Genomic DNA, 71,432 nt, shown 5'->3' on the forward strand with positions numbered 1-71,432 from the left:
GAAGGCCGCATTCACTCTGCAAGACTCAATGCATCAGCACATCCACCTCCTGTCCTGGGTGCACCTGGTTCTCAGACCCACACTGGGATCTGTACCGTCTCTTCTCTGACTCAGGCCTTCACAGTGCAGTTGACTAAAAGCCATAGAAGTCAATTATTTTGTATGTATAAATCTAATTTCATTTCATTTTGAAATATTTGATCAAATTTCAGTTGGAAGTTGGATATTTGAGGATTAAAAAAACCTTGTTGATAATTATGTTACACTGAGGTAATGATTGGCATTAGTGGTATGTAAATTGCCCTGGCCAGGTAGTTCAGTTAGTCCCAATATGCCAAGGTTTCAGATTAAATCCGAGGTCAGAGCACTTTACAAAAAGCAACCAACAAATACATGACTGAATGGAACCCAAAATAAAATCAATGCCTCTTTCTCATTCCCAATCTCTCACTCTCTCTTTCTCTCTCTGCCTTGCCCCATCCTCTCACTCTTTATAAGAAAATAAGTTAAAAAAAGAAAATTACTTTAAAATTTTTAATGTAGAAGTATGTAAATGAAGAGTCTCTTTTAGAAATATATAATGAAAAGTTTACAAGTAAACTCAGAGATTTTCTGCCCAGAAATGGAAAAAGGCTGGTACGACTGTAGAGAAAAGTTTCAGAAAGCTTAGTTATAGAATATAGGTTCATCATAATGACTTCATAAGACTTTCTCTCCTATTCTGAATACCTAAAATATTCTATTATTTACTTTTTAAAAACCTAAGCATTTGAATTCCATTTCAGTGTTTCTCTGCTCTCTTCTAGCCAAGGTTTCTCCTACTCCCTTCCTTAAGCTTCATCGACTTCCCTTAATCCATTTCCCTTCATCTCAGAGCTCTCAGATCCACTTCAACTCCTTTCTCCCTCACAGTTGTTCCAAACTGGTCCCCTTTCTCCACTCCAAATCCATCACCTGCTTCCCTGTTCCCACATCCCATCCCACCCAACAAATTTCTCATAAGAGATTGAGAAAAGACCAAGGCTGGCATTAAAGTGTCATCTGCTTGTAGGTTATATGGGCTGGATTTCAGGTCTGATTTCAGTCTGCCTGTGTCATTGGGGATGGGATTTTTGATCATCTGTTCCTCCAGAGACAGATGCAACCAGGAAAATAGCAACAGCTTCCCTTTCAGTTTGGTGTCAGCATACACATCAATTTAGGGAAACCTCTTGGAACCTCTGGTTTTATTTTTTAAATATATTTTTATAAATTTCAGAGAGAAAAAGAAAAGAGAGAGAGATAGAAACATCAATGATGAGAGAGAAACATTTATTGGCTGCCTCCTGCAAGCCCAACACTGGGGATGGAGGTATATGCCCTTGACCAGAATCAAACTCGGCACTGTATCCGCTGAACCAAACCAGCTAGGGAGGAACCTCTGGTTTTTTGTTGTTGTTGTTTTTTGTTTTTTTACCATTGAATTTGTTTTAATGTTTCTTCACAAATGGTGAAAAATACTAAAGTACAGACAAGAAATAATCATAATGTTGTGGCCAACATTATAAATATGGAATTATAAATTTAAAACACTTTCTGGTTTAAAAAATAAATCTGGTAGTCAATGCAGCTTGCGGGGTCTCTGCATCTAGTAGGGCTGGTCTCTGCGTTCCTGACGGTGTTCACCTTTATCCATCTTTCCAGGTCCTCCACGCCTGCCTCTTCTTCCTCCCATCTGCTCCATCAAAGGTCCAGGAGGACCCCCAGGGCCACCTCGTCTTCCTCCACTGAAACCACCGCGGAAGCCACCTCTGTCTCCACCACGGCCACCTCTGAACATTCCACCAGGACCACCGCGGTCCATGAGGCCACTTCTTCCTCCCCGCATGCCACCAGGGCCACCTCTGCCACGGTCACCCCCCGGGGGTGGAAAGGGTGTCGGGAGGAAGCCTTGAGGCTTCGGGGCCTTACACTGGTTGCATTCTGTTCTCCAGGCGAAATTCTGGTTTCCACACCCCGGATTGGGGCACTGCCAGTCTCCAGCTCGGTGCTGGAGGTTTCCTCCTCCGGATGGGTTTCCTCGGGAGCCCCGAGGCCCTCTTGGGGGAAAGCCTCCTCTGTCTCCTCCACGGCCTCCCACGCGACCCATGGGTCCCCCGGGGGCTCCTGGGCCTCTTGGACCTCCACAGAGCGGCGGCGGCATCCCCCTGCCCTCTCGGGGCGGCATGTCCCCCCGCATGCTGTTCATTGGCGGCTTCTTCCAAGCAAGGGAAACTTTCAGCTTGCTTCCTTGAAAATCTTTCCCATCAAACCAGTCCACGGCCGCCTTGGCCGTCGGCTGGTCTTCATAGGACACTGTAGCATCGCCTTTGGGCTTCCCTGTTTCCTTGTCCAAGTAGATGTGGATCATGGGCTGGCCCGTCCTCTTGTTCATCTTAACAACTCCACACTGCTTGAAGAATTCTGCCAGGTCATCTAGAGTCATATTGTCATTTAAACCTTGCACATAAATGGCACTATTGTCAGAGTCTTCATCTGGATCAACAGGTGGGCCTAGATCAAGATCCGGTCCTTCATCCATGGGTCCACCAGGCTTATTGAAGCCACCTCTCTCTCCAGCGCTGCCCATTCCACCGCGTCCTCCTCCCCGCCCACCTCTGCTCATGCCTCCACGATCAAATCCTCTTCCCCTGCCCCGGTTATCAGGGCCACTCATGCCCCGGTTCTCTCCTGGTCCGGAAAATCCTCCAGACTCCTGCCCATAAACACCCATGCTACTGGGGTGGTCCTGTCGCAATGAACTCTGCTGCCCGTAGCTGCTGCTCTGTTGGCTATATTGACTTGGAGCCTGGCTGTAGGATCCAGTTTGGGGGTGGTAACTAGTGGGCTGCTGCTGCCCATAGCTGCTTTGTTGACCATAGCTACTAGGCTGCCCATAGGTGTTCTGGTGAGAGTAACTGCTCTGATCATAACTAGTCGGCTGTGTAGAGGAATAGCTGGTAGGAGGATAGGATGGTGGTGCCGTGACTGGCTGCATGGGGTAGCTCCCAGGTACCTGGGGATAACTGTAGTTACTCTGTCCATATCCCAGGCTGGGCTGGTTGTAACCCCCTGTGCTGGATTGAGGTTGACTGGTCTCAGCGGGTTTGTTACCATCCTGTGGTCTCGCAGGTGCAGTGGTTGCCAGCTGTTGCCCATAGGCTGGGTAAGCAGGCTGTGTGCCATACGCTGACTGAGCTGCATAGGAGGCTTGGGTGGTAGTGACGGTAGCAGTGGTGGTATCATAAGCACCAGTGCCATACCCCTGGACAGGCTGACTGTAGGCCTGGGGGGCAGCTGGAGTAGTAGAACCTGTGGGAGGCTGTCCATAAGAAGTCGCATAGGCTGTCTGCCCAGAGGTAGCAGTGGTCTGGGCCTGGGTATAGCTGACATCAGTGGGCTGTCCATAGGTTCCATAACTTTGCTGCCCATCTGCCTGCGTGGTCTGTGCATATCCTTGAGTGGGCTGGGCAGTGTAAGCACTGTAGCCCTGCTGGGCTGCAGCTTGGCTGTAGGTACTGTAATCCATGGACGCCATTTTCTCTCCTTCCTCCTCGTTCTCTCAACGTCCGTCTGGATCCTCTGGTTTTAAACAAAAATATTTGACACCAGACAATGAGACATTCTAGAAGAAGATTCCCACAGGCACCTTCAGACCAGCACTTCAGAGCACTTTGCACTTATAGATATTCATCACCCCTTAGGTCTGGTTGGGATCCTGGTATTTGTATTTTTAGCAAGCATTTAGATGATGTAGGGCAGTGATGGCGAACCTATGACACGCGTGTCAGAGGTGACATGAGAACTCATTTTTTTGATTGATTTTTCTTTGTTAAATGGCATTTAAATATATAAAATAAATATCAAAAATATAAATCTTTTTTATACTATGGTTGCAAATATAAAAAATTTCTATATGTGACACGGCACCAGAGTTAAGTTAGGGTTTTTCAAAATGCGGACACGCCGAGCTCCAAAGGTTCACCATCACTGATGTAAGGCAAGGCTAACTGAGGGACACCAGCAATAATGAAAGCATGTGTCTTAAAATAACATGAATCCAAGTGATGATTGGTTTGTGAGGTAAAGTCAAGGCCCTGCTAGAGTAGCCACCCAGAAAGCCAAGGGTGGGGAGCATACCTCAGTGACTCTCAGTTTGGTCCCACCTCCTGCACCAGTATCATCCCGACTCCCAGCTTACCTGGGGCCTGCTCCTTTGAGTGAGTCCCTGAAATGTGTCTCCAAGAAGAGTCTCTGAAGCCAGTCTCCTACCAGTTAGATGCTTAGTAATGTGGCCCTGGCCTATATATACCACTAGGAGGGTGAATCTCTTTAAGACCTCACCCACCAAAGCTCCTCCCTGGAGGTGGGACTTGTGGGCAAGGGTGGTAATAGGAGGATCTTTAGAAGTCTATTTGATGGGATCTCCTCTTATTCCTGAAAGCTAGGAGGGACTAACCTTGTTGATATGCATAATCTGATTTACACTTTATAATCCTCCCTTGAATTTCTCAACACCCTTTCATCCCATTTGGCTGAGGAAGAAACTGAAATTAAAAGTTAAACCTTGCCTTAGCTGGTTTAGCCCAGTGGATAGAGCATTGGCCTGAGGACTGAAGTGTTCCCAGGTGCGATTCAAGTCAAGGGCACATACCCAAGTGGCAGGCTCAATCACCAGTGGGGGGTATGCAGGAGGCATCAGATCAGTGATTCTCTTTCATCATTGATGTTTCTATCTCCCTCTCCCTTCCTCTCTGAAATCAATAAAAATATATTTTAATAATAATAAAAGTAAAATCTTTGCTTCCTTTCCAACTTGGGCCTGGCATAATGGCTCCAGCAAAGAAGGGTGGAGAGAAGAAGGGCCTTTCTGCCCTCAAGGAGTTAGTGACCAGAGAATACACCATCAACATCACAAGATCTCTCACCATGGAGTGGGTTTCAAGCAATACATGAACTATATCTGCATGTTGATGTGAAAAACCAAACAAAAATCTGTAGATATATTTTTTGTAAAAAGAAAATTGTAGGGAGCATTTGATATCTTGCTTCACAGCAATGGTCAACGTTTTGGGCTCAAATAAATGCTTATAAATTATTTATTTATTTTTTGTTAATCCTCACCCAAGAATTTTTTCCATTGAATTTTAGAGAAAGTGCAAGAGAGAGGGAAAGACAGAGAGAAACATTGACGTGAGAGAAACAACAATAGGTTCCTCCTGCATGAGCCCAGACAAGGGCCCTGGTGTGGGAAGGGCCTGCAACCAAAGTATGTGCCTTGATTGGAGTTGAACTCAGACCCTTTGGTCTGTAGATCGATGAGCTAGTCACTGAGCCAAACTTGCTAGAGCTCTTATAATTATTTTTTTAAAGGAAAGTGTAGAACACAGCAAATAGTAGTCTCATATTATATTATGAAACAATCCTATATAATGAAAGGCTAATATGCAAATATATCAAACAGTGGAACAACGGAAAACCAAACAACTGGTGGTTATGACGTGCACTGATCACCAGGGGGCATGGGAGGAACATGGTGGGCATGGGCAGCAGGCAGCAGAGGGCAGAACATGGCTGGCATTGGCTGTGGTGGGATAGTGGAGCAGATGAGCAGGACACCAGGCCAGGGTGGAGCGCCGGTTGCTGTCATTGGGGTGAGCTGCTGATGATTACTGAAAATAGTTTGCTCCCGTGCTCTGGGGGCAGGTGCCCTACACACTGTAGTCCCGCCCGGGACTCACACCTGCTACTGGAGCCGTCCATGCTCACACCCACTGCCACTGCCCAGTGCAGCCCCTATTGCTCAGTGCCATCAGTGGCTGTGAGCTGCTTCAATACCAGCAGCGGGTGGCAGTGAGGCCGTGGCCAGCAGTGGGTGAGAGAGGTGGCTGCTGACCCCAATTGCCCCTCAAGGTTTCTCCACATCCCCCTGATCCTGAGGAGTGATCAGGGCAGCAGCCATCCCTTGCAACCACTGTCAGATGCTGGCCCTAATAGCTCCATGCTGTCACTGGGTTTGAACAGGGTGGGCGCAGTTAGCAGGGGGGAGAAGCTGCAGTGGGAGTGGGGGCTGCAGGGCAGACAGGGGACCAGGAGGGGCCAGGCTGAGGAGGGGGGGTAGGATAGCACAAGCCCCGTCCCTGTGCCCACAATCACCTCACAGCCCACAGTTCCTTTCAATGTGCATGAATTTGTGCACTGGGCCCCTAGTTAATATATAATGAGTGTCTATGCTTGTGTATTGTGTATGATTTGGATGTTTTTGGATGGATACAGAAGACACTTAAGGATGGTCAGGCAGGAAGGGTATAAGGAGGTTGGGTGACCTCTCTCCAGGTGAGAGAGCAATTGGCTTGTGTGTCCTACTTAACAAGTGATTTTTACTAAATGTATCTATATTGTTCTAATTTTTAAAATGCTTCCCAACAATTAAACCTAAATGATGTTCATTGTAAAATAGCTACAATCCAGGTGTTAGTTTTGCTCACTAAGGAAAACCTTTATCCTAGTCCCTGTTTGGACAGCCATTCCTGTGGAGGACATCCTCAAGTCACATGATCTCTGTTGTCTGGAGAGTCAGTTCTCTCATAGTGGGGACTCCGATGTGATCATTCAATTCTGGTCATGAGTACATACCTTGGTTGCAGGCTCTGTCCCAGGCCCTGGTCAGGGCTCCTGAAGGAAACAACCAATGGATGTGCCCCTCACACATCGATGTTTATCTTTCTCTCTACCCCTTCCTTCTATTCTCTCTGAAAATCAATGGAAAAAAAAGTTGCTGGATGCATAATTCAATGAGATGCCTAACTGGGATTGATGAGATCAGACAGACCTGGGTTAGAAATGCAGATCTGTTTCCAGCCTCTCAGGCAGATGATTTTGTCAGGAGCAATGGGCAGATAATATGAGAGTCTCTATACCAACCAAACCAAGGGTTTGCTATTAAGCCCCTAGGGAAGCCTGGATGGCTGCTGCCCCCAGGCTGCTTGGTAGAATATCAGAGCAGCACAATGAAGGTGTAACTGTCTGGCAGACCCTGTTCTTCCAGGGAGGCCTGGGCTGAAGAACCCAAGATGTGATTTGAGCATGGAGCCATGATAAGAAACCTGGGAATTCCACACTTTTTAATCCTTACCTGAGGGCATGCTTAGAGAGAGGGAGGGAGGGAGGGAGGGAGGGAGGGAGAGAGAGAGAGAGAGAGAGAGAGAGAGAGAGAGAGAGAGAGATGCCCTGACTAGGATGGAACCCACAACCTGGGTATATGCCTGACCAGGAATTGAACCCATAATCGGATGACGCTTCAAGCAATGGAGTTAGCTAGTAAAGGCAATACTTTTTTCAGAACAGAACTTGTATATTAACTCAGTAATTTTTATGGCATTAACATCATAGCCATCTCCCATTGAGCCCTGAGCTCAATTACATTTTAAGTGGTAGATTCAAACCCAAAAGATTTGGTTGAAGAGGATTGGTCTTGCCCTGAGCAGTGTGGGTTAGTAGATTAGAGTAATCGTCCCATACACCCAAAGGTTCTTAATTTGATCCCATGTCAGGGTAAATGCCTATATTTCCAATTAGATCCCAGTCATGGTGTGTATGGGAAGCAACTAATCAATGTTACTCTCACATCGACGTTTTTCTCTATCTAAAATCATACCAGGGTCCACCAGACACCTCATTTAATTATTCATCCAGCAGGCCTTGTATAAGCCTTTGCTAAATGTGAGGCCCTGTGTTAGAAGCCTTGATGAAAAGATCCCCCAGGAGTTCCCACAATCAGAGACTGACAGCCCAGACAACAGAGAGAGGTTATGTGGTTTGAGACTTCCTCCATGTGGATGGCTGTCTATTCTGTGAATAGGATAGTGGGTGTCCTTTAACCAGCAACTCTATTAACCTGGACACTAGCAATTTCCCAGTGAACGCCAAATAAACTTGTGTTTTTTTTAAGGCATGATATACAATTTTTGTAAAAGCACAGATATTATTCTAGAGTACACTGAAAAGCACATTGCTTTTTGCATCCAGACCTCCAGGCTTTCAGGCTACTATACTGCATTACCATTTTTCAGTTTCTTCTGTAATTTCTAGGAATATACTATTAATAAACAAACATCCAAGCAAAAAAACCTTTTTTCTTGTTTTATTTTACATTATGAATGTGCTATGTCCCTTGCAGTCTTACATTTTTTTGGTTTTTGCAACTTTACACTTTGTGTATGTGTGTGTGTGTGTGTGTGTGTGTGTGTGTGTGTGTGTGTGTGTGAAAGCGAGTTTACTTGTGAAGCAGTGAGATACACAATGGGCTACTCCTCATGGTATCGGAAAGGGTACCTGGCCCTGAACCAGTCTACATAGGACCAGCCAGGAGTGTGTGGGTTTTTGACTTCATACAGGAAAGAATTCACAACACGAGTCCAGGAGAATTTTAGAAGACACTTATAAACAGGGAAGGGTTGGGGAAACGAGCCTAGGCTGGGCTGCTTTGGCTCACTAAGCAGAGAAAAGGGGGCCTTGGGGACAGGCTCGAGAGTGGGGGGGGCAGGGACGGGGTGTACCTGACATGAACGGGCACTGCCCACTGCTGCCCTGGTTGCAAGCCTCACGGGGTCCCTTAGAGTTTAGAAGATGCCTGATTGTGGGGGATGGGTGAGGGGAAGACTCAGGTGTGCTCCTGGGAAGGAGAGCACTCCTTTTACACTTTATAATTGTATACTGGGCCAGTGTGGATCAGCTGGTTGAGTGTTGTCCTGTGCACTGAAAGGTCGACAGTTTGATTGCTGGTCAGGGCACGTTCCCAGGTTGTGTATTTAGATTCACAGTTGGCGTGGGTACAGGAGCCAATTGACACATATTTCTCTCTCACATTGTAACCAATCAATGTTTTCTCCCACATCAATGTTTCCCCCCCTCTGTCTCCCTCTCCCATCTTCTCACTCTAAAATCAATAAAAAATACGTATTTTTTTAAAGTATATTTTTCCTATTTTCTATGTCGATCTATTTCATGTATTGTTTTGAAATATTCAATGCCTCTTCAATGTAAAAAATATGAGGTATATTTGTGGTACACTGTTTTTGGAAGGATCAGTGATGCAATGCTTTTATTTTGTGAAAATTTTATAATTAAAAAGAATTTGTAATGGATTCTCACACCTTTCCCTGGAGAAATGGGGAATATCAAATATAAATATTACAGATAAAACCAGAAAAGGAGCGATAAAACCACCTGTCTCCTGGTAGCTGCAAAACAAACACAAATATGCCATGCTCCTGGGAACAGAAAATCCCAAGAATTAAAATGGGGTCATGGCAGGGGGCAGGGCCTCTCCTGTGAGGTGTGTTCTCCCCAAGGCAAGGGGTTTCCTCTGTGGGGGGCAGTTTGACAGACATGAGCAGAGCAATGACCATGGGCCAGCCCCAGGCCCAGAAAAGCAGCAAAACCAGAAAAGCAACACCACAGCTGACCTCAGGACCAGCTGCATTGAATAATGACCCCCTGCCCAGGTGAGGACCAATCAATCAGTGGAGACCCTGACCTTGAAGGACATACTTAGGAAGCTGATGTACATTCTATTGAGATCCTCCCCTGGGACCTCCCTAAAGTCTCCACCTTTAAAACCCTGGGCACGCAGGACCCAGCACACTCTCCCTCCCGGGAGCTGGCTCCTGCTTTGCCCTTCCCTCTCCCCTTCCCATCCCAGAGGTGATTCACCTTGACCTTCCTCACTTCTAAGCTCCAGGGACCCAACATTTGCCTCTACAAGTTGTTTCCTAAGCCCATTTCTTCTACCTTTGTGATTTTCTGAACAAATGTTCTTTTATAGTTTGAAAAAAAGTAAACCAGGATCCTGAGACAGTCTAAGAACCAGTTATGGTCACACTACATGAGGAAGACCTGACTCAAAATTTGGTCCTGGTGTCAAGACTGCTAGTGGCACAAACACAGCGAGAGGGTATGAAATGGTTTATTACTCACTTCATGAGGATTTATGTGGACAGGACGGTGACTACAGGTCCAAAAATGGCTGGAGAGAAGGGAGAAAAGCAAGTAGCTTGGGGTTTTTGGTTGGTTGGGGAGGCTCTGGGGGGCCAGTTCCTCTGCAGGCAGAGTCTGAGTTAGAACCGCCACCCACCTCTCTGCCTTGTGAGGAAGCACTGAGGCTGTCTGCATGGCTTGCCCAGATGTGTGTCTTTGGGCAGGAGGGTGCAGGGGAGGCAAATGGTGAAGCCAAGGGGGTGAGGATTAAAAGACATCGGCACAGCCCTTGATGGTGTGGCTCAGTTGGTTGAGTGTCACCCCATACACCAAAGGTCACCAGTGTGACTCTCAGGGCACATAGCCCGGTTGTGGGACTGACCCCTAGTTGGGTTGCAGTAGGCCAATGGATGATTTTTTTTACATCCATATTTCTATCCCCCCTCACAGACTCTCTCTTCAAATCAATACAAACATTTTTTTAAAAAGACATCAGCAATCAACAGAGATGGACACATGCCTTTTATTACAAGCACTCTCTATTAACACAGGAAGAGAGTAGATCACATGGAACAGATGACAAGGTGGCTCATCATCCATCTTTGCCTATACACATTAGGAGTGATTTTGAAGAAGGTCCTAGGCACAATAGGGCTTAAGTTTTTCTGCAAAACTTTCACTGAAAGTATACAAATGTGATCTATTTCTCAAATTATAAAATGAAACTTCTCCCAACTCATAGTCCAGAAAAATGCCTATCCATTTCCAGTTGCCTGAATCCCATGTGACAGATGTATTAGTCCAGAGCTGAAGCCGCCAGCAGCCATTTTTTGAGGATGGTGGCATAGGAGTATTCTTGGGGAAAGATTCCTTACACACGCCTAAGGACCATGCCCCTGTGCCTCTTACTTCTACCTGCCAAAAATGCCTGCCAGCATCAAATCCCTCAGAACTCAGGACAGCTGGGTAAGAAGTGCGTGTCTGAAGATTATGAAGACCAAATGATGTCCAATAGGTCACACTTTTTCTATCTCTTGAGATAATGAGACTTGGATGGGCTGTTTCAGGATCCAGTGTCAAATCTACCTAAAACGTGCCGATCATTTTATGCAGGCCCAAGTAATGTGGGGAGAGAGGGCAACTCTCCTTCTTTAATTCATACAAAAAGATAGTGGGGTCTCAGGTTTTCCTACCTGTTGTGGATACTTTCAATACCAGTGGATAAATCCACGTTTGTCTGCAAACAGTTACTGATAATATCACTAAGCAGACTGTTTAATATGGAACTGTGGTTTGATATTTGGTTTTTCTCTTCAATTAATTTTCTTGAACATTTGTTTCTTCATTTAGCAAACTAATAAGCCTTGCAATCTGTCCCTTTTCCAAGAAATGTTTAAGTTGTTTAACTTCAGAGTGCAATTCATCCTTTTCATTTTCTATCTTCTGTCTCAATTCAAAACATTTCGACACTTGCATTTCTGACCGAATTTCAGTATCTTTAATCTGCTCGCTCAAGGACTCAATATAGCTCTTGAGCTTCCTCCTGTGAGTAGCTGCAGCTTCTTCAACGGGCATCAGGGGGTGATCCCCGTGATCAGAGGAGACCCTGCACTGGGCACACAACAGCTGTAGGTCCTTCTCACAGAACAAGGCCAGACCCTCACGGTGCTTCTTACACAGGGGTTCCTCTTGCCTTTTCCTCTTTCCCCTCACGCCAGGAATCTGCTGAACAATCTGTCATGTGACATACTTGGGTGTTCCTCTCCAAGCTCCTGTCAGGGCAGTGGTGGAGGCAGACAGGACAGGGAAAGGTGCCCTGTAGACCTTCCCAGCGCTGGTGGATGCAGGAGGGACAGAAGTTGTGCCCACAGGCAATGGTCACTGGGTCTCTCAGGTAATCCACGCAGATGGGACAGCTGGCCTCTGCCTGGAGCTCAGTCAGGGCGGCTGCAGACTCCATTGTGTAATGAAGGTGTCTGTCCCAAGACAGTCTCTTCAGTCAGTGTGATCCTCCAGGAGGGAGGAAAAGTGAGAAACGGACGTCTGCTCAGGCCTCCCTCCCTGTGGTGTCCAAGAAGAGTTCCAGTCACCAGCTGATGTCCAGTCTTCCTGCCACCCTCTCCTGTATTTAACACCACTTTGCACAAGGGATGTAGAGTGTTCCTGGTCAAAAAACAAGGGCAATCCAAGTCATATGTGGTTTCTGTGGACAAAATGATATCGCCATTTAAAGGACCGTTCAAGCAGAAGTAATATCAGGTAAACAAAATCATTTATCATGACAACATCTAAGGAGATGTTTGCAATGGATTCTAAGATCTATTTTGCAACTCTACAGGAATTAATCAATTAGAGAAATTTACCATTGGCCTTAACTATCACAAAAAGAGTGACAGATATCATAGAATTGTTGAAGGGATACCATAACATTACTTGTGAATAATAATTTTCCAGAAAAATGAACCTAAATATCTTCAAACATGTTCCAAACCAGCTACTTAGATGAAATATAAGGGATGGAGAAATATGTGAAGAATTTCCTTCACATGTTTGAATTTTAGTATGCCAGCTTGATTGGTCCCCTGCATAGTCAGGTAGCAGGTGAAACACTAGTTCTGGGTGTGACTGTGAGATTTCTGGGAGAGGTTAGTATTTTAATGAGTGGATGAGCAGAGCAGATGGCCCAACCCAATGTCAGTGGGCATCATCCACTCCACTGAGGGCCTGAATAGAACAAAAGCCGGGGGGAGGCCCAATTCACTCTCTGCTGGATGAATAAGCCAGCACACCCACCTCCTGGCCTGGGTGCTGCTGGGTCTCAGCCCCTCAGAACCGCACTGGAATCTGTACCATCTGCTCTCAGACTCTCAGGCCTTCCAACTGCACCACCGTCTTTCCTGGGTCTCCTGATGGCAGACTGCAGACCATGGGACAGCTCAGGCCCCATAGCCTTGTGGGCTACTGCTTTTTAATAAATACCTTTCCAGATACAGACTATTGTTTCTGTTTCTCTGGCAAACCTTTAATAATACACCAAGGAAGGAATCAGTATAATCTGGACTCTAATAAACTCAATTGAAAATTCTATCATGTTGCCTCAACACAAGTATAAAGAGGAAACAAAACACACAGGGACGGAGATTGTAGGAATTAAAATAGACCTAAAAGACATACTATGTGTTAATATTTATCAATCTAATTTCATTTCACTTTGAAATATTTGATCTCAATTCAACTGAAAATTGGATATTTGAGGATTAAAAAAACCTGACTAATAATTATGTTACACTGAGATAAGGAATGACATTAGAAGTATGTAAATTGCCCTGCCCGGTAGCTCAGTTGGTCCCAATATGACAAGGTTAGATCCCAGGTCAGGGCGCTTAATAGGAGCAAACAATAAAAGCATAACTGAATGGAACAACAAATCAATGTAACTTTCTCTTACTCAATCATTCTCATTCTCTCTCTCTCTCTCTCTCTGTCTCTCTCTCAGTCTCTCTCTTTCTGTGTGTGTCTTCCTTCCTATCCCTATCAAAATTGTTTAAGCAAAATAATTTTAAAAAATATTTTAACATACAACTATGTAAATTAAGATTCACTTTTAAAGTTATGTAATAAAAATTTAGAAAGTAAAATCATAGGTATATCATGCACAGAAATGGGGAAAGGTTGGTACAACTATAGGTAGAAGTGCAAAAAGATTAGTTATACCACATGGGTTCTTCATGCATGAGTTCATATTTTCTCTCCAATTCTGGATACCTAGAATATTCTATAACTTAATTTTTGAAATTGACCTTTTGAATTCTATTTCAGTGATTCTTTGCTCTCTAACAGCCAAAATTTTTTCTCCTACTCCCTTCCTTAAGCTTCATCCGTGTCCCTTCATCTCAGAATTCTCAGCTCCATCCATCTCCTTCCTTCCTCACAGTTGTTTTAAACTGGTCCCCCTTTTCCTCTACTTCAAATCCATCATCTTCTTCCCTTTTCTCACTTCCCATTCCCACCAAACAAATCTCTTCTATGGAGATAAACTGAGATTAAGGAAATACCAAGGTTGGCATTAGAGTTCCATCTGCATGTAGGTTATGTGGGCTGGATTTCAGGTCTGAACTGACTGCCTGTGTCCTGGGGATGGGTTTTTGGTCCCCTATTCTTTTAGAGAAGGGGTCTTCAAACTTTTTAAACAGGGGGCCAGTTCACTGTCCCTCAGACCGTTGGAGGGCTGGACTATAGTTTAAAAAAAAACTATGAACAAATTCCTATGCACACTGCACATATCTTATTTTGAAGTAAAAAAAACAAAACGGGAACAAATACAATTATTTGCATTTGCATGTGGCCCACGGGCCGTAGTTTGAGGACCCCCGTTTTAGAGACACATGGAACAAGGAAAATAACCCTCAGCTTCCCTGTCAGGTTGGAGTCAGCATACACTTCAATTTAGGTAAACCTCTTGGAACCTCTGGTTTTAAAAAAATAAACACACCTGACATTCTGAAAAGCCATTTCATACAAGGCTTCTGACCAGCTTTATCACACACCCATATTTGTTACCTTTTAGATCAGATGGGGGTCACAGTAACCATATTTTTACCAAGTACTTAGATGATTTAGGACAGACTCACATAAAAACTCCACAATAGTAAAAGCATGTGTCCTATACTTACCTAAATTCAAGTTGAGGTCCAGGTCCTGCTAGAGCAACGACATAGGAAACCAAGGCTCTCCCAGAGCTCACACTTCCTGTGCGCACATACCCAGGATTCCCAGCTCAACTGGTGCCAGCTTTCCTAGGGCCAGTCTGTGGACTGAGTCTCCAGGACGGGTCTGGGATGGGTCCTGTACCAGTTGTGAAGTTAGTGCTGTGACCCTGGCATCTATATACACCACTATGAGAACTTATCTCATCAACTGGTGGCTCCGCCCTGGAGGAGGGAATGTGGCAGGTGAGGCTTAGCAGCTGTTCAGAGTTGCTGGTGGATGGGGAGGGGGTGGATCTCCCCTGAGATAATCAGCTCAGCAGAGGCCTGCAGCTCTTCATTTACATGATCTACTCTGGACTTTTGGAATTCCCTGTCCACACTCTCATCACCCTTTACTCCCATCTTTGCTCATTAAGAAATAGACAGCTGAAGGCTAAGGGAGGCCCATTTCTTTTTTCACCTTGGAATGTGAGAAGCCCACCAGTTTCACCCCGTCATCTCCAGCACTCTGCAGTCCTGCCCTCTCTCTCCACACTCAGGGCATGGTACCCTTCTGCCACAGCACTTTTGTGCTTGCAGGTTGGTCCGTGGCAGCCCCGTACTCCTTATACATTGTTTACCCTCTTGTACTGGCATTCTTTCTTCAAGTCCCAGCCTAATTTTTACTTTCATTGAGAAGCATTCTTTGCACTCTAAAATTTTTTATCAATTATTTTGGGTGATATTGCTTATTAGGGAATGTGGTTTTTACATTGACTGACAAAATTTTACCAGTTTCATTTTTTAAATTTATATATATTTTTAAATGCAGTGCATTTAGATGCTGATTTTGTTTTTAGTACATTCTTATTGATTTCAAAAAGGAAGGGAGAGGGAGAAAGAGAGAGAAACATCACTGATGAGAGAGAATCATTGATCAGCTGCCTCCTGCATGCCTCACACTGGGGACCAAGCCCGCAACCCAGGCATGTGTCCTTGACCGGAATCAAGCCTGGGACCCTTCACTCAGGAGGGCAATGCTCCACCCACTGAGCCAAACCAGCTAGGGCTAAATTTATTTTTAATTATGGTTGACACGCTCCACATTCTTTTAAAATCAAACATTTGCCCGGTCATTGTGGCACAGTGTGAGCATGGACCTATGCACCAAGAGGTCAAGGTATGATTCCTGGTCATGGCACATGCCTGGGTTTCCCACTTGATCCTGTGAGGGTCATGCAGGAGGCAGCCTTTCCATATTTCTCTCATTCTTGATATTTCTATCTCTCTCTCCCTAGCCCTTCCTCATTGAAATCAATACATAAGATATATTTTAACTAAAAAATCAAACATTTATTGTATTTCCCAATCTATGAGTGATTCCTACAACGTAAAACACTAGCACAGAATCACATTTGATTCTAGTCAATCTCATTGCCAAGAACAGAGTCATTAAGCAAAGTGACATAAAAATGAATTAATATTCAAGTGACTTTGCTGCTAGATGACTAATGAAATCACTAAAAACTACTTCAATTGACTTGTAAGCCCAGGTATTGTTACTGGGACACCTCCGGGTGGGCTCAGGCTGCCTGTCGCTGTGTCCAATAACGAAGGCAGGGTTGAATCATATTAGGCGTTAATTGAGAAGGACAGACAGCCAAGAAGACAGGGTCCTTACAAGAATCATATCCTGCCTCCCAGCAAGAGTATTATAAAGGGGAAGGGGCTTGGGTGAGGAATGCAGCTACATGCTGACCTGGGGTTCCTCAGACATGAGCTCTTATAATTAGTCATCAGGCCATGAGATGATGTCAATGAGATGATATTTTTACTCCTTGTGGGTTGGCTTGACCATGCTGGTGGGTTCTGCTTGTTGGACTCACAGTTGAGTCCACTCCTCAATCACTTCACACAGGCCTTGAAAAGGAAACTTGAAGAAAAACTTAACTCCCTATTCATACATAAGAAACTTAACCCCTATTCACATAAATATGTGTTCTGAGATTTAAAATAATATGATTACTTTTCAGATTCATACAGGTGCTCTACCTATTAGATTATAAGTCTCCGCTATCAGTATAAGACTGCTTTTGGTTCAGTGACTAGAGGAAACCAGGATATAAATTCCTAAAATTTCCTATTCTAAAAGATACTATCAATGTAGAATAATCATCTCCTTAAGTCAATTCCATTGGGATTCTGTTTCCCCCCACAAAGTGTTTCTGTCTTCTAACCTTTACTACACACTGAAATAGAATTTACAATCCCAACAGTGAATCCATTACAAATAAGATAAATTAGCCCTGGAGAAGACATATATTTTCTGGAAAATGTCCGTAGAAAAATGAATGTGAAAGGTCCTTTGGTGACAACTCAGAGGAAAATGAGGAAAGTGTTATATGATGCTGAAGAAAAGGTGGTTGTTGTTGTAAAGGGCCAGAAACTATAGCTTAGTTGTGTAGTACTGTTGTGTGGAAGGCAGACTTTGTAAGTGATAAACTGCTAAGGAGAGTAATTCTCTGGGGGTGGAGTCTTCATCCTCTGGATCCATATTATTCTTACTTTAAGAATTATAAGAGGAGAACCAAGATGGCGGCATAGGTTAACGCCGGAGTTTGCTGCCTTGAACAACTACTTCAAAAGTGAAACTAAAAAACGGAATGGACATCACCCAGAACCACAGGAACGCTGGCTGAGTGGAAGTCCTACAACTAGGAGGAAAGAGAAACGCATACGGACACTCAGAGGAGGCGCAGTGCTGAAGTCAAATTCTGAGGTGCAGAGTGCGCGGAGCGGGCTGGCGGCGGAGGGCGCGGTTGGCATTTTCAATCGGGAGGGAGTCGCAGACTCTTGAGCTCCAGATACAGGCGAGTCTTTAGGGACCCAGACTCAAACGGGAGAAGCGGGACTGTCTGGCTTCGGTCAGAGCAAGTGCAGCTTTCTCTCCGAGGTTTGCAGCAGGTGCTGGGACTCAGAGAGGCAGAGCCCCTGGGGACAGGACTGAGAGCCGCCATAACTGCTCTCTCAGGCCCACCCTGTTGATCCTGTGCGACCCGCCCTGCCCAAGCCCTGCACAGAGGCATGTGCCGGATAGCCTCAGGCAAACGCCAGATTAGCACCTCCCTAGAGGACAGAAGTTCTCTCACTGCAGACACAGCTGATTCTCAGAGCCACTTGGCCTGGAGGTCAAACCCTCCCTGGTATTAGCTACAACAATCAAGGTTTAACTATAAGACTGCGCACAAAGACCACTAGGGGGTGCACCAAGGAAGCATAACAAAATGCGGAGACAAAGAAACAGGACAAAATTGTCAATGGAAGATACAGAGTTCAGAACCACACTTTTAAGGTCTCTCAAGAACTGTTTAGAAGCCGCCAATAAACTTAATGAGATCTACAAAACTAATGAGACCCTCGATGTTATATTTAGGGAACCAACTAGAAATTAAGCATACACGGACTGAAATAACGAATATTATACAGACTCCCGACAGCAGACCAGAGGAGCGCAAGAATCAAGTCAATGATTTGAAATGCGAGGAAGCAAAAAACACCCAACCGGAAAAGCAAAATGAAAAAAGAATCCAAAAATGCGAGGATAGTGTAAGGAGCCTCTGGGACAGCTTCAAGCGTACCAACATCAGAATTATAGGGGTGCCAGAAGATGAGAGAGAGCAAGATATTGAAAACCTATTTGAAGAAATAATGACAGAAAACTTCCCCCACCTGGTGAAAGAAATGGACTTACAGGTCCAAGAAGCGCGGAGAACCCCAAACAAAAGGAATCCAAAGAGGACCACACCAAGACACATCATAGTTAAAATGCCAAGAGCAAAAGATAAAGAGAGAATCTTAAAAACAGCAAGAGAAAGAAACTCAGTTACCTACAAGGGAATACCCATACGACTGTCAGCTGATTTCTCAACAGAAACTTTGCAGGCCAGAAGGGAGTGGCAAGAAATATTCAAAGTGATGAATACCAAGTACCTACAACCAAGATTACTTTATCCAGCAAAGCTATCATTCAGAATTGAAGGTCAGATAAAGAGCTTCACAGATAAGGAAAAGCTAAAGGAGTTCATCACCACCAAACCATGATTATATGAAATGCTGAAAGGTATCCTTTAAGAAGAGGAAGAGGAAGAAAAAGGTAAAGATACAAATTATGAACAACAAATATGCATCTATCAACAAGTGAATCTAAGAATCAAGTGAATAAATAATCTGATGAACAGAATGAACTGGTGATTATAATAGAATCAGGGACATAGAAAGGGAATGGACTGACTATTCTTGGGGGGGAAAGGAGTGTGGGAGATTCGGGAAGAGACTGGACAAAAATCGTGCACCTATGGATGAGGACAGTGGATGGGGAGTGAGGGCGGAGGGTGGGGCGGGAACTGGGAGGAGGGGAGTTATGGGGGGGAAAAAAGAGGAACAAATGTAATAATCTGAACAATAAAGATTTAATTAAAAAAAAAAAAAGAATTATAGTTCATGTACCATGTATAACTGAAATTTAAACCAGTGATGTACTTGGGTTAAGTAACCATACCAACTGAATTTTGTGCCTGTTGAAACATTGTTACATATGAATTGCTTTTGTGAGTTTCTGCTATAAACATACCATAATGCCACCACTGGTTTTCACACATGCCACACCATTCATTTATAGTAAGTAACTCCTAGGGCCCTGGCCAGTGTGGTTCAGGTGACTGAGCATTGTCCCATGGCCCAAAAGGTGGCCAGTTTGATTACCGGTCAGGACACATGCCCAGGTTGCAATTTCAATCCCAGCTGTAGCATGTATAGGAGGCAACCAAATGATATTTCTCTCTCTCTCTCTCCCTCTCCCTTTCCCACACTCTAAAAACAATAAAAACATTTTTTAAATATATATTTGTATTGATTTCAGAGAGGCAGAGAGAGATAGAAACATCAATGATGAGAGAGAATCATTGATTGGCTGCCTCCTGCACACCCCCCACTGGGAACTGATCCGCAACCCAGGCATATGCCCTTGACCGGAATCGAACCCGAAACCCTTCAGTCTGCAGGCCGACACTCTATCCACTGAGCCAAGCCAGATAGGGCTCAATAAAAACATTTTTAACAAACAGATCCTAAAAACTATTTTTTAAAAGGTAGCTAGGAGCTCTAGCTGGTTTTGCTCAGTGGTTAGAGCATTGGCCTTCAGATTGAATTGCCATGGGTTCCATGGATTCCATGGGTTCCAGGGCACATGCTGGGGTTTTAGGCTCTATCCTCAGTGGAGGGCGTGCAGGAGGCTGCCGATCCATGATTCTCTCTCAACACTGATGTTTCTGTCTTTCTCTCCCTCTCCCTTCCTCTCTGAAATAAATGAAATATATATTTTTAAAAAAGGTAGCTCTGAGGCTACTTGTCAACAGAAGTCTCTCCCAATTATGTTTTTTTATGCCATTATATTCAGACATTAGTTTCAATGATTCTTTTTCTAATGATTCACCATTTTTCAAAATAATAGTGCTTTATATTTCTAACAAATAATGTTTTAAGATTTTACTTAAATATCTTCTTTATAGGTGGCGTTATTGAACAACTGCTATAGGGTTAAGTCAAACTACTGTAAATTCCTATGGTAATATTTTTACCAGCTCTAATGACTTTTCATTCTAGCACTCATCATTAATGTACATTTCACTGATGTCTAATTGGATTCAGGAGTTATGGCAAACAATAGCTTTTCACCTCACAGTACATGCATTCGTCTTCATCCTTTGCAGCGAAGTAGGGCCTTGCAATGACTTCTAGAAAATGGAAAAGGAGAAAAGTGTGTCTTTTCCTGGTGTTGGCCTTCAATGCTCAGGGTGGCCCTTCAATGCTCCCTCTTTCTCTAGCTGTACTGACCTAGTGCTGTAGCAACACATGACTGAGGGAGTTAGATCCGTGGGTGGGTAATGGAGCTGCCCTGCTGGCCTATATTACACTTTGCAAGAGTAAGCATCTGAGCCCAGCCGGGTGTAGCTCAGCGGTTGAGATTGACCCAGGAACCAGGAGGTCACCAGTTTGATTCCCGATCAGGGCATATGATCAGGTTGCGGGCTCGATCCCCAGTGTGGGGTGTGCAGGAGGCAGCCAATCAATGATTCTCTCTCATCACTGATGTTTCTATCTCTCTCTCCCTCTCTGAAATCAATAAAAACATATTTTTAAAAAAAGAGTAAGCATCTGAGATTACCACAGCATCGCATGGCTACTCTGGTCAGTGCAAGGGTTCTCTTGTACTTCAATAAAAGCTCTGCTGAGCATCTTTTTCAAGTTATGGAGACACAAATAGTACAGAGATATGCATAGTAAAACTTTATTTCCAAACATTGTAAATAATACCATACAGGTATCGACACAGAAGCATGTTCTCAAAGGTTGACAATTTCCCATTAGGTCAAAAATGAGCATGTGACCTTTACAGGTCATACAGTGGTTGTAAAATGTAGGTTTATTGCCCTGGCCAAGTGGCTCCATTCCTTGGAATGTCTTGTCATACAACAAAAATTGGGCAGGTTTGATTCTCAGTCAGGGCACACAGGCTTCGGGTTCAATCCATGTTCAGGGTGAGTACAGGAAGCAACTGATGGATGCTTCTCTCTCACAATGATGTATCTCACACACACACACACCTCTCACTCCCTTCCTCTTTCTATGTATCAATAAACATCATTAGGTGAGAATTTTACTTTATTTTAAATATATTTTTACTGATTACAGTGAGGAAGGAGGAGGGAGAGTTAGAAACATTAGTGATGAGAGAGAATCCTTGACAGGCCGCCTCATGCACACCCCATACTGGGGGATTCAGCCCACAACCTGAGCATGTGCCCTGACTGAGAATTGAACCAAACTGTGACTTCCTGGTTCATAGGTTGATGCTCAACCACTGAACTATTCCATCTAGGCTCAGGTGAGAATTTTTAAAAAGGTATGTTTACAGTTGTTAGCATGCAAAAGTTTATTCTCGGATTATTTGTTATTAATTACTGTACATATTTGTAACACTATTGTCAACCTGCTTTTGCTCAGCCTTGCACATGACATTTTTAAAATATATTTTATTGATTTTTTACAAAGAGGAAGGGAGAGGGATAGTTAGAAAGATCCATGAGAAAGAAACATCAATCAGCTGCCTCCTGTACACTCCCTACTGGGTATGTGCCCGCAAACAAGGTACATACCCTTGACCAGAATCGAACCTGGGACCCTTCAGTCCTCAGGCCAACGCTCTATCCACTGAGCCAAACTGGTTAGGGCCATGAACATGAAATTTTTATAAAACAGGCAAAATATTATAAAACAGGAGACAAAAGCAAGACGATTAGAATTACCCAAAAAATTACATGGAAAATAATAGTCAATAGAATGTTTCTTATGGAAACTTCTGACTTAGGTCAGTCAAATCTACAACACAGCCTCCATAAAACTCAGCAAATGCAGCACAATCTGCAAGGACACCCTTGCCTAGAGAACCAGGGTGTGTTACCACACAAAGCCAGAGGAGGAAGCCCTGGTGGGGTGCTTCATATCTGGAAAAATCCTGCTCACAATGTCAATGGTGGTGACCAGCTTATATAGGCAGGGTGGAAGCCATGCAAAATTGGTTTCAAATGTTCACACTGATGATAACATATCAGAAGAATATGAAAAGTTTATTACTCACATGATGAGGTTTTCAGGGGAGAGAAGGGTGGATATTAGAATAGGTCCCAAAATGACAGAGCACAGGGAAAGGGGTCTAGCTTGTGGTGTTCATGTTGGTTACTGGGTGCTGTTGTTGGGAGCCTGCTGACACTGATGGAAACTTGCTTGATTGGAACTTCCCCCCTGCACCCAAGGATGGAGCACCTGGACTTTCTCATTAGCTTTCTCAGGTGTAAGGTTAGGGAGGAGAGAAGGGTGAGTCCTTAAAGCTTTCAACATTCAAAAATCAAAACTGGAATCAGGATCTTTATAAGTATTCTTTTCAATAACAAGGGAAGAAACTAAGCACATACAAAATTTCTTCCAAATTGTTCATCACTAGACTCTGATGATACTGATTGTAAGACTTTCTGGAGAAGATGCAATGGAGAAATAAGGCATAAGTTTCTCTGTAAACATGTCAGTAAATGCAAACAAGTATGACCTGCTACTCAAATTATAAAATGAAACCTCTCCCAACTCATAGTCCAGAAAAATGCCAATCTTATGATGTCCTAAAAGGCCAAACATACCAGCCCGCTGCTTATATCGCCAGCAGCCATTGCTTGGCAATGGTTTTATGGGAGTATTTCTGGGGAAAGATTCTTTACACACACCAAAGGACCATGCACCTATACCTCTTACTTCTACCTGCCAAAAATGCCTGCCAGCATCAAATCCCTCAGAACTCAGGACAGCTGGGTAAGAAGTGTGTGCCTGGGGATTAGAAAGACCAACTGATGTCCTATAGGTCACACTTTTTCTATCTCTTGAGATAATGAGACTTGGATGGGCAGTTTCAGGATCCAGTGTCAAATCTGCCTGAAATATGTGGATCATTTTATGCAGGCCCAAGTAATGTGGGGGGAGAGTGAAAATCTTCTTCTTTAATTCATATGAAAACACTGCTGGGGTCTCTAGCTTTTCATACCTATTGTGGATATCTTCAATACCTGTGAGTAAATCCACATCTGCTTGCAAATACTTCTCTGCTATTTCACTTAAAAACTTGTTTAGTATGAACATATGGTTTGAAACTTGCCTTCCATTTTCAGTTAGTTTTTCTTCAACATCCTTCTCGTCTATAAATAGATCAGCATTAAGTACACTGTGCTCTACTTGTAAGGAACACTTCAGTTCTTTACATTCATACTGTAATTCTTTCCTCCAGTTTTCCATCTTTTTCTGCACTTCAAATTCTTTTGCAATTTGGTTTTCATATTCCGTTTCAGCATCTTCAACCTCCACCAACAGCGCCCCAATGTATCTTTTGAGTTTCCTCCTATAACTAGCAGCAGCTTCCTCAATGGGTATCAGGGAGTGATCCTGGTGGTCTAAGGGGACCTTGCAATGAGGACATAACAATTCCTGGGCGTTGTCACAAAAAAATTTCAAAACCTCATTGTGCTTCCCACACAGGGGTTTTTCTTCCTGTAATTTCCTCTGGCTCCCTGTGGTGGGAATCTGCTTAACAATCTCAATCATGTGACATAATTGGGTGTTCCTCTTCAATTTCCTGTCAGGACAGTGGTGGAGGCAGACAGGACAGGGGAAGGTGCCCTGTAGACCTTCCCAGCGCTGGTGGATGCAGGAGGGACAGAAGGTGTGCCCACATTCAATGGTCACTGGGTCTGTCAGGTAATCCAGGCAGATGGGACAGCTGGCCTCTGCCTGGAGCTCAGTCAGGGAGGCCGCAGACTCCATTGTGCAATGAACGTATCTGACCCAAGACAGTCTTTTTAATCAGTGTGATCCTCCAGGAGTGAGAAAAATGAGTATGTGATCTTGGCAGGTCATACAGACTCCCACCTGGAATTTAAGGGGAGTTCATTAAACATTAGTCTGCTGCCTCCTGCACCCCCTCTGTTCAAATTTCCAGAAGCTGAGGTCTGCTCTCTGTGCAATGCAGTAGGAGAGTCCAAAAAGAGTCCCAGTTTTCAGCTGATGCCCAGACTTCCTGTCACTCTTGCCTGTATTTAATGCCTTTTCCCCCAATTAAACATGGGCTGTGGAGTCCTTGTGGTCAAAACCCCAGCACAATCTAAGTCATATGTGGTTTCTGTGGACAGAACAATATTGCCATTTAAAGAACAGTTCAATCAGCGATTAATCCTTATATCCCTATATGAAAAAGTACCTCTGGCTGATTTGGCTCAGTAGCTACAGCATCAGTCTGCAGACTGGAGGGTTCTGGGATCAATTCTGACCCAGGGCACATTCCCAGGTTTCAGGCTCAATATCCCGCCCCTGCCCCGCAAGTAGGGGATGTGCAGGAGGCAGACAATCAATGATACTCTCTCATCATTGATGTTTCCATCTCTCTCTTTCCCTTCCTCTCTGAAATCAATGAAAAATATATTTTAAAAAAAAGAATATGGTTCCTTAAATGTTAAAAAGAAAAAGTATCTATGGTAAACAAAATTATTTACCAGGACAATATTTAAGGAGGAGTTAGCAATGGAGACTATCATCTATTTTGCAACTCTAAAGGAATTAATTGTTGTAGGGAAATGTATCATTGGCCTCAACTAAAAAGAGTAACAAAATACATATCATAGAATTGTTGAGGAGAATACATAACACTATTTGTGAAGAAGTTTTGACAAAAAAAAAGAATCTAAATCTCCACAGAGTTCAAACCACCTATTTACAGGAAATATAAGAATGGAGAAACCTGTGAAGGATAATCTTGTTAAATTTAGGAGTTAACTTGATTGAGCCACAGGAGATGCAGATAGCAGGTGAAACACTAGTTCTGGGTGTGACTATGAGATTTCTGGGAGAGATTAGTATTTGAATCTGTGGATGAACAAAGCAGATGGCCCTCCCCAATGTCAGTGGGGATCATCCACTCCACTGAGGGCCTGAAGAGACCAAAAACTGGGGAAAGGTTGAATTCACTCTGCTGGATGAATAAGCTAGCACACTCACCTCCTGGCCTGGGTGCTGCTGGTTCTCAGCCCTTCAGACCCACACTGGAATCGGTATATCTGTTCTCATTCTCTGCTCTTCCAACTGCACCACCTTCTTTCCTGGGTCTCCTGCTGGCAGAATACAGATCATGAGACATCTCAGGCCTCACAACCTTGTGAGGCAATAATCTACACTAATAAAAGGAAAAGATACGAATTGACCGTACCTTCGCTATGCCCCAGGCAACGCCCACCAGCCAATCAGAGTGACTATATGCAAATTAACCCAACCAAGATGGCAGTCGGCAGCCACTGAGCTGAAGCAGGAGGCTTGGTTGCCCTGGTGATGGAGGAAGCCAAGCTTCCCACCTGCCCTGAGCCAGCTGTGGCTTCTGCTCATGGCAACAAAGTTTCAATTATAGAAGACAAATAAATCCCAGATACCTGCTTCCAGCCAGCCTCCACTGGGAGCTTGGGTGGATGGGGGCCATGGCCAGCCTGCAAACAGCCATCAGCCCCTCACCCAGGATGGCCACATCCTCATGGGGTGAGGGTCCCCGCTGGGGGGCTTGGCCAGTCTACAAACAGCCCTCAGCCCCTCACCCAAGCTGACCAGGCACCCCAGTGGGGACCCCCATCCTGAAGGGGCTGTGGCCAGCCTGCAAACAGCCACCAGTCACTCGCCCAGACTGGCCAGGCACCCCAGCAAGACCCCCCCACCCTGAAGGGACTGTGGCCAGCCTGCAAACAGCCATCATCCAGTCACCCAGGCTGGTCAGGCACCCCAGCAGGACCCCCCCTCCCTGAAGGGGGTGTGGCCAGCCTGAAAACGGCCCTCAGCCCCTCATCCAGGCTGTCCAGGCACTCCAGCGGGGACCCCCACCCTGAAGGGGGTGTGGCCAGTCTGAAAACAGCCCTAAGCCCCTCACCCAGGCTGGCCAGGCACCCCAGTAGGGACCCCCACCCTGATCCGGGACACCCTTCAGGGCAAACCAGCCGGCCCCCACTCATGCACCAGGCCTATATTTTTATATAATAAAAGGGTAATATGCAAATTGACCCTAACAGCAGAACAACTGAGAATGACTGGTCACTATGACACACACTGACCACCAGGGGGCAGATGCTCAATGCAGGAGATGCCCTCTGGTGGTCAGTGAGCTCCCACAGGGGGAGCTCTGCTCAGCCACAAGCCAGGCTGATGGCTGCCAGTACATCGGTGGTGGTGGGAGCCTCTCCCACCTCCTCAGCAGCACTAAGGATGTCCAACTGCAGCTTAGGTCTGCTCCCCTCTGGCAAGTGGACATCCCCCGAGGGCTCCCGGGCTGCCAGAGGGATGTCTTACTGCCAATCCCCCAGGAAGCGGGCCTAAGCCAGCAGGTGGACATCCTCCGAGGGGTCCCAGACTGCGAGAGGGTACAGGCCGGGCTAAAGACCGCCCCCCCGCCCCCAACCCCCAGTGCACAAATTTTTGTGCACCGGGCCTCTAGTTTTTAGTAAAAGTCTTTTTCTAGACTCATACTATTGGCTCTGTTTCTCTGGTAAATATTAATATACTGAGTAAGTAATTAGTAAAATCTGCACTGTGATAAACTACTAAAAGTCGACCATGTTTTTCGACACAAAAGTAAAAAGATAATACCTGTGAAGGAAAAATACAGACATTTAAAGTACATGTAGAGAGCATAATAACCAATTACAATATATAAACTTAATTTCATTTCACCTTGAAATACTTAGCCAAAATTTAACTTGTAAGTTAGATATCTGTAGGTAAAAAGAATTTAATGATGATTGTGTTAGGTTGAGATAATGAATGGCATTAGAAGTTTGTAAGTCAAGTCTTTCAGAAATATATAATGAAAAATTTATGAGTGTGATTATGTTATATCTTTGGATTTGTTTCACAAAAATGGCAAGAACTAGGTAAGGAGTGGCAAAAAGTTCATAAGTATAGTACCTGGGTTCACAATATTCTCTCTCCTATTATATGTACCTAAAATATTCCTTGATTTTAAAAAGTTCTTTTAATTCAACTTCTGTGATTCTCTGTTCTATTCTAGGTATTTTCTCCTACTCCTTTCTTTAAACGTCACCTCTTTCCATTCATCTCAAAGCTCTCAGATCCATTCCATCTCTTTTCTTCCTCACAGTTGTTTCAAACTGGTCCCCTTTCTCCTCCACTCCAAATCCATCACATTCTGGGTTCCCACTTCCCATCCACACCCAAATCTCCCACAATAATATAAATTGAGACTGAGAAAAGACAAGAAAGGCATTAAAATTCCATCTGCTTCTATGTTATGTGAGTCGGATTTTAAATCTGATCTCAGACTACCTGTGTCACTGGGATGGGTTCTTTGAACCCCTTTTCTTTCAGGAACACATAGAACAAGGAAAATAACACTCAGCTTTCCTTTTAATTTTGTGTCAGCATAAACATAAATAAACCTCTTGAAACCTGTGGTTTTAAACAATAAGAGTGAGACACAGAACTTCAGAATTTCTGCATAGTATTTCCATTTCTCTTCTATGAAATATACTTAGTCTTTGTCCTTCATTTCTGGCACAGAGCTCCTAAAACCCCTGAAATTTCCTGAGTGATTGGTAGGAGTATATTTTAATAGTTATTAGGAGCCCCCTTTGAGCACATCTGAATTTATATCGATAATGTGACAGCAAGGGGCAAGATGGACACCCAGTAGCTTGGTCACCAAAAAGACCAACTGATGAGATTAGAACTTTGGGCCCCACCCACCCAATTCTGGGAGGTCAGGCGGGGGCTAGAGATTAACTTCTGTGAAAACAGTACAAACAGCTGGAGATTTGAAGAGTGTCTGCAAATGCCAGAAGGGTGGCACACTCGTTCCACAGGGACGGAAGCTCCTGCCCTCAATGTATTTCCAGATCTCTCCCTTTGTACCTCTTCACCTGGCTTGCCACCTGTATCCTTTATAATAAAGGTGGCAAACCTAAGTAAATGCCTGAGTTCTGTGAGCCCCACTAGCAAATAAATGGACCTCAAAGAGGGGCTGTGGGGACCTCTGATTTAAGCTGTTGGATCGGAAGCACAACTGGACTTTGGACCGGCTTCTGCATGGGGATCTGACGCTGTGGGGTCTCGTTTCACATTCACCCGTCAGTGCCTGCTGCTTCTTGGAGAATCGCGTGGTGGTGCATCATCCTTATGTGGATATTTAATTGTAGGTCTGCTGATTTTTCTCAACTCTGACAAAATGCATTTAATGTACAAATTCACGTTGAAGTCCTTGGAACACTGAATACCTCATGATTTCACCAAAACAAATTCCACAGTTTGTTGCAGAGTAAAAAGGGAACATATGAAGCTATAAAATATCAGTAAATATTCCGTCGTCAAATAAGTAATTACACACCCGTGTGTAAAACCTTAACTAGAGCCCAGCCAGGTGGCTCAGGGCCTGAGCCTCGGCCTGTGGACCAGGAGGTCGGGCTCGGGCAGGAGCCGGGGCTGCGGCTCAGTCCCCAGTGGGGGGCCCGCGGGAGGCAGCCGATCAATCGTTCTCTCTCCCCCGCTTCCTCTCTGAAATGAACAAATATATTCTAAAGAACAGCACCTTACACCGGGAGTCCACGGAGAAGGAAAACGGCACGGCCACGAGCCAAGCGCCTGCACCAGCAGGTCCTCACCAGGGGCCCGGGCCTCGGCCGCGGCTGCCTGGGCTGTGGCCCCCGGGCCGCAGAAGCCGAGTCCCGTCCGCAGCCACAGCTGGGACTGCCCCTCCCCTCCGGCCTCCCCTCTGAGCCCACTGAGGGATCCATCCACTCGGCGGCCAGAGAACCTGTTCCAAATACCCGGTGAGCACCTGCGGCCGCCGGCAGCCCCTCCGCGCTCTGAGGGCCGTTTCCGCCATGGCCGCCGGCACCCACCTTGAGGGGCGGGAGGCGCCGGCGCGGGTCGCCGGGCCGCGCCCCCACCTCGGCCTCCCGCGGCCGCGCCCGCATCTGGTCCTTCCTTGTGTCCCGCCCACCCGCGGCCGGGGACCCGCTCACCTACCCTCTCCGCTCGGTCTCTGCTCCGTGTCCTGGAGGCCTGGGGTCGCCGAGCGCGCCTCCCTGCCCCGCACAGTCAGGGTCTTCCACATCCGGGTCAAAGGGCACGAAGCGCCCCAGTTTCCGTTCACTCTTGCGAACAGAATTTGAACGGGTCAGAGGCGGGGGCGGGCCTTAAGGTATCAAAGGGAGAAAAGAGGGGTCATATGTAATACTTTCCTCAATAACGATTAAAAGAAAGAAATTGCCTAAAAGTCTCATCCAGAGGTTGTCTTAATAGCTTCTGCCCTTAGAGGAGGTGTGTCCACAATCTGTCCTTGTCTCCGTTTTCTGATTCACAAAATCATCCTGCAGTTCTCAACCGCCACCGGCTCCCGCGCAGCAGACAAGCTCCCAGCAGCATCGGTTCTCCGTTCCCTGCTCACGGGGGCGACGGCGGCCTGTGGGTGCTGACGGTGAGGCGGGGCGGCGGCTGTGACAGGCCCAGGCTCCGCGCCCGGTGCTTGGAGAGAAAGGCCGGTGCTCGCTTGGGCAAACATGGATGTGATTTAATTTATATGTTTGTATCGAGAACATTGCTCTCAAATGAGAGCAATCTGCATATCCTACAACTGCCTGTGTTTCACACACTTTCATCCGGTATCAGCACATTGCTTTATTTATTTTTATTTTTTTCAATATGTTTTTTATTTTTATTTTAGTGAGAATGGTAAGGAGAGGCAGACAGAGTGAAACCCAGGTCCAGGCATGTGACCCCCTGGTTCATAAGTTGACCCTCAACCACTGAGCCAAACTGGTCCGGCTGATTGTAACCAACGATGTCACTTTGGTTGTCACCATCAGTGCAGGTACGTCCCTCTGTTCAAACGTTTTCCAGCAGGTGGTGCCAGACACTGTTCAGTGCGCAGGTCTGGACAAGAGGAATCTGTGTCCTGAAGCAAAGCCGCCCCCTCTCTCCTGGACAAATGGTCATCCACACTAAGACAGGCAAAGTCTGCATTGCTCTCTGTGTCTCTTCTCCCTGGATGGACGCTGACTATTGTCTCTGTGGCTAGGATTCTAATCATTAAGTTTTGGGGTGTTTTTTTAAATATATTTTATTGATTTTTTTACAGAGAGGAAGGGAGAGGGATAGAGAGCCAGAAACATTGATGAGAGAGAAACATCGATCAGCTGCCTCCTGCACACTCCCCACTGGGGATGTGCCTGCAACCAAGGCACATGCCCCTGACCGGAATCGAACCCGGGACCCTTGAGTCCACAGGCCGATGCTCTATCCACCGAGCCAAAACGGTCAGGGCTAATGATTAAGTTTTAAGTGAGCATGTAAAGTTTGAGTGGAGGAGTCAATGAATGAGTCGATAAGGAGTTGATGAACCACCAGTGGGTTCCACAGGGAAGGGAGGTGCTGTCGGTGCCAGGTGGGTGGTCCTGGCAGCATGAGTGCCTCACAGCCTCGGTGAGCAGGACTCTGGAAACAGCCAGAACCTTAGAACCTTGTGCAGGTTGACCACAGCCATCTCCTAGGGCTGGGAGGGGGCATGACCTGGGTGCAGTGTGTGTGTGTGAGGGGTGGGGGGGGGGCGCGAGAAGGATGGGGGTATCAGAGTGATCCAGAAACACGAAAGGCAATTACCTGGTCCCCAGCCTCCTGACAGGCACTTCCAGGAACCCCCAAATATGCCCCATGACTGACACTGTTAAGCAGCTTCCGTCCAAGAGGAGCCAGAGGAAAAAGCAAGAAGAGGACCCCCTGTGTGAGGAGCACCATGAGGTCGTGGCCCTGTTCTGTGAGGAGGACCTGGACCTGCTGTGTCCCAGTGCAGGGTCTCCTCCCACCACCAGGCACAGCCCCTGAGCAAGTGCAGCTAGTGCCACAGGAGGTCGCTCGACGGCCACACCGAGCCCCTGAGGGAGCAGGTTGAAGATGCTGCCAAGGGTTACAGGGGTGGGCAAACTTTTGGCTCGAGGGCCACAGTGGGTTCTTAAACTGGACCGGAGGGCCGGACCGAAAGCATGGATGGAGTGTTTGTGTGAACTAATATAAATTCAAAGTAAACATCATTACATAAAAGGGTACGGTCTTTTTTTTTTTTTTTAGTTTTATTCATTTCAAACGGGCCCCGGCCCGTGGGCCGTAGTTTGCCCACGGCTGGTTTAGAAATACAAGTCTCAAAATCATTTGAATTGCTTTTGAAGGTGGACAAGCAAATGGGGGAATTATACTCTGAGTTGCAACAGTTTGCGACTTTGCTAGGAAAAGAGAAGGAACTCTGCAAACCACAGGTCAAAGTCAGTGCTGTTCAAGGAAAACTGAATGAAAACGAAGTAACTGGAACCATCAGCAGCTGCACAGCGTCTGCTTGGCTGCGACTTCGCAGTTTCTCCTCCTGTGCGGCAGGCAGGTTCGGAGTTGTGTCTGTAAACTGCCCGTATCTGGGGAGGGGGATTGTGCCGTCACGGGAACAGGTCACAGCTTATTGTGAGGATGCAGGGAGCAAGGGATGGGCTGGACCCAGACCTCTGAAGCTGAAGGGTAAAGCCTCCCGTTCCTTGTCCTGTAGGCGCTGAGATGGCACATCCTGAAGAGGGGGTGACACAGGGGCCCAGAGTTACACATTCCTGGGTGAGAAAAGCAACAGGCCTCAGCCTTTCAGATTTCAGTTTCCTCAGCAAGAAAGATGGGATTAAATGTCTTTGGGAGGATTTAAAATGTGCAAAGAGATTGTGCCTATGACTTTATCTGGCCTGACTGAATCACAGGAGATCCCTCTGCCCTCCCACCAGCATCTCTGAACTTCCTCTCACCTCCACCCTGGCCCACCCCTTCCTCGCAGAGGAGGAGCCACCCTTCTTTGCTCCACCCTCTTATATAAATTCAGGTCAAGAGCTCATCACAGACCGTAAGATCTGGTGACAGACTGACTTCAAGGGCCCTTCTGGGAGAAAGGTCTCTGCGACCAGAGTTACCGACCGTTACCGACCGTCCCAGGACCGGCTGCTCAGAAGAGTCCGGAGGCGGAATTCATGTGGCTGCGGGAGGTAAGACCTGGGCTGGGCTTTCCTGAACACCCAGCTGAGATAGGCTGAGAAATTGTACATTGTAAGGGAATCCAAACTCGAATTTGGTTTTTTCTATTTATCTATTTATTTCAATTAAAATTGACATTCAATATTATATTAGTTTCACGTGGACAGGGTACTGGTCAGACATTTACATATACCTTACGAAGTGATTCGCCCATAGTAAGTATAGCACCCCCAACATTGTACATGGTTATTATACCATTACATATTCCCTGTAGGGTTTGACTTAATTAATTAATTTTATTGATAGGTTTTAGAGAGGATGAGAGAGAGATTGATTCATTGTTACAGTTATTTATGCATTTATTGGTTGATTCTTGCATATACCCTGACTGGGAATTGAACCCACCACCTTGTCTATCGGGATGCTCTGTAAACAACTGAACTACGCAACCAGGGCTGGGTTTGACTTAGTTTAAAGGACATGAGGTTTGCCCAACCAGTGTGGCTTAATGGTTGAGCATCGACCTATGACCCAGGAGGTCACAGTTCGATTCCTGGTCAGGGCACATGCCTGGGTTGCCCAGTGTGGGGTGTGCAGGAGGCAGCCAATCAATGATTCTCTCTGATCATTGATGTTTCTATCTTCCCTCTCCCTTCCTCTCTGAAATCAATTAGAACCAACAACAAAAAGAACATGAGGTTTATTATGATTTCATGGGCCCTTTCGAAGCCTTATACTGAGTCACCAAAATGCTCACTAAAAATCTGGATACCCAGATCTAACCCTTGAAAGGTTGGGAATGGGAATATCTGTGTGTGAGAAAGTGATGGCGAGTGTCCTCAGAGACCTCCCTCCTAGCAGTGGGTCCCAGGTGAGCTGGGCGGGAGATAATGTGGATGCAGAAGGCAGGAGCCTTGGTTTCCTGAGCCCAGGCTCCTGCAGGCCTTGATCCCACTTCCCAAGGGAATCCTAACTTGGATTCAAATTTGTCTTTGCTGTGACATATACTTTATCTTTTCTTAATCTTTATTGTTGAAAGTATTACATTTGTCCCCTTTTTTGGTTATTTTTTATAACACATATTTGTTTGTTTCTGTTGATCCACCCATAAGACCTCCCCAAAACACCCAGCCTTTATTTTTTAATATATTTTTATTGTTGATAGTATTACAGATATCTCCCATTTTCCTTTCCTTTACCCCCCATCTTCCAGCCCCCACCCACCTCCCAGGTCTTTACTACCCTATTGCCTGTGTCCATGTGAGAGGGTTAACTTGAAATGCAGGCAGGTAGGGCAGGGTCCAGTGGAAAACAAAGGCAGGTGAAACATAGGCAGGGGCAGACATGGCAGTTTGAGCAGCCGAACCACAGGAACCAACCAAGCAGAAACCATGAAATGTTTGTGGCCTCAAAGCAGGAGGCATGGGAAACCAAGGGAGGGCCTGCAGTAACCAAGACGTATGAACACACAGAAACAGAAAAAGTTCAGCATAGGAACAGAGAACGAACACATAGAAACAGGGAAAGTCAGGGCCGTTGCTGGGCAAAAACAATTGAGGGAATCAATCAGGTGACGACACAGGTAGACAGAGCAGGCTTGTAGCAAATATATACCCTGGGCTACAAGGCTTTAACGGGCAGCCCACTATTGGGCCCTCCTCCCCTTGCGGGGAGTCTGAACCTGCTTATAATGCATTTTCTACACTTTTGCTGAAATCTTCTGGTCTGCGGAGCTCATTCTTCGGTGTCTCGAGACACGACCCCTGGGAAAAACACCTTGGCTCACCATTCAGGTTATCACGTGTATAATACGTTTTATTACTGTTTGGGTCCCTTAGTGAGCCTTGTCCAAATGCTAAAAACACAATGATCCGCCCTGGCTGGTTTGGCTCAGAGGCTAGAGCGTCCTCCCGCAGACTGAAGGGTCCCAGGTTCGATTCTGGTCAGGGGCACATGCCCGGGTTGTGGGCTCAGTCCCCAGATGGGGGCGTGCAGGAGGCAGCTGATTGGTGGTTCTCTCATCATTGATGTTTCTATCTCTCTCTCCCTCCCCCGTCCTCTCTGAAATCAATAAAAATATATTTTTAAAAAAACACACACAATGATCCCAACCTGACCTAAGGGTGACCAATAACTGTGTGTGACAAAGCGCCAAGAGGTGCTAGTCTGAAGCTGCCTGTGGAATCCCTTCCAGGATGGCTCACTGAGGGCCGGTTTGTGTATAGCTGGGGAGTGGACAGATGAGAGCCTTGAGGCCCTGATATACCTCCTACTTCAATCCTTTGATCTTCCTTAATCTAACCATCTGCTTGCTTGCAGGCACTATTTTCTCAGATCTCGGGAATGCAGATCTCTCAAACCTGCATGAGTTTGCAGCAGTCAGTCAAAGGGGAATTCATGATTCTGTCCTTCCTGTTCTGACCCTGTGTTAGGGGAAGTGAGCCATCACGGAGTCAGGGGAAGCTGGGATGAGAAAGAAGTGACAAGGCAGTGGGAGCTGGCCTCGGCACTGGAGACAAACCTAACGGGATGTGCTTGTACAGGTGCTGGGATCAGAGGGAGCTGAACCTGCTAGAAAAGGGAGGGAAGGTGACAGGTGCAGACAGCCTGGCACTGGCAGAGCTGGAGCTGAGGGAAGGATTGTGGTCTTGAGTGGGAACAAGGCCTGTCGGGGAGGGTGATGATTAGATCCCTGTGGACAGAGGGCAAATGAGAGGAGGCTCCGGTAGATGCTGATGGACTTGGCGGCTAGAGGGGAGTTCTGGCGGCCAGAGGTAGCTTTGTCACGGGTAGGAGTGGTGACCACAAAACATGTGTTCTTTGACCATAGCGTTGTGAGTATGGACAGTCTGAGCTGGCTGTTAGGCATATTTTCCTCCGAAAGTCCTTTCTGACTTGTCAAAGGTCACCTGGCCATAAATGGGGAGTCAGGATCTCAGCCCAGGCAACTTGGGTCAGAGTCTTTTGAAATATTTGCTAATCCCATGAGATACTACAAAGAACAATGGCCCTTGTAGATCACTCTGATGTCGCTGGAGTTTTCAAAATGATCTGCTTTGATTTCATGATTGGTCATTTGTTTCTATGATTAATCCTCTTTACCCATTTTATTTACTTATTCATTTGCTTATTTGTTTGTTTAGTTATTTATGTTAATCCTCCCCTGAGGATATTTTTCCATTGATTTTTAGGGAAAGTGGAAGACAGAGAGAAATACTCATGTGAGAGAAACACATGGATTAGTTGCCTCCTGCAAGAACCCCAACCTAGGCTGGCCGGGAGGAGCCTGCAACCCAGGTAGGTGCCCTTGACCTGCTCTAGAGGATAGACTGATGCTCTATCCTCTGAGCCAAACCGGCTAGTGCTATAGAAGCTATTTAGATAGTTGGACAAACTAATAGCAACTTCCTGATTTTCAATCATACCAGATGGCTTCCTCAGCCAAAGAGAATGAAAATGTTCTACCATAATTGTAATCAATTATTTTCTTTTCATTTTTTACTGTTAATAGACTTGCAAACAGAATTGCATGGGTCTGTAACTCTACACCACCACCCATTTAAGAAAGAGATCATTCGGAACAGTTCCTGGACGCAGGAGTAACATCTTCCTCTCCAAATATGCACCAACAGAACTTTCCACCCCTGACTCCTCCTTACCCTAGCTGGGGTGTAGGAAGTTGGAGCAACGGGAGCAGCTACTGGGGTACCCCAGGCAGAGGCGGACCATGGCCGCCCTTGCCTAGGGACTGGTATGGGAGCCCACATCACATGCAGTTGTACAGGCCCAGGTGTAGGCCCTACGGGAGCAGCCACTCTCCAGGACAGGGCGTCAGCCTCCCGTGGGGCCGGGTTGGGTCTCAGTCCCCTGGCGGCTGCCCTGGTTCCTACTCCAGATCCCCCTCGGGGTCTCAGCAGCAATTAGGCTACTCCCCAGGGCAGCAGCAGGCCCACCCCCAGGCTTCTCCAAGGACACCTACACCTTTGGATCAGGGCGTGGTAGAGAAAAAAGAATGTCTAATGAGTTGGAAAGTTATTTCAGACCTTCAATGCTTGAAGACCCTTGGGCTGGCCAAGAACCAGTATCTGTAGTGGACATAAGGCAACAATACAGCAATACTCAAACATTCACAGGCAAACAAGGAAGATACCTTTGTTAACATTTCTGAAATTCACTGGAAGCTTCACGTGTCAAGATCATCTTGGACAAAACTTTCAGTTGTGTACTTAAATTGAACCTTGACATGGTGACTTTGATTGGATAATTAGTTGAGTCTGCTTGGTATTTTTCATCATATCAAACATAATTGATGTTTGGGAAGAAACATGGTAGGATAATTTGCAATATGTAGCTCTCTGAAAGTGCCTGCCACATTTTAGGAAATTTACAGTTTCCAAATATTTAACATTCTTGGTTATACAATGGACATTTGTCTTTTAATGTTTTTCCAATGTTTTAAAATGTTTTGTCTTCCTAGGCATATTGCGGTTTTGTCATATGCTAAAGGAATAGAAATATTAAAATAATGCTTTGTAATCAGAATTTGTAAGTAAATATTTTTCCTACTACTTTTCTTTTTGCATACTACTTTTGAAAGTAAAAAGAAAAACCTTTAGAGCTGTAATAAAAAAAAAAAAGAAGGAAAGGAAAGGAAAGGAAAGAAAAAAGAAATAGATAATTACCAGCACCTAAAAGCTTTTCTCATGTTCTTCCCAATCACTAGCCTGGCCCTCCTCCCCAAATGTTAGCACCATGCTGATGCCTAACACCTGTATTTCTCCTCCTTAGGACCTTGTCCCCACAAATCATTGACACTAGTGGGTGGGTCAGCAGTGACAATGACTTCAAAGAACAATTGTTTGTGTGTTTGTTTTATTTTATATTGAAACCTTCATCTCCAATTTTATTCATTCTGAGCATGACATGAAAATCAGTTTTTTGAGTTGGAGGGTCCTCAAGGAAATCTAACCTCGTCGAAATCCCATCTACTTTTCTGTACAGAGCTGGATGTATCCTGCAGCTGAGAAGCTAAAGGAAAAACATGTAAACATGATATATTATGGATTCAGCACGATAAAAAATAAACTGTTTAAGCCAAACAGTGCCAGCTCCCTTTTCTTAGGTTTTTCTCAAGATTAAAATGATTGAAGTAGGGTATTTTATTCTTCTTTGCCAGACTCTCTTAGAGATAAGAATGTTATGTAACTTTCCCCAGGTTTCCCAGATGGTAGGTGACTACGGATGGAAACTGACCCAGGACAGGTGATCTAGTCCCAAATCCATACACTTGCCACAGTCCCATGCAGCACCATTGTGGGTGACTTGGTTTAGCTGGATTGTGCTGATAGAGACACAAACCAGTGGTTGCTTCAAATGTGGCAGTGAGCAGGACCACAATGGTAGCCTTTTTTACATGCAGCAATCTTTTCTCATCTCCAGGAATGCATAGGCACTTTAGAACCATGCCTGCTTTCTGACCAAGAATTTCTGAACTTGGACTCAACTAGTCTGCGATCAGCTGGAGGTGAATTATCTAAGTTTAATATCAGTATAGAAGTTGATAGGGCATTTTATTTTTAAGTCTGATACAAGACTAAAAGAGGTGTCCTTTCTTTTTAGACAAAGCCACAGAAGACCCCTTTGCTATCACTGAACTTACTGATCCAGTGAAGGTATACTAGTATAGTCAATACTGAAATGCATGGCAACTTCCTGAAGAGGGCAAAAATAAAGAGAAAGTTTAAAGTGTTGCCAGTAGAAGGTGCTGTAGAGGTAACAGACAACAATGGTTAGTCTAACACTGATCCAAGTAATCTTCATATCTTATTTCTGGAGAATGGAAAACTGTAAGAGTTTGCATGGTAAATCACCTAGAGAGAATTTGATCCTACAGTGAAAAACGTCTTTATAAATGCTACAAGGGCCAAGCTGCCATCCAATACTACACAAGCATATAAACTATATGAGAAGGCTCCATTGGAGGAATCATTAACACAAGAAATGTCTTTCCTCATCAGTTTAAGAGTGGAAAGAACTTATTTGGCCAACTCCCTGTTTTAAATACATGAGCATGCCAGTCTCGCTCTATAAGTAGCCAAATTATCAATAGGATTCTCATGTCATGTGGAAGAAGTGTTGGCGCAGATGTTTAAGGTTTACCTTTGGTCCTAGGATAAACCAGGCAGTTAAATAATTTCAAAATGGGTAAAACAGACATTCTTGAGATATCAAGGCTTGACAAATCACCATCACATAATCCACAAGCTCTACATATTAAATAGCCACACAGGTGAGAACCAAATTCAGGTACTCTACAAGAGTGGTAAAATGTCACTCGGCAAAAGCTGCCATTTTCTATGACAGTTTGTCAGGTGGTCAGTCTTGTATTAGCTTGGATCACTCTGCAATTGCTGTCTTGACCTTGAACTCTCATATTCGATTGGAATGAGAGCCTAGGTCCGAGGAAGTGAAAGCCAACAACCGCTTACTCAACAGTGCATTGTGTCTCTTCAGGTATACTATTATGTCTCCTTGCTTTTCAATAATTTCTTCTAAACTTGAAATAGTCCTACAAAGAATCAAAATATTAATGGGTTACACATATTCACCAATACTCATTAGTCTCTTTGCAAATGGGTCCCAACCAGTTGAAAACTGGTGAAAATACAGCATATTGCATTTGTTACCTTTTCGTAGATATTGTAAGCCAGGGCAATATCCCAAAATGAGATTCTTTCATTTGACTGGGCTTTACCACAGCTGAAAGGAAGTAGCATCAAACCTAATTCTAGCTCTGGCCCATATTGCTCAGTGAATAGAGCTTCAGCCCACACAGCAAAGGGTTGTGTACCTAGGTTGCAGGTTCCATCCCTGGCCTGGGTCAGGGCACATGCGGAAGGCAACCAATCCATGGGTCTCTCTCACATTGATGTTCCTCTCCCTCTCCCTCTCCCTCCCTCCCTTCCACTCTCCCTAAAAATAAATGAAAAAATATCCTTGGGTGAGGATTAACAACAACAACAAACCACCCACAGACCTAATTCTAAAGGCACAAATGCACAGTAATAATCTCCAAGTAGAATGGTTTCTAGATTTTGGTGGGGTGGGGGGTGAGAGGGAGGAAATTATTTCTCTTGCAACTTTTATTCCCCACCCAAAGCTTACCTGAATCCTGTCTCTGACGTAATATTGCTAGGGTAAGCATGGACTTTTTCTTCTTCAAGTATATCAGGCTGTGGTTTGGCTTTATTAAATTTTCGAACCTTCACTAAAATAATAAAGTCATTATTGTCAGGTTATCTAATTATAAAAAATACTTCTATTTCCATTCTTTCAAATTACATGAATTGGCTATTTTCAAAAAAAGTCATATCATAAAAATGCTTCACAAAGAGAATCAATAGGTTCGTTGTTTTTTGTTTTTTTTATGTACTCAACCATTTGACAGTTTATCATGTGCCAAGCCTGTACTAAGCACGGGGAACACAGTGATCATTGCTATTATAGATAATAATAACCGGGATTATTTTTTTGTGGACTGAAAGCACAGAAGGCACAGGGGGACTATTTTACTGGAACTCATTCAGTTCTCAGAACCTCCCCCTTTGGTGGGTGCTTTTATTACTCCTTATTTTCTACAGTCAAGTAAAGTGCAGTCCAAGGAAGCTGGACAAGTGGCCAGGGCTCGAATCTGGGAAGCAGGGCTCCAAAGCCTCCACTGTGGACACTACCCTATAACAAGAGCTACCAGCCCAGAGAAAAATACAAATAAATCTACATTCCAGAACAGGATAAAAAAGGACCATAAAGCAGAGCTTGCAGCCCTGGAAAGCAGCCCCTTACTCAGTAGGAATGATGTGCAGGTGGGGGGAGGTTCGGAGAGGAGGAAACCCGAAAGAGTGGAGAAGGTGTTTTTTGGGGCAGGGGGAGAGGGGAGGGGAAGAGCCAGAACAAATTAGGATCCTGAGAAGGGGAGTGAGTGAGTGAGGATGTGTGTGAGAGAGTGTGTATTTTTTAATGAAGTATATACTAGTAAAAGTTACACTAAGGTGATTAGCTTTAACACAGAACAAGATAGCTTTAGGAACAAAAAAACAACAACAACAAGCTATTTAACAAGGTAATATTTCAGCATCCTAAATTTTCCATCTCCTGTCTTGAAGGAGGTGGTCAAGATTACACTTTTAGTAGAGTAGGGGCTTGGATGCTGCTAGCCCACCCAGAAAAACTCACTGCCTATCAGCTTGAACTAAAAATATTTTTTACAAATAACTCAATGAGCACTAGCACAGGGTTTAAATATCTGGCAAACATTTTTCAGGGGGATTATGCAGGAGGGCTAAGTTAAGTGCTCTATTGTGTGTGTTTCACTGTCACACATTCAAGGCAATGCCATATAGGGTGAGACAGAAAGCCTACCAAGGTCATCAATCAACTGAGAGCTTTAAAAGAGAAGAGACAGAGGTTCTTAAATGATTTATCCCAAAGCAACGTTGGCCTTAATGCAATTTTGCATGCATTATTTGTGTACTTATTTTGTGGTTAGTTACTTTTTATTGTAAATGCGAGATTTACATGTCAACTGCCTTTGAGGAATCAAACATGGGTGGTCTTTGGGGAATTTTTTGTTTTATACTGGAAAGGCTTCACTTTAATTGACAGAAACTTGTGGATGACACACAACTAGAAACGAGGCTCACTGGTTTCTTCCTATGGATTTGAAATGAGAGAAGTCTGAATGTCAGCAGTGAGAGATAGGGATGTTCAACAGGTTCTCAGCTACATAGAAAAGCTTTGAGAACAGCTTCCTTGTTCTCAAATGAGCGGGGCTGCAAGCGGGTCTTTGTAAGAACGGCCTAGTTGTAGTTCTCACCTGTGTAGAGGAGCAGACACGTCAGGGAACAGATCAGTTCCAGGGCCAGGATGGCCAGAATGAGGTCAAGATACAACCTGCTGGGCTCTGGGAAGGAATGCTGTATGCACAGTGTGAGGAGGAGAGCTGTGCTGCCTGGAGGAGGAAATAACCAGAGTCAGCCAGAGCCCAGGTGACACCCCAGGCCATGCACACACCCAGGCCCCATTTAAACAGAGAAGTGAAGGAAGTTGGAGGATAAAAACCAAAAATCTGCTCATCTTTTGAGGGAGGAATAAAGGAAAACAAAACATCAAAGAGTTAATGATGTCTCCTAATACAAATAATATGAAATGGAACTTACTTAAAAACTAAGAAATGGTTTTTTGCTTCATAGAATTATTAACAATGACATTCCTTTGGGTCATCCTTTGTGCATTGTGGTTTTTAGAAATGTGCATTATCCCAGTTCTTCCGGATTCATGGGTATTTGAGGAACCTAGTATTCATTCTGGTCACCACCTACACTCATGGCAGACCTGCACTGCCTTCAGCAGCACTACAATGCTCCAGACACTTGGATGGAAACCCGGACATACTGCTAACCCTGGAGAAATGCCTGACTCCTTCTGTTCCTTGACTTTCCCATCTGAAAAATGGGGACAACTATCTTTCTCAGTGATATTGATTTGTTTCATTTTTAAAAATATTTTTATTATTATTGATTTTAGAGAGGAAGGGAGAGGGAGAGAAGGATAGAAACATCAATGATGAAAGAAAATGGTTGAGCGGCTGCCTCCTGCACACCCCACACTGGGGATCAAGCCGGAAACCTGGAAATCGAACTGTGACCTTCTAGTTCAGTGATGGCGAACCTATGACACTGGTTCGCGTGTCAGAGGTGACATGCGAACTCATTTTTTTGATTGATTTTTCTTTGTTAAATGGCATTTAAATATATAAAATAAATATCAAAAATATACATCTTTGTTTTACTATGGTTGCAAATATCAAAAAATTTCTATATGTGACACGGCACCAGAGTTAAGTTAGGATTTTTCAAAATGCTGACACGCCGAGCTCAAAAGGTTCGCCATCACTGTTCTAGTTCATAGGTCAATGCTCAACCACTGAGCCACGATGGCCTGGCTGTCTTTTTTTTCATTTTTAAAAATTTATTTTGATATATTTCTTTTGTATTAGTTTTTTTAAAATAAATTTTTATGGATTTCAGAGAGGAAGGGAGAAGGAGAGAGATAGAAACATCAGTGATGAGAGAGAATCATTGATTGGCTGCCTGATGCATGCCCTTCATGAAAAATAGAGCCTGCAACCCAGGCATGTGCCCTGACCAGGAATTCAACTGTGACCTCTTGGTTCATAGGTTGACACTCAATCCCTGATCCACCCAGCTAGGCTCTATTAGTTCTTTTAATGAACGAAAGCCATTAATTTACTCTGACCCTGGACTCCTCCGATTTAAATTGGGGAAATAATACTTGTCATACAAACCCTGAGTTTAAAATGTATTTTAAAATGTTTTTATTTATTTTTAGAGAGAGAAAGTGAGAGGGATAGAGAGATAGAAACATTGATGAGAGAGAAACATTGACCAGCTGCCTCCTGCATACCCACTACTGGGGATCGAACCAGCAACCCAGGCATATGGCCTGATCAGGAATCAAACCAGTGACCTCTTGGTTCATGGGCTGATGCTCGACCACTGAGCCACACAGGCTGAACATTAAAATGTATTTGGATCTAAGGAACGAGGACAGATAAATTAGATAAATATTTTCAACTTATTTAGAAGAAAAGCCCCTTCTCCCATTTCCATAAGATAAATGCACTTTCCTCTCTAGAGAATAACAAAAAGCATCAGGATAAAGCTAATCAATACCCAGCAATACTCAGCGGCAGATGGGTGGGTGGTAAGAGATCAACCAAAGAAATTGTATGCATATATGCATAAACCATAGATACAGATAATAGGGTGGTGAAGGCCTGGGGTTGCGGGGGAGGGTGGGCTTAAAGGGGTCAATAGGGGAAAATAGGGGACATATGTAATACTTTCAACAATAAAGATTTAAAAAAAAAAATATATCCAGCAATACTATCACATCTGATTTTAAAAATGGTTATACTCTTCTGATTAGCTGGAGCTTCTGTATCTTCTATGACTTACCTCTTTTTCTTCAAATAAGAAAAAGATACTTAAAGAAAAATAGAAACAAGGTGAATACCTGCCCCAATCTCTTTGATATTCTGGATCCTTATATGAGCAACATACAAGTGATGCCATCTGTGATTAAACTAAGGGTCCAATTATTTAGAAAGAGATTATGATTAAGGGTCACATTTTTAACAATTTGAAAGTCATTTTGGTGGACTCAAAATGACTATTTCCAGAAAATCACTTACGATGGAACATTATTTTGGTTATAGAGCATATAAAGTCTTTCAGTAATTAAAAAATAGGTTTTTGCCCAGGCCGGTATGGGTCAGTTGGTTGAGCATAGTCCCATGCATCGGAAGTGGCAGGTTTGATTCCCAGGAGGGTACATGCCCGGGTTTTGGGTTCAGTCCCCTGTTGGGGTGCCTTCAAGAGGCAACAGATGGATATCTCTCTCTTTCTCCCTCCCTCTCTAAAATCAATAAAAACATTTAAAAAAAGTTTTCTGTCCACCCCTTCAACCAAAAGGTGATAGTGACACCTTCTGGCCAGGAGAGAACACTACACATCAAAAGTTGAACATAAAATCAAGTTCTTCCTTAGGGAGCAAGCAGTAAATGCCGTCCCCTCCTGGATGAGCACAGTTCAGCCACCTCTATAAAATGCTGCTTTCTCTGCTAGCATGGCCCTCCATCTTCACTAAAAATGTCACCGAGTGGATGAACTTGCAGTTTGCAGTTTGCCCTTCAGTAAATGCACTAGCACAGAATAAAAATAAAAATTAAATTCTGTAATGCTGTTTTTCTGCAAAAAGTATTCATTTCTAATCCAGCTTAAAGATTTATTCCGGACTCACAATCAAAGAGGGTATTTTAAAATGACAGAAGCTTTATAATAACATTAAGGCAAAACTAATTACCTAAAGAAACTCAGCTTAATTCCATAAAACCTTTGAAATGTCCACAACAGTAAAGAGAAGCAGGCACTCATGCATTCTAAATGCTGATCTTGCCTTCATAATTTGCTTTTCTTTCTTTGTTTTTGGATAATGCATCTTATTACATAACAGTTTCTCTCACTGCAAGGAAAGTACCGAGTTTTATTTAAAATAAAACAATTCCCTCTTCTTATCTTCCAGGTATCAAATAGCAGCAGCATTTCTGTCTCCTTGAGATGAATAAGGAGACAGAAATACACGGGCACAGGAATACGTGGATTCCATGTTCATAATGAAGGAGAGCAGAAAATGCCACCTGAAAATATAACTCTTTGGCATAAGGATTACTTTAAGCTGATTATTTTTAAGGAACAGCAGACACCGGGGGAAAAAAGCTCTGAAAACGGAGAAGTTATCCATTTGTAAGACTGTCTCCTTCTCTGTACCAGGAAGAGAAGGATGACTCTAAATCTCAAGAAATTCTTATCAATGGAGAAGGCATCTACTTAAATCTGCTTAACAACTTTATTCTTGTTTACTTTGCTTTTCCTGGTAACCGCCCATAACTGCCTCCCACCCCAGCATCTTCTTTTGTCTTTAGCTGGAGATGGTATTTAAGTAGTGGCTTGGGCCATTTTGGGGTGTTACAGTATCCTGGGTATCTGTATACAGGAGGCATACATGTTATTAAACTTGTCTGTTTTTCTCATGTTAATCTGTCTTTTACTACAGTGGGGGTCTCAGCCAAATACCTGGAAGGTAGAGGAAAAATGATATTCCCTCCCTTATAATAACCAACACAAATTTCAGAGGAAAATGAAGCTTATATATATTATAAGAAAAGCTTCAACATTTAGGTGCTCCAAAATTTAGTGGCCACAACACATATCAGCCCCACAAAAATGAGAATCTACAGTAAGTCCTGACTTAACTTTGTGAATAGGTTTCTGTGACATTAAGTGGAACAGCGTATAAAGAAACCAATCTGACCATAGGCTACTGATATAAATAAGTGTTAAGTTCCTATGGCATCCCATCAACATTTTAACAAAATGACGCTGCATGAAATGACATTATTCAAGGACCTGCTGTATTTGATTATAAAATCAAGTTTTCAGATTTTCTTTTTGCTGTAATTTTTCTACTCAACGAAGCCACAGACAAGCTGAGAGAGACAATTGACTTACTTACCAGTGGAGTGTATCATTAATGCAAGTCTTTTAAGATGCCTTGTTGATCGGTAGATCATGTGATAGCCTCGGTTTCTTACTTTGCTGTGGTGATGCTGAATGTAGCGCTCAAGAAGGAAATGCAGGATCCACAAAATAACTTTTCCCAGGATTATGACCGTCTGAACTTTCAGTGGGCTGGTGTAGTTTCCTGGGCACTCGTCCTCGTTGGGATCAGGGTAAGAACAAAGCACACCTGTCACAAATGCTAAAATAACAAACACAACCTGGTGGAGAGGAAGCAGTAGGCTTAATATTCAGTATTTCAGAAACATTATCACCGCCCCACCACATACTCTTTATGCTTATTACTTTTTTGTTTTTAAGTTTCATTTAATTTGATTTTTCCATCACCTTTTAGCCCCTCTCTGCTCCTCCACCGCTGCAATTACTGCGCTGTTGTCCATGTCCAGGATTTCTCTCTCCTTTTTTTCTTTTTTGCTCAAACCCTTCACCTCCTCTAAGCTTATGATTTCTGATATCCAATTTTTATAAATAAGTTTAAAAAAACACTGTATTTTTACAAACTTTAAAAAATATATATATTTTTTATAGATTTCAGAAAGGAGGGGAGAGGGAGAGATAGAAACATCAAGAATGAGAGAGAATCATCAATCAGCTGCCTACTGCACGCTGCCACTGGGGATCAAGTCCGAAACCCAAGCATGCACACCTGACAGAATCAAACAGAGGACCCTTCAGTCCCTCAGGCCTACGCTTTTTTAAAAAATATATATTTTTATTGATTTCAGAGAGGGAGAGACATCAATGATGAGAGAGAATCATTGATCAGCTGCCTTCTGCACGTCCCACACTGGGAACCAAGCGTGCAACCCAGGCATGTGCCCTGACCGAGAATTGAACCGTGACCTCCTGGTTCATAGGTAGATGCTCAACCACTGAGCCAGGCCAGCTGGGCCCACAGGCCTACACTTTATCCATTGAGCCAAACCAGCTAGGGCTTTACAAACTTTTTTTTTTTTTTTAAGTATATTTTATTGATTTTTTACAGAGAGAAAGGGAGAGAGATAGAGAGTTAGAAACATCGATGAGAGAGAAACATCGATCAGCTGCCTCCCACACATCTCCTACAGGGGATATCCCCGCAACCCAGGTACATGCCCTTGACCGGAATCGAACCTGGGACCCTTCAGTCCGCAGGCCGACGCTCTATCCACTGAGCCAAACCGGTTTCGGCTTTACAAACTTTTAAAACAAAATTTAAAGAAAAATTTGGAGATAACTTAGAAAACAAAATCACAAATAAGAAAACAAAATCACTTTAAATCTGATCATAACAGAAATGGACACTTAATGTTAACGACAGTTTCCTGCCCACTTCTCTTTCACTGAAAAGAGTAAAAAAAAAAAAAAAGTTAATTGAGTGCCTTAAAGGTAAAAGAAAAATCATGATTTTAAAAATTTATTTCTATGGGTCTTATTTGCCTAAAATTCATGAGTCTGCTCATCTGGAGACTTTAGAGGAGAACCGTGTCCATGTCTCTCTCAGCTTCTAGGGACCCCTGCATTCTGTCACTCATGTCTTCTTCCTCCATCTTCAGAGCCAGCAGGGTGACATCTTCAAATCTCTTTTCTGACCTCTATTTCCATGGTCACTTCTCTTTTTCTGACTCTGACCCTCCTGTCTCCCTCTCTTAAGGACTCATGATTACATTGGGCCCACTGTACAATCCAGAATAATCTCCCCATCTCAGATCCTGACTTAAGCACATCCACAGAACCCCTTCTGCCATTCAGGTAACACATTCACAATTTCCAGGGAGTAGGAGGGGAAAAAATAAATAAATACAATAAAATAAATTTGTTTCCAGTTTCAGTGTTAAGAGAACAATAAAAACTATACAATTAGATGACAAAAAGGTAAAAGATTGGTGCCAAAATACAAGCAAACAGACATACTCATATATTGCTGGCTGGTCAGAATTGCTATTGAAAAATCACTTGGAAATATCTTGACCCAGAAATCCTACGTCAAGGACTCTATCCCTCAGGAGGACAAGCACCAGTACCTAGTATACATGGATATGAATATTCACTGCAATATTCTCCAAATCTGCAAAACTTGAAAATTGATTATGTGTCCATCCACAATAGAATTCTTGAAAAGATGAAGGTACACTCACCCATGTAGTAGAATATTACTCAGCCATGAAAGAATTAACGGAATCCCTGTGCATCAGTTTGGATGAATGTCTATACGTCAGACTAAAAGAAGTAAGATGCAGAGCAGTAGTTCCAAGTGTGATTTCCAGGCCAGTGGCATCAAGATTACCAGGGGCCGTTTACTAATGCAAATTCTCAGGCCCCACCTCTTACCCGCTGACTCAAAATATCTGGGGGCGATTCAACAAGCCTGCCAGGAAGTCTGATCCACCCTGAAGTTTGGGAAACTCTGCCACAGAGTAATTACTACAGTATTAAATCTCTTAAAGAAACTGGATAATACTGGAAACATGCCCACAATAAATTCTTTGAAGTAGAGATATGAGTGAAAAATATGCACATTTTATTTTTGTTTTAAATATATTTTTATTGATTTCAGAGAGGAAGGGAGAGGGAGAGAGAGACAGAAACATCAATGATAAGAGAGAATCACTGATAGGCTGCCTCCTGCATGCCCCCTACTGGGGACTGAGCCCATAATCAGGCATATGCCCTTGACCTGAATCGAACACAGGACCTTCAGTCCGCAGGCCAACGCTCTATCCACTGAGCTAAACCAACTAGGGCTAGTATGCACATTTTAAATGTTAATAAATATAACCAATTTAATATATTTTTTATTGATTTCAGAGAGAGGAAGGAAGAGGGAGAGAAACATCAATAATGAGAGAGAATCATCGATTGGCTGCCTCCTGCACACCCTCCACTGGGGATCCAGCCTAGAACCCAGGCATGTGCCCTGACCAGGAATCAAACCCTGATCTCCTGGTTCATGGGTTGAAGCTCAATCACTGAGAAACACCGGATGAGCTTATGTATTTTTTAAAAACGTCACCTCTATGCTATCTCAAAGACATCCTTCCTTTTTATAGCTGCATAGTATTCCATTGTGTAAATGTACCACATCTTTTTTTAAAAAATATATTTTTATTGATTTCAGAGAGGAAGGGAGAGGGAGAGAGAGAGAGAAACATTGATGATGAGAGAGAATCATTGATCTGCTGCCTCCTGCACGTCCCCCATTGGGGATCAAGCCTGCAACCTGGGCATGTGCTCTTGACTGCAGTCAAACCTAGGACCCTTCAGTCTGCAGGCTGACACTACTATCTATTATAGAGCCAAACCAATTAGGGCTGTACCACATGTTTTTAATCCACTAATCTATTGATGGACACTTGGGCTGTTTCAGATCTTAAAAAAAAGGATCTTTTACCCTTTGAGACAGCATGGCGGGACCTGGAGAATATTATGCTAAGCAAAATAAACCAGTTAGAGAAACATAAGTATCACATGATCTCACTTATGGAATCTAATGCATAAAAGAAGCTGACAAAATAGATCCAGAGACACTGAAGCATGCAACAGAATGAAAAATTTCAGGGGGTTTGGGGGGTGGTAGGAAGAGACTAACCAAAGAACTTATATGCATATACATATAAACCAATGGACACAGACAATAGTGCGGTGAAGGCATGGGGAGAAATAAGGGGACATCTGTAATACTTTCAACAATAAAGATAAAAAAAAAAAAAAGAACATCACCTCTAGATGGATCACTTTCTCGCGGCAAACTTACATGTATTAACAGGAGAAGGTTTGCTATAATGACCGTAGGAAGAGGATGGAATCTGGGTCTAAAATGAGCATGTAAGGAATAATGTGAAAGATGCTGGGTGTCCAGAAGGGGGTCATCTTCAACACTTTGGGATGGATCCAAGGAACCCTGGGGTGCAGGAAAAAGGAAGCAAGCTATAATTGCCACTTTATGAATTATGTTTCTAAGACAAATTTACTGAATTTATAAAGCTTTAAAAAGCAGTATACAAGTTAGAGGCAAAAATAATACTCCCTACCTAAAGCCAATTTTGAAAATACACATAAGCCTCTAGATAACTTCTGCATACAAACTGGTGAAAACAACAATCATTAAAACAGGTAGAGGACATCTTAATTCATTCATCTTCAAACAAGGTAATACATAATGAGGCTAAAGCAAATAATTTTCTTCAAGCCCTCAATACTTAGATATTGATTTACTTAACATTATTGGTATTATTGATGAAATAATTACATATGGTTGCCATTCTTCAACTATGTCTCTGTGCTCCATAAAATTCTGGAAAACTGGTGAAGGCTTTATTCAGAGGCCTTAAAACAAACTTTCAGTTATGATAGAAATATTTTAGAGCACTAATAGAAACAGAGCACCCGGACAGACCTTCCAAGGAGACTTTAGTTTGTAGATGTCAGATTCTCAATGAGAACAACCACTTGCAATGTCACTGAAGTAGTTGGGAAAAGTTCAACTGCTACTTCAAAATCTACTTAATCATGTTTAACAGTATTGTCTTGACAGAACAGCATACTGTCCAGTCTCTGGTGCATACAATAATCTCTCAATGTCAGATTCTTAGCCAGTGTGGTCAGATTCTATGAACCAGGAGGTCACAGTTCGATTTCCCATCAGGATACATGCCTAGGTTGCAGGCTCAATCCCCAGTGGGGGGCATGTAGGAGGCAGCTGATTGCTTACTCTTTCTCATTATTGATGTTTCCATCTCTCCCTCTCCTTTCTTCTCTGAAATCAATAAAAATTTATTTTAAAAAAAGATTCTTAGGGAAAACTGTTATATAAACTTAAGATACAGTCAAAAGGAGATTACATTTTCATTGGGGAGGCCAGGGGTAAAGGCATGCAGGACTAAACAACATACAATAGAATATAGTGCACAGGATACTATAGGGGAGTAATAAGTTAGCAAATGAATAGCACAGGTAATGCACCAAATTTAGGTTACCTAGGTATCCTAGAATGAAAGGGAAATGATGCCTTAATTTGCAAAAGGGAAGCCAGAGACTAGGATTAGGAGACAGAAGATAAGGGCTTTCTACTTTGGAAGGGGTAGAGGGTGGTATGTTGGTCACTAGGATTAATTATATAGATAATTCAGTAATGTGGGGCTTTGATTTCCAATCTCAGGCATTCAATGCTGCTCCACAGTTTTTAAAATCCTCACCCAAGGATATGTTTCCACTGATTTTAGAGAGGGAAAGAGAGAGAGAAAAACATCAATGTAAGAAACACATGGCTGCCTCCCAAACTTGCCAGGACCACTGGGAATCAAACCCACAATCTCAGTATGTGCCCTGGCTGAGAATTGAACCCACAACCTTTTGGTGTATGAGACCACACTCCAACCAACTGGGCCACCCAGCCAGGCCACTGGTCTGCAATTTTTAACATTCAATGCCTAGACAGTTTCCTGTTTAGTTTGCCAAAAACTCATGGTGCAATTCTGATTACTTCTTTTCTCTTCAAGACTCCTTTGCCTCTGGCTCTTTCTCGGTCAGCAGATGTTGTAGTTTCCACAGCTCTTTCCTTAGCTAATGTCCATGCAGCCTTCCAGGCTCAGGTGGGGCAATTCCCATGGGTAGCCTTCCCGGGCAGCCAAGCATCTGGATCATGCCACCCGCCCAGTCTTCCCAAGCATTTGGTGCTGACCTCCTCCCGCATACTATCCTGTGATGGCCTCTTACTTATGTCTTCCCCAATAGACTCTCTGAGACCCACTGTCTCCCCACTTCCTATGTCTCTGTAATGCCAGTACCCATGGCCAGCACTCAGCGAACATGTGATGAATGAATGAACGTTCCAAACCTGTCCTTGCAGTGTTCCCTCACCCAGTGATGGTATCATCATAATCAGGAGAGATTATCAAGAGCTGTAGGGACAACCAGCAGTAAGTGCTGTGGTGAAGGGCAGGCTCCTAAGACAAACTGCCTGGGTTCAAATCTAAGTTCTACTGCTTCCCAGCTATGGACAAGCTACTTCATCCCTCTGTGCCTCAGTTCCCTCACCTTTAAAAGGAGAATAGTTATAGCACCTGCTTCATAGCTTTGTTGGGAAGATTAAATAAGTAAGTACACATAAAAGTCCTTAGAACACTGCTAGGTACAGAGTAAGCAATCAATAAATATTAGCTACTATTATCTCTAATTCTTGCTTTTTCTTTGATAATATTCATTACCATGTAATATTCATTACCATATAATAGTCTTTATACTGTATAACATGCATTGCCATATAATACAATATTCATTACCATTTTAACTCCCAAATCTGTTCTTTCCTCTCTATTCTATCTCAGTCAAGGCTCTCATCATTTTTCATGGCCTATGCTAATACCTTCCAATCTGCAGATCTTAGCAATTCTCTCACTGCAGTCAGAGTTCTTCCAAAACAACCATTCACATTTCTCTCTCCCAAACCTTGGGTACCTCCCCATTATCCGCATGACAAAGTCCAAACACTTAGTCTGGTTATGTGCTTTACAATCCATTCCCAAGTTACTTTCCAGGATTTGCCTCTCACCACCTTTCTCCCTCCCTCTTGATGCCAACTGCTGTGCCTCCAAGTAGTCTTCCTCACCTTTCAAATACTACCTGTCCCAGCAAAAATGCTGTCTTCTCTAATGCCTCAACACTGTTCCTACTGCCCTTTTCACCTGATATTATAGTTTCCATCTCTACAAGTTTGACTTGGATCTATTTTATATCTTCCATGTGTCTTTAAAACCTTTGCAACACATAGAAAACAGTTATAATTTTTAATGTCTCTGTTATTTCTAGCATGAGAATGTCATTTCTGGATCAGTTTCAATGGCTCTTTTATAGCTTACTAGAGGCCTAGTGCACAAATTCATGCACAGGTGGGGTCTGCTGGCCCGGCCCCAATCAGGCCTGTCGGGAGGAGGAGACAGTGGGAGGTTGGCTGGCTGGCCCACCCTAATTGGCCTATCAGGGCTAGGCCAGCTGGGGGGAGGGGCTGAGGGCAATTGGCCAGCGGGCTCTGCCCCTGGTTCGGGTGGGGGGGCAGAGCTGGCTGGGAGGAGAGACCGTGGGCCGATCGGGTTGGTGGGGGCTGATTATGGGTGGGGCCAGCTGTGGGGAGGGGCTGTGGGTGGTTGGCCGGCCAGGGGGAGGGGCTGCAGGAGGTTGGCTGGCTGGCTGGCCCCACCCCCTGATCTGGCTACAGTGGGCGTCATAGCAACCGGTCATTTCGGTCATTATGGCATTCCAGTCACTGGTTTTTTATATATATAGACTAGAGGCCCAGTGCGCGAAATTGCGCAACACCCAGACGCCCCTGCACTGGCGGGACTCAGACTCCACCGTGCCGCCGGGGGACCCCAGACTCTGTGCTCAAGAAGCTTGCCTCAGCTGGTTGCCCTGCCCATTGCCACTTGTAGCTCACGCCCTGACCTCTGCCACTCATAGCCCTCTGCTGCTCGTAGCTCTCTGCTGCTAGTAGCTTGCGCCCCACCCCGCCCCGCCTCCATGAGCAGCTCACAAGCCAGGGGAGGGACCAGTCATTAGGTTGTTCCAGCGTTCAGGCCACTGGCCTTTTATAATATAGATGATACTAAGCACAAGACATCAAAGTTGTTGGAATAGGTGTGCTTCATAGGGGCAGAACTCTGTATTGTATTACGTTCTTTGTAACTATAGCACCGGATATATAGCAGGGGCTTACTGTGTGTGTGGAATGGATAAACTATAGCCCAACTTCTTGAACAGATGGGGCCTGGGAGCTTAAACTAAAGCCAGCACTGAGACCTTAACTGTAAAACAAGAATCTACAGTAAGACCTCACCTAACATCGTCAATAGGTTTTGTAACTTTAAGTAAAACGCAGTATAATGAAACCAATTTTACCATAGGCTAATTGATAGCAACCAGAGTTAAATTCCTAAGACGTCTCATCAATGTTAGTTGAGGAACTATTGTACTTTATTTGTCTTCCGTTTCATGTTCCTTCTCCTCTAGCCTGAATGGGCTTTATGGAATGCCCACAAATACACTCTTTTATCTTTTCAGAATCCAATTCATCTTTCAAGATCCAAACCCAACAAAACTCATGTTCTCTATAAAACTTGTCAAGACAAGTGTTTTCTTTCTACTTTAAAACTCCTATGAAACATAGTACCCTTAATATTTAGTTGGAATATTTCTTATGCTGCCTTGTATTATGTTCCCTGACTACATTGAAGGGGTTGGGGCCGAAGTACAGTTTCTTCTCTCTGTCTCCCATTTAATGTACAATAAATACATAATGTCTATGTCAAATGACACTGTCCAATGATTCCGACAGAAAATATAGTAAATCCATACAAATAGCACCCCATCATTCTCTAATTCACATCTGCAAGTGAAAGATGGAGGGAAGATGCCTCCTGAATACAAGTTAATTTCTTCACTTTCATTATTGATAACTACATTCCTACCTGTAGAAGATATCTCTTGTTTTTGCCCACACCAATATGGGTCCTTCCAGAGGCCTGGGTCTTCATCTACCCTATTTCAGAGAAATCCCAATTTTCCTTAAGTTAGCCAGAGTGGTTCTCACTGCTTGCAATCAATTAACCTTAACAATGACTCTTTTAAGTCATTGAAGTGTCTGGGCCTATACATGGCAGATAATTTTTAGCTTTTTACTGAATGGTAGAATTCATATCCACAAAAATACGAAAGCAGGCAACTTGCTCAGACTGAAAGTGACCTAGCTATGTAATTGTTGGTGAAACAGATTTCTGAGACTGTACTCATTCTGAAGCAAAAAGCTACACAGATCCAAGAACCCTGGCGTAGCTTAGCATCAGCCAAGAAGCATTTACTGCGTGCATTTTTCTAAGCCTCTCATTGTACTTAGATATTCATTTCATTTCCATACATTGTCAGTTCATGCGTCCCACCTTTAAAAATTTAGAAGAAAATCAATTTTTCTTTAAATATATGTGTCTCAAATCTACTTGCAGGTTTTACAGTTAGTGTTCCATGATCTCCGCTGGGGGAAAAGGAGGAATTTTTAGTCTTATTAGAAACTGTTTGGTCATTATTTAGTCAAGATAATACAACTATGGCCGCTATTTACCGAAGAGTCTTACCTCTTGTAGGGCTGGAACTGTGTTTCATATGTCTTGCCTGATGGACCTCATGCAGTGATAGGACTGCAGTAATATTTCTATTAATTTGTTCATCCAAATGAATGCTTTAATGTAAACTGCCAACTTTGCATTTTTGATAATGCAAAGTTCTTATTTTGTGCCCATAGGGTAACTCAGTTAATTCTGAGCATAAATATGTTTCTCCTAAAAATGTTTTAATATACTTAAGGAAATATTCTTTGCAATTATGCTATCACTCCGTACACTATATAATAGGGCACTGTTTGGGGTTTTTTAGTAATATGGTTTGTATCCATCTGAAAAACAGACTCATTCCTTTCATTCCTACCAAGCCTCCCTAAATTCAAAACAGCCCATTGTTTTTCTCCAAAGTCGGTTTCCTGGTGACGATGGCCACAGGTCTGCCCGTGGGACGCTGGCTGCTCGCCTGCCCTTTGCAGCTGCGCCAGGCCCACACCACAGCCCTTCAGAGCCAAGGCAGGGGACCCGCAGGGAGCGGAGATTCGCCCCAATGGCCCCCGCGGAAGAGAGCGGAGCCCAGCGGCCGGGCGCCCAGACGCGCAAGGAGCCAGGGCGGTCAGGCCAGGCGCGCGCAGGGGAAGCTCTCAGTTCCGGGATCGCAGACGCGCCAGCACGTGGGCTGGGCACCCGCCTGGGACCCGGCACGAGCGCAGCCACCACCCGGCGGAGACCGGGAAAACAAGGCCCAGCCGGCCTGTCGCCGACCCCACCCCACCTTGATGCCTCCTCTGACAACCCCGCGCCCCAGGCCTGCCCCGCGCAGGAAGCACCGCCTCCCGCCGCGGACGCCAGGGGTGAGGGTGGCTTCCCCGCGCAGTCTCCGCCCAGCGCGCCCAGTACAGGAAGAAGGGGATTCCGGGCCAGCCGCCCGCCACTTGCGTGCACTCACATCTTCCAGCCTGCCCCCCGCAGCCATTTCCCGACGCTTGAGGCCGAAGCCCGGGCCAGCCCGGCCTCTCCACCTGTTCCCCGGCGCCGTGGGCCCGGGAAATTGCCACCTTCAGGGATCTGCCCGCCCCCACTCCAGACACACCCGCTTAGGCGCCTGCCCCGCCTCGGGTCTCCCGTGGCCCCGCCTCCTCACTTCCGATTGGTCGAGGCAGGGGGAGGGGCGTGCTCCGCCCCGAAGACCGGACCCGTGGGCCGCAGCTGCCGCGTGACCTTGGTTCCTCGGGATTCCCCCGTCTGCTCAGGTCCGCTATTGGCCAGAGACCTGGGCATGAAAGGACGCATTACAAGACCAAGAATTTAAATATTTTCGGCGGACCCGTACTTCTTTTTAAAACGTTTACTCTTTTCATTCTTAGTTTTTGTTTGCAGGCAGAGCTCCATGAATAATTAGAACAAGTAGTAGGATTTTAGAGTTCCTATTTTTTTTAATTTTTAAATATATTTTTATTGATTTCAGAGAGGAAGAGAGAGGGAGAGATTAGAAACATCAACGATAAGAGAGAATCATGGGTCGGCTGCCTCCTGCATGGCCCCCGCTGGGGATCCAGCCCGCAACCCAGGCATGTGCCCCTGATGAAATTCGAACCTGGGACCCTGCAATCCGCAGGCCGGCGCTCTATCCACTGAGCCAAACCAGCTGGGCTGAGAGCTTATTATTATTTATGTTGCCGGGAAGGGAAACTGAGGTTGCGCAGCAACAATTCAAGGGGCTGGGTCTCGAACCCGAGACGCCGAGTTCAGACTCCAGGGAACTACGGAAAGGCTGGGAGCGGCGGGAGCGGCGGATGCGAAGGGCGGGGGCGCGCGCACGGAAAGCCGCCTCTGCCCACAGCCAAGATCTAGAGTTCCTATTTTTAGCTTAAAACCGGTAGAGGGGGCACGAAGAGAATAAAGATTCTAATCCCTGTGACTTATTCACAGATCGCACCCATGGGCATGAGTAAAGAAGCCCGATGAGTGGCCCGTCTCACAGGCTTTGCTCATCAGTAGCTCCCGCTTCTGGCTCCGGTTCGGCTCCGAATGCGCAGACTTCGCCCTGTGTCAGGAGACGCTCTTTGGAGTCTGGGTCTTTCCTTGTATAACATTTCTAGGAGTAAAAAGTTTTACCCTTTTTCAACTTGAGCTGTATATTTTTTTAAAATAAGTATTCCCCAGGTGATGGATTATTTAGTGAAAAATAGCCATTTGGAAGAAAATAAAGCTGGATCACTCCCACATTCCTTAAGCCAAAATAAATTCCTCATAGTTCAGAGATTTAAACATAAAAATGAATCGACAGAACTTCTAGAAAAAAGAAATTATAGTTTTACAGTAAAGACTGTTTATGCATGACCCCGAACCCAGAGGAACTAAAGAAAATGTGTGCCCTGGCGGTTGGGCTCAGTGACAGAGCCGGGGCAGGAGGACGGGTTCCTTCCCCAGGAGGGGCATGCAGGAGGCAGCCGACCAGTGAGAGCTGGAAACCGGGCATGTGCCCTGACTGGGAATGGTGATCTCCTGGTTCAAAGGTCAACGCTCAACCACTGAGCAACACCAGCTAGGCTAAATAAAAAAGGAAATAAAAGGCATTCAAATTGGAAAGAAAGAAGTAAAATAATTTTAAAAAAAGGCATGATGTTACATATAAAGAATATCTTAAAGAATCCACAGAAATAGTCTTAGAGCTAGTAAAGAGTTTGGTAATTCTTCAAAAAGCTAAACATAGAATTACCAGAAGACCCAGTAATTCCAATCCTAGGTATATAGTCAAAGGAATTGAGAGCAGGCACCTGTATTGCCAATGACCATTACAGACTTGTTTACAAGAGCCTAAAGGTGGAAACAATTCATTTTCATCAATAGACAAATAGATTTTTAAAATGTAATATACTATCCAGTCATAAAAGGGAACGAAGTTCTGATACTTGCTACAACACAGATAAACCTTGAAATTATTATGCTAAATGAAATAAACCAGATACAAAAGGAGAAATATTTTGTAATTTCACTTATATGAAATATCTAGAATAGGCAAGTTCGTAGAGATGGAAAGTAGATAGAAGTTACCCAGGGCTGGGGAAAGATGGAAGTGAGGGATTATGGTTGAATGGGTAAAGATTTCTGTTTGAAAAAAAAAAGATTTCTATTTGAGGTAATGAAAATTAGAGGAAATAAATAGTGGTAATTATCGCACAGTATTATAAATGTAATTAATGCCACTGAATTGTACACTTGAAATTAGTTAACATGGCTCCTGCTTGGTGACAGTTGGTTGGAGTATTGTCCCACACACCAAATAGGATGTGGGCTCAATTCCCAGTCCCAGGTGTATGGGAGGCAACCTATCCATGTTCTCTCCCTCTCTCTCTCTCCCTCTCTCCCTTCCTCTCTCTCTAAAATCAATAAACATATCATTGGGTGAGCATTAAAAAAAATGGTCAACATGGCAAATATGTTATAAATATCTTATCACAATAAAAACAGAATTTTAAAAAGTTTGGAATACACACAAAACTGCTTATCATGTAATTGTGAATCATAGCATGATCCTAACTCTACCTTGCATGATAAAGAGGTAATTTCCTTATTATGCAAAGAGCACTTCAAATCAATGTTTAAAAACGTTTTTTAAAGGGCAAATGATAAAAGCAAGTAGTTCACAGAAATAGAAAGGCAAACAGAATAAGAAATATATGTTTAACCTCACTTACAATCTTAAAAATGCAAAATAAAACAACAAAAGATGCCATTTTTCCTATCAGATTGCTGAAGACAAAAGTATTCGTGAGGGTGTAGGAAAAATTCATGCATTATTAGAAGCAGTATGAATTACTGCAACATTTTGAGGGCAATTTGCCAAACCTACCAAATAAACATTTACACAGGTTTTAAATACTTATTTATCCTTTGACTGGAGATTTTTTTCTGCAGTTGTACTAAAAAATGTGAGAAAGATATTTGTTGCAACATTATTTCCAAAACTTTCTCTTTATTAAAAAGAGTAATAACCTAAATATTTGTCAATGGGGGACTAGTTAATAAAATATCGTATCAATAGAAGTTTACATTAAAAGCCTAGGGGTAGATCCATATGCTTGGATTTATATGTACTGCAGAATGATAGCCAGGTAAGAACAATTCATTTTGCAAATATATATGTAAATGTTTCCATTTGTGTGAAAATACCCATTACATATTTGCTTTTGTACAATTATGAAAAATTTCTGCAAGAATATACCAGAATCATTCATAGTTATCTCTACTGAGAAGGACTAAGAATTCTATCTAATAAAGAGAGAATATGCTAATTGACCCTCACACTGTCACACAAGATGGCCGCCATGTGGGCACAAGATGGCCGGCAGGGGAGGGCAGTTGGGGGCAACCAGGCTGGCAGGGGAGGGCAGTTGGGGGCAACCAGACTGGCAGGCAGAAGCAGTTAGGGGCAATCCGGCAGGCAGGCAAGCAGTTGGGAGCCAGCAGTCCCAGATTGTGAGAGGATCTCAAGGATCGAGCCTAAACCAGCAGTCAGACATCCCCTGAGGGGTCCCAGATTGGAGAGGGTGAAGGCTGGGCTGAGGGACACCCCCCACCATGCACGAATTTTGTGCACTGGGCCTCTAGTGTAGAAGTATGTTTTCTTTCCTGTTAAATTTTTTTTTATATATTTTTTATTGATTAAGATGTTACATATGTGTACCCTCTACCCCCCCCCCCCCCACCGCTCATGCCCTCACCCCCCCGTTGTCCGTGTCCATTGGTTAGGCCTATATGCTTGCATATAAGTCCTTTGGTTGATCTTTCCCCCTTGCCCCCACCCTCCCCTACCTTCCCTCCAAGGCCCGACAGTCCAATCAATGCCTCTCCGTCTCTGGATCAGTCCTTGTTCATCAGTTTATGTTGTTCATTATATTCCACAAATGAGTGAGATCCTGTGGTATTTATCCGCTCTCCAGTTCCATCCATGCTGTGGCAAATGGTAAGAGTTCCTTTTTCTTCTTCCTCTTCTTAAAGAATACCTTTCAGCATTTCATATAATGCTGGTTTGGTGGTGATGAACTCCTTTAGCTTTTTCTTATCCGTGAAGCTCTTTATCTGACCTTCCATTCTGAACGATAGCTTTGCTGGATAAAGTAATCTTGGTTGCAGGTTCTTGCTATTCATCTCTTTGAATATTTCTTGCCACTCTCTTCTGGCCTGCATGGTTTCTGTTGAGAAATCAGCTGGCAGTCGAATGGGTACTCCCTTGTAGGTAACTGACTGTCTTTCTCTTGCTGCTTTTAAGATTCTCTCTTTATCTTTTGCTCTTGGCATTTTAATTATGATGTGTCTTGGTGTGGTCCTCTTTGGATTCCTTTTGTTTGGGGTTCTCTGCGCTTCCTGGACTTGTAAGTCCATTTCTTTCACCAGGTGGGGGAAGTTTTCTGTCATTATTTCTTCAAAAAGGTTTTCAATATCTTGCCCTCTCTCATCTTCTGGTACCCCTATAATTCTGATGTTGGTACGCTTGAAGTTGTCCCAGAGGTTCCTTACACTATCTCATATTTTTTGAATCTCTTTTCTTTTTTCTTTTTCGGTTGGGTATTTTTTGTTTCTTTGTATTTCAAATCTTTGACTTGATTCTTGGGATCCTCTTGTCTGCTGTTGGATCTCTGTAAATTATTCTTTATTTCAGTCAGTGTATGCTTAATTTCTAGTTGGTCCTTTTTCATGTCCTCCATGGTCTCACTATACTCATTGAGGGATTCATTAAATTTATCGGCGGTTTCCATAAAATTCTTGAAAAACCTTATAAACGTGGCCTTGAACTCTATATCCAGTCGTCTGTCCTCCTCCGTTTCTGACAATTGTGACCTGTTTCTCTGTCTCCGCATTTTGGCTGCTTCCCTGTGTTGATAGAGTGGCCCTGCGCGCCAGGTGTCCTGTAGGGCCCAGTGGCTCAGCCTCCCCAGTTACCTGGGGTGGACACTCTTGGTGCACTCTTGGTGCCTTGGTTGTTGTAGGATCACTGGGAGGAATTGACCTCCAGGCCAACCGGCTGTGGGAATCAGCCATGTCTGAAGTGGGAGAATGGTCCCCCTCTGACCACTGGGCACAGTGGCTCCTGGATCTAAGGAGGTGCTAATTCAGCCTCTGCCTGAGGCCACACAGCAGGAGCCACGAAGAGGCTCAGCTGTGAAGCAATGCAAGCCGCTGCGGGGCCTTGGGCCTTCTCTTGGAAGTTCCGGGTCTGCCTGGCTCGGCTGCAATTAGGTACATTCACATGCAAAAGCCTCTGCCACAGCCTGGGTGGTGCGGGGTCTCAGGGAGTCAAAAGGGCGGAGAAAGAAGCTATGGCTGATTCTCCGCCTGGAGTCGCGCATCTCAGTGTCCCGGTAACGGCTGCAAGCACCTCTGAGGGAAAGCCGCCCTCAAGTTCGCCCGCTGCCGCCTGACAGACCAGCTTCTCCCCGTATGAGTCCTGGGTCCCCAGAGACTCGCCGGAACCGGAGTTCAGAGCAGTCGGGAGCTTGTGATTCAAAAAGACAGGCGCGTCCTCAGGTGCCACCCCCTTTCCGCGCGCGCGGGAGCCGCCGCCGTACCTCTGCACTTCACCTCCGCAGCTCCTCTGGCTCTCAGCGTGCCCCTCTTTTCTTCTAGTTGTAGAATTTACACTCAGCCAGCCTTCCTGTTGTTCTGGACGATGTTTGCTCCGTCCTTTGGGGTATTTTTCAATTGTTGTGTGAGGCGACAATTTCCCGGTGTTTATCTATGCCGCCATCTTAGTTTCTCCAACTCCTGTTAAATTTTTTTCACACTCTGAAATTTTTACTATTCATTACTTTTTAAAGATAATTTTTAGTTTTTTATTTATTAATTTTTAGGAAGAGAAAGAGAAACATCAATGTGTTATTCCACTTACACATGCATTCATTGGCTGATTTTTGTAGGTGACCTTCCTGGGGATCAAACTGCAACTTTAGCATATTGGGATGAGACTCTAACCAATTAAGCCACCTGGCCTAGGCTGTAACAACCCTGAATATTTAAAAAAGATTTCTTTTTCTCATATTATTCACATCCAATTGACCTTTATCCTTTAGTAAGTGATAAATTAACATGTGATAAATTAATCCAAGTAACCCAGAGTTTAGAAGGTTATAAGGAGACAAAAGCCTTCCTCACCTATTTAGATTCTAGTTCACACCATTTTTCTAACTGATTCCCAATACTAATTATTTCCTGACATCAATAAGAGTTTCATGGTTATTCCTATTCCCCCGACTAAACTTCAGACACTAGGGTGTAATCCATCACACACAGCCCAGAATGCACACGCAGCAAATGGTCATTGAATTGAACCCAAAGAGAAATGAGAGGAAAGATATAAATAAAATACTAATGGAAGGTGGGAGGTGAGATCAACAGAGCAAGAAGGATATGGTAGAAGGAGACACATGGGAAAGAAGAAGAGAGATGACAGAAATGCAGCCCTTGTAAAAGTTGAGGAGAGAGGTGTGGGATCGGAGGGGCACTGGACTAGCAGTCACACGTGCTTTGTATTCATTAGATCAAGGTGTAGGTGAAACACCAGCAGGGCTGGTAGGGGGCCCAGGGAGATAAATAATGTAAGGTGCCCGAGGCAGGGCAGGGGAGGCACCAAGCACACCAACATTACCTGCTGGCAGTGAGAGGCGGACCCATACCAGGCACTGAGCAAATGGCTGCACGGGGACAGGACCCTCAGCTGGGTCCTCAGCACACTGCCAGGCCGCTCACAGCAGCGGGGATTTCATTTGAGCAGATTTCTCGTTGGGTAGGTTTGCTGTGGATCCTGCTGTAAACTTGCAGCTTTACTCCCAGAATGCCCGTGGGTCTGGGGCAGATTCATTGTCCGAAGTATAAGCTTTAAAGGCCAAGGGCATCTCAGCATCTCTAAATGAGGAAAGGAGTGGGGGAGAAAGGGGCAATTACTCCTCAGGCCTCTGCTTTATGGTGCACTTCCAGCCTGAGCTAATAAGCAAAGTATCTTACATAAAAGTTTAGGGTATGGATTTAAAAGTCTTTTTCAGAATGTCTACAAGACATTCTTTCTTTGACCCCAAGTTATCTGACTTATTTTTATCTCTGCCTTCCATCCCCAAATGGCTGCCATCTTATCGTTTTAAGTAGTTCTTTTATTCGGAGCACCTTTTCCCTTGTCCACCTGTCCTCCCAGAGGCAAGGTGGTGCAGGGGAAAGCCTTGGAATCAGAAAACTCAGCTCGAACATTCCAGTTCCACAACTTACCCCTCCGAGCCTCACTTTTCTTCTTCTTCTTCTTCTTTTTTTTTAATGATTCCTTTATTTATTTGTTTTGTTAATCCTCACCCGAGGATATTTTTCTATTGATTTTTAGAGAGAGTGGGAGGGAGGGGGAGAGACAGAGAGCTGGTGGAGACACATTGATCGGTTGCCTCCCGCAGGCACACTAATCAGGGCCAGGCTGCAGGCCGACGCTCTGTTCACTACGCCCAATGGGCTAGGGCTGAGCCGCATTATTCTTACCTATAAACGATACTCACCTCCTAAGGTGACGGTAAGTATTAAAGCACATGTCGAATCCCTACAGGGGGCTTGGCACACGTGAGGAAGTCATAAAATGGTGAACTTTTAGCATCCTTCCTGGTGGGTACCCTCCCCGCCCCTCTTCTCCACACCGTAGTCGGCTAGAGAGGAGGGGCCAGGTACACGGAGTTCTCTCCGTGGGCTGGCGGCATCCAGCACAGCGCTGCCTGTAATGAAGTACTTAATAACTGCTTTTTGATTCTGTGCAGCATTATCATAGCAGGCGAAGGGCACTTTGCTCAATCACCCTGATTAGATGTTTCCCCTTGGCAGGAATTCAGATGGCACCAATGCTAAATTCAGAGTGTTGTTTTGGAAAATCACATAATGATACTCCATTTCTCCCAAAGACGGAATGATAATTCCCACACCTATCTCACAATGTTACTCCTATGCCGTTGGACTGTCAGATGTCTAGACTTTGAGGGCCTGCTTTTTAGTCAGTAACATAGTTGTCTATCAAAGAGGCAAAAAGATTGAGAAGCTAGGGGCCAGTCAAAGAGACTGATGAAGAGATTTGTCACTTGTGCCCTAGCCGGTTTGGCTCAGTGGATAGAGCATCGGCCTGTGGACTGAAGGGTAGAGCATCGGCCTGTGGACTGAAAAGTCCTGGGTCCGATTCCCATCAAAGGCATATGTCCAGGTTTCAGGCCTGATCCCTAGTGGGGAGCATGCAGGAGACAGCCAATCAATAATTCTCTGTCATCGTTGATGTTTCTATCTCTCTGCCTCTCCTTTCTTCTCTGTAATCAATAAAATTATGGTGTGTTTTTTAAAAAAAGAGATTTGTCATTTGTTGGTGTCACCCACCCCTCCAAAAGAAGAGAAGGTCAGCAATGGAGATGAGGCTTTCAGCAGAAACTCAGATGTTAGTTGGGATCTCTTTGTCTTTCTCCCTTCACTGAGTTCTACAAAAATCCCATTTACACCAAGTGTTTGTGAATTCTGTAGGATTTTCTGAAGTTTGGGGGGAGTGTAGGCTTTCTCTTGCCCTACTGACTCAGCCCTTTTCCTCTCCTCTGCTTTTCCCCCCTCCTTCTTAGATAAAACAACAATATCCATTCAGCTTACATCTTTTGTTGCTTGAGCAGGCCCTGAGATCTCACTCTCCTTCCTAAGCAGCTTATGAAAGCATTTTTTCCAAGCAAACTCAGAAATGTCCCTAGGAAATCTCCACCTCATCACCTCTTCCTATTTCACGTCCACACCACGCCCCCTACACCAGGCTGGTTGCTGTTCCCCAGGAGCAAGCAATGAGTTTTGGGGGATGGAGTGCCCTTCCCAATGCTTTTAGGACTGCAGGCTATCCCGAAGCTTTAAGGAACTGACTTGTTTCATAAAAGCCAAACAATTCATTTTAAGTTCCCCCAAACCACACTTGCATTTGGAGGTGCAGTTCTTATGTAGCCCACTGAGCAGTGCTGTTCCTCTATTAATAAGATGAAGACTTTGGACTCAGAGGTATCATCGTTCTCATCAAAAAAGACAAATGTTTAGTATTTCTGGCTAAGCATTAAAGATAGATATTTGTTTCCTTTTAGTGACCTGGATACTAAATAAGTGGGCTATGATTTGAATAGCTCAGGCATTATGCTAGGAGGTTAATATATTTGAATATCTAAAGACAGAATTTTAAAATGTCAGGCCTTAAAATATGTGCCTCAAGTAAGGTTTCAATGTTGTCGTCATCATCATTATCGTTGTCCTTGCTAAGGTCAGGCTCTTAAGTACTCCATTAAGCTTTCGCTATTTACCGGAATACTCCTTCTCTGTGCAGGTGGCAGGAATGTGAAGCCAGATAACAACCAAAATTCTTTAACTGTGAGTTTGAGAAGAAACATTAAGTCTTTATTTTCCCTTTCTCAAGGAGAAGTGCAGGAAAAGGAGATTAATATTTATTAAGTGCCCACTGTATGGACAGTAAATTTATCTCATTAAATCACATAACCTTCTGAGGTAAGTGACAGTATGCTCATTTTACAGAAAAGAAAACCAGGGCTCAGGTAACCAGATAACTTGACCAAAGTCGCACAGCACACCAAGGTGTAAACTCAAGTATATGTGACACCGGAGTCATGATTCGCATGCGCACACACGCAAAACAACAGCAACGAAGGGAAATGAAGATGTTTCTGGTGGGAGAGAATATTTTCAGTTTTCTGAAATTATTTTTTAAAATATATTTTATTGATTTTTTACCGAGAGGAAGGGAGAGGGATAGAGAGCCAGAAACATCGATGAGAGAGAAACATCGATCAGCCGCCTCCTGCACACCCCCTACTGGGGATGTGCCCACAACCCAGGTACATGCCCTTGACTGGAATCGAACCTGGGATCCTTCAGTCTGCAGGCCGATGCTCTATCCACTGAGCCAAACCGGTCAGATCCTGAAATTATTTTTTCCCTTGACTCTTTTTTATTGTTTTTAAAGTTTTACATATGTCTCCTTTTTCCCCAATTGACCCCTCCCCCCCCAATTAAAATTGCAAGATTAGGAAACTTGAGTAAGGTTTCAACGTTGTCTAGAAATCAATGTTGCCCATTCATTCTTTTTTAAAAACTATTTTCTTCCGTATGACCTTTATAGAATTCTTAGATGATTGAGGATTTTAAACTAAGTGCAAAGCATATAAAACTGTTTCATTGCAGATTTTGAGTTCCAGTTCATTCTTCCAATTCTCAAGCAGGTATCATATTTAAATGGACTCTGTAAATCTTAGGGAAGTTTTTTTGTTTTTTGTTTGTTTGTTTTCTCTGCGGAGAGAGTAAATGACCTTTACATGCTAACGTAGCAGTGTAATGAGGATAGAGGAATCATTACTTCTGGATCTCTGCATCAAGTTGTCTTAAGTTTATCAAGAAGGAGAAGTTTAAGAAGGGAACAAAAGTTGTTTCCTACAAGAGAAGCTGACTGATGATTATTAGAATATATTTTTTTAAACTAGGACATTGGGGAGTTTCAGCTCCTGATTTCAAAATATATATTTTTTATTGATTTCAATGAGGAAGGGAGATGGAGAGAGAGAGAGAGAAACATCAATGATGAGAGGGAATCATTGATCGGCTGCCTACTGCACACCCCACACTGGGGATGAAGCCTGCAACCCAGGCATGTGCCCTGATTGGAATCGAACTGTGACCTCCTGGTTCATAGGTTGACACTCAACTGAGCCACACTGATCAGAATAGGATATTTTATTCTCTGCCATTGTTTCATGCTACATCTGAGTGTCTAAAGATTTGTGGGTATTTGATGGGTATTGCAGACATCCTTAGCAATTTTGGTGGCTATTTCAAGCACATAGCTCCATTAACTAGATAAGAGTGATGAACTTAATCAGAAACAAAGTTTATATAGAATATAAATATTGCAAATATTCTATTTTGCTTCAGAAGTTTCCAGGTTATGGGTTATCCTCCCCAACTAAACCTCAGACATTCTAAGATGTAATCCATCACACACAGCCCAGAATTGAGCATGAAACAAACAGTGGTCAAATTGAACTCAGTCGCCGAAACCGGTTTGGCTCAGTGGATAGAGCGTCGGCCTGCGGACTGAGGGGTCCCAGGTTCGATTCCGGTCAAGGGCATGTACCTGGGCTGCAGGCACATCCCCAGTGGGAGATGTGCAGGAGGCGGCTGGTCAATGTTTCTCTCTCATCGATGTTTCTAACTCTCTCTCTCCCTTCCTCTCTGTAAAAAATCAATAAAATATATTAAAAAAAAAAATTGAACTCAGTCGAACTTAAAAGTGTAAAAATAAGATACTAATGGAAGGTGAGGAGTGGAATAAATACGATCAGGAAGGTTAGAAGGAGAGATATGGAAGGAGGAGGAGGGATGAGAGGAATGGTGTGAGGCATAGGAGTGAAGCTGTTTTGGATTTTCAGTCTCATTCAAGCCTCCAGATGGCAGCATCCAACATGCATGGAGAAGAACCACCCAGTTATATCTCAGGTATGGCTAACAGATCAACCTCCTGCAGGTAACAATTATAAACTTGGGGGCACGGGGAGCAGTGTGTGTGTGTGTGGGGGGGGGGGCGGGGGATAACTACCTGAGGGCCAAGAAGACTGGACAAAAGCAGTGAGTCTCTGGAGAAGAGCTCACACTTGGAAGAAGGGACTATGACAAGGTGGCTTTCCTATTTATTTGCAGCTTTTCCCTGAGTGCTGACCACAGTCATGGCAGGGACGGAGAAGCTAATAGCAAGCTAGCTATCTTCTGGTCTGAAGAACCAGCTTGGTTACAAGTAGGGGCAGCCAGAGCATGACGGAGGAATCCCAGAGAGGAAAGATAGAGAAGGGAGTCAAACATTTAGTGTGTAAAGCTTGTCCACGAGGCTAGCTGACTCCTGAACTATGTATGCCTGGTGTCAGACTGCAAGCAGTGAAGCTAACGATAAAACAAAAGAACTGAGATTTGAGCCGCCACCCACCACAGGTGAGATAAAGTGTGCATTGAGTTTAATCAAGTTGACTGTGCGCTAAAACAACACTGCCAACATTCTTCAGAGAAATATAATAGAGGCCAGAGTTTCTACAATGTAACATCCACAATGTCCAGGACAAACAAACAAACAAACAAAAAACAATAACACAAAACAGGAAAATAAGAGCTATTCTCAAGGGAAAGACCATCAACAGAGGTCAACTATGAGATGATCCAGGCGTTGGAATTAAAAAGACTTTAAAGCAGTTATAATAAGTGTGTTCAATGAGATAAATGAAAATATGCTCAAAACAGAGAACTGGATAAGATTTGTAGGTAGAAGAAGAAAATAGGGGAGGAAGAGGGACAAATGACATACACAATCAAGTTCTTCCCTTTTCTCTGCCAGGGAGCATTTGGTTGTCCTTTCACCCTTGGAAAGGGCAAATATATTGGCAAGGGCAGTATGTTCTTGAGAAAGCTTCTATATATAGAAAAGTTAATGTTTCAAGCCAGAGAAAAATAGGTCAAATTTGAGTAGGTGTTGTGGGTTGAGAGGAGGAAAAATGCAGAGAAGCAACATGATATGGAATCTGAAGAACTAGACTAGTTTAAAACCATCAATTGATCATATAATCTTAAGTATATTGTTTGACTTTTTTGAGCCTCAAATTTTCTCATTTGCAAATGGAGATATTAATAACACGTGTTCCAAAAGGTTGTTGTAGAGGTCAACTAGGTAAATATTGTGTAAGATATTTTGTAAAGTATTATCTTAGATATGTTAAATATGACACTAAACTTAGTGCAAGACATAATAAGATAAGGGTTTTTATTTTGAAGGACATTTTGGAATAACAAACAATAATATAAAAATCAAATAAGAGTTGTTCTAGCCCTGGCCAGTGTGACTCGGTTGAGCATCGTCCTGTGCACCAAAGGGACGCCAGTCGATTCTCAGGGGACATACCCAGGCTGCAGGTTCAGTTCCCCATTGGAGGCAACCGATCAATGTTTCATTCTCTCTTCCTCTCCCTTTAAAAAAAATCTTTTTTTATTGATTTCAGAGAGGAAGAGAGAGTGAGAGCGAAAGATAGAAACATCAATGATGAGAGAGAATCATTGATTGGCTGCCTCCTGTATATCTCCTACTAGGGATCGAGCCTGCAACCCAGGCCTGTGCCCTTGGCCAGAATCAAATCCAGGACCCTTCAGTCCTCAGGCCAACTCTCTATCCACTGAGCCAAACCAGCTAGGGCTCCCTCTCCCTTTTTCTAAAAAAAATCAATAAAAACATTTTTTAAAAAAGAAATCAGTTTTTAAAAAAAGAGTGGTTCTAGCACTTTTCTGTTGGAACATTTTGGAGAAAGTTCCCTTTTTTTTCTAGTTATAAGCCTAATTACAGAAATTTAACTTTCAGTGTACTTTACAAAGAAAATTTGTGGCATTTTTACTTTGTAAAAAAATCTGACTTAAAAAACACTATTTACTATTTTATTTACTGTATTTTTCTCACACATTCTGATACGGTGTTGTGATTTTTGTATCTTTATATATTTCCTAATGAAGTTTCAGCCTGAAAATATTAATTACCTCTTTCCTTCATCCATATTAAATAAGTAATGTCATTCAATGAGCAAAAGGAAGTGAGTATATTTTAAGCATGAGTTTTACCAACTATCTATTTAATCTGAGAACATACTTAATCCAAGAAATTTCTTTGCAAACTGGTTAATGTCAAGGTATTCATTGACATTTCCATAAGGGTGTCTACTTCTTTTTTTAAAATATATTTTTATTGATTTCAGAGAGGAAGGGAGAGGCAAAGAAAGATAGAAACTTCAATGATGAGAGAGAATCATTGATCCACTGCCTCCTGCACACCCTCTACTGGGGATCGGGCCACAACCCAGGCATGTGCCCTTGACCGGAATAGAACCTGGGACCCTTCAGTCCACAGTCCAATGCTCTATTCACTGAGCCAAACTGGCTAGGGCAGCGTGTCTACTTCTTAAGCATTGAGATTTTCATGAGGACTGACTATAAAGTACTATAAATACTTACTTATGAGATATGACCTTTTTATTCACTCTACATTGGAGTAATGTGAATGTCTGAAATTTTGCCACCAGAAAATGGCATAACATTTTGTCCTTTATTGAAGTTCATCTATTTCTAGTGGGAGGATATATAAAATGGCCACCATAATTTGTAGCCCAATATAAGTAAAATCTTTGCCTGAGAACATGGTGGGAGGAGGAAGAAAAAAACCAAGTTGCTTTTCCTGAAAATTACTGATTCATATATTTAAATGTCTACTTCATATTGCCACTTAATGTCTAAAGGGCATGTCAAACTTAAAATATCCAAAGAAAGAACTTGGTTTCTTACCCTTCTCTTTATGGATTTCTCCATATTATTGAATAAAAAAAAACTACCTTTCAACCAGTCCCTAAGGACAAGAAACTTGGCTGATAGCCCACAATAAAGCCATCAGCAAAACCTAATGGTTCTAGTTGTGAAAGATATATATTTTTTAAAATATACTTTGTATTGATTTCAGAGAGAAAGAGAAAGGGAGAGATAGAAACATCAATGATGAGAGAGAATCATTGGTGGCTGCCTCCTGCACACCCCCTATTAGGGATGGAGCCGGCAACCAGGCACGTGCCCTGATCAGAAATCAAACCATGATCTCCTGGTTCATAGGTTGATGCTCAACCACTGAGCAACACTGGCCAGGCATATTTTAAAACATCTATTTCCCATTACATCCTCAACCAGCTCCCTAATCTAGACCATTATTTCTTCTCACCTGGACTGTTTCAATGCCTTTCTAATTGGTTTCTCTGTTTCAATCCTTGTCCTCATCCTAAGTCTATTTTCTACATATTAACTAGAGTGATCTGTGAAAAGCAAAAATAAAGTCATGACACTCCTCTCTGCTCAAATGCTCAAATGATTTGCCACTTCACTCTGAATAAAGTCAGAGGCCCTTCCCATGGCATTCAGGCCACAAGAGCAAAGTATCAGAGTTCACTGTAGTCTGGGAGACTCTAGATCTATACCCACAGAATTCATGCAGAATCATGACTGTCCTTGGGCATTTGGACAAGGCATTTACGGTAAGATGCCTTAGAATTGATATGATGGGACAAAACCCAGAACCTCCCATTTTTAACATTGAACGGAGAATTCTAGGGATAAGAGATAACTAACCAAACCTATTTGCTTCCTTGAATTTTACTTTAAATTTGGAACCTTATTTTTCTCATTTTGTAAATGGAGATACTAATTATCTTATCTCACAGGGTTGTGATAAGTCTTTGAATGAGTTAGTATGTGTGAAATGCTTGGAGCAAACCCTGGTGCACAGTAAGTACTTAGTAAATTTTAGCTGTTATTATTATAACAATTCTCAGCCTCTAACTACTTCATTCATGGAATATACCTTATCTCAAGCGGTAGCTAATTCCATTTACCTATCACGGCACAGGCAGTTATTTACATGAGCGAAGATAAAAGCTAGGACAAATTCATCCCAAAACATTTTGATGAGAAAGTAACATGTTACCTAAACTCTCTATGCACAAGTCATTACTTAACCCTCTACCACCAAATTCACTTTAATCTTGGATGGGAACTTTATTTTAAAAGATTAATAAAAACTATTTTTAAAAATTATTTTTTATTGTGTTTTCCAATGCTGGGCTGCATGTGTAACTAAGACTTACCCATCACACCTCATT

At 43.8% G+C, this 71,432-nt stretch overlaps 3 protein-coding genes and 2 pseudogenes across 6 annotated transcripts; 1 reads left to right on the plus strand and 4 right to left on the minus strand.

Moving 5' to 3' along the window:
* Window positions 1-1,301: 1,301 nt before the first annotated feature.
* Window positions 1,302-3,556, minus strand: LOC308519831 (RNA-binding protein EWS-like; the record flags this gene model as incomplete). Its single annotated transcript, XM_081092121.1, has 1 exon — window positions 1,302-3,556. The coding sequence occupies one exon, from the start codon at window positions 3,554-3,556 to the stop codon at window positions 1,628-1,630; it is 1,929 nt and encodes a 642-aa protein (XP_080948247.1). The 3' UTR covers window positions 1,302-1,627.
* Window positions 3,557-10,505: 6,949 nt separating this feature from the next.
* Window positions 10,506-11,956, minus strand: LOC308520248 (E3 ubiquitin-protein ligase TRIM39-like; annotated as a pseudogene). The gene is made up of 2 exons: window positions 11,866-11,956; window positions 10,506-11,174 (listed from the first exon to the last, which is right to left on the minus strand). The product of its transcript is annotated as an E3 ubiquitin-protein ligase TRIM39-like (transcript).
* A 9,065-nt stretch (window positions 11,957-21,021) lies between these two features.
* LOC308519834 (tripartite motif-containing protein 75-like) lies at window positions 21,022-30,186 on the minus strand. 2 transcript variants are annotated; one of them, XM_081092125.1, is made up of 3 exons: window positions 29,349-30,186; window positions 25,332-25,441; window positions 21,022-24,459 (listed from the first exon to the last, which is right to left on the minus strand). In XM_081092125.1, exon 3 carries the CDS (start codon window positions 24,102-24,104, stop codon window positions 22,740-22,742), a length of 1,365 nt encoding a protein of 454 aa, XP_080948251.1. In that variant the 5' UTR covers window positions 24,105-24,459; window positions 25,332-25,441; window positions 29,349-30,186; the 3' UTR covers window positions 21,022-22,739. The 2 variants fall into 2 exon arrangements, with proteins under 2 accessions (XP_080948251.1, XP_080948250.1); XM_081092124.1 differs by having other exon boundaries at window positions 21,022-24,209; window positions 29,349-29,438.
* A 3,229-nt stretch (window positions 30,187-33,415) lies between these two features.
* LOC308519839 (M-phase-specific PLK1-interacting protein-like) lies at window positions 33,416-36,534 on the plus strand (annotated as a pseudogene). Its single transcript has one exon. The product of its transcript is annotated as an M-phase-specific PLK1-interacting protein-like (transcript).
* A 696-nt stretch (window positions 36,535-37,230) lies between these two features.
* On the minus strand, window positions 37,231-55,799 carry TMEM192 (transmembrane protein 192). The gene is made up of 6 exons (XM_081092127.1): window positions 55,625-55,799; window positions 49,326-49,472; window positions 45,528-45,792; window positions 41,248-41,382; window positions 39,540-39,642; window positions 37,231-38,943 (listed from the first exon to the last, which is right to left on the minus strand). The coding sequence occupies exons 1-6, from the start codon at window positions 55,649-55,651 to the stop codon at window positions 38,805-38,807; spliced, it is 816 nt and encodes a 271-aa protein (XP_080948253.1). The 5' UTR covers window positions 55,652-55,799; the 3' UTR covers window positions 37,231-38,804.
* Window positions 55,800-71,432: the final 15,633 nt, after the last annotated feature.

This window comes from Myotis nattereri (genome assembly GCF_964212035.1).
Source record: "Myotis nattereri genome assembly, chromosome: 5".
Taxonomy (NCBI): Eukaryota; Metazoa; Chordata; class Mammalia; order Chiroptera; family Vespertilionidae; genus Myotis; species Myotis nattereri.

Coding starts and splice junctions, on each gene's coding strand:
- TMEM192 (XM_081092127.1), bottom strand. CDS start 55,651: ATGGCTGCGGGGGGCAGGCTGGAAGAT. Junction 39,643..41,247: donor GTGTCTGCTCCTCTACACAG/GTGAGAACTACA, acceptor TTATTATTTTAG/TGAAGGTTCGAAAATTTAAT. Junction 38,944..39,539: donor ACGTCAGAGACAGGATTCAG/GTAAGCTTTGGG, acceptor GATTCTTTGTAG/GACTATTTCAAGTTTAGAAG.
- LOC308519834 (XM_081092125.1), bottom strand. CDS start 24,104: ATGGAGTCTGCGGCCTCCCTGACTGAGCTCCAGGCAGAGGCCAGCTGT.